The 70,530-nt window shown below is 51.3% G+C and overlaps 1 protein-coding gene across 1 annotated transcript; it reads right to left on the bottom strand.

The window, feature by feature from the left end:
- On the bottom strand, positions 13,596 to 36,383 carry TMEM72 (transmembrane protein 72). The gene is made up of 5 exons (XM_005699368.3): positions 36,042 to 36,383; positions 19,996 to 20,062; positions 18,220 to 18,291; positions 16,503 to 16,642; positions 13,596 to 15,160 (listed from the first exon to the last, which is right to left on the bottom strand). The coding sequence occupies exons 1-5, from the start codon at positions 36,319 to 36,321 to the stop codon at positions 14,682 to 14,684; spliced, it is 1,038 nt and encodes a 345-aa protein (XP_005699425.2). The 5' UTR covers positions 36,322 to 36,383; the 3' UTR covers positions 13,596 to 14,681.

Genomic DNA, 70,530 nt, shown 5'->3' with positions numbered 1-70,530 from the left:
GAAAATCGTTAGGAAAAAAAAATCTTTATTTTGTGAACAGTCCAGACTGACTTGTAAGATCCATAAAACCCCGAAGGGAAGCACTCATGACCCAACAGTTTTAGCCAAGAAGGAGCCACAGAGAATAAACTCATGTTTGGCTTGTAAGTGTGGAAACATACAGGAGCCCAAGTCTGATCAAACACGTGCGATTTCTTGCATCAGATAAGGCTGCTCCTGGGGCAGTGCGCTCTGCTAGGCTTTCCCTGAAGCTTCCTGGCACCATTCCAAGAAGGCGGAGAAATTAACTTCTTCCCTCTGGTGTTTTGAGAGGCAAGTCATGAAAATGCCTGGGTATAATCACATGCTGTTAAGATTCAATTTAGATTTCTCTGAGTCTTGAAAGAAAATAGACATATATTTTAACACAAATAATATTAACAATGAAGATGATTTTCAAGGCCATTCTTTTAAAACAGTAAAGTGGAGTTTGGATTAAAATTACTGGGTAATTTCCTAAGGCTTTTTGTGGGTGACTTTGTATAATTTCCTCTTTTACGTTCTCTGACAGAAGATTCTGAACAAGTGAGTTTTCAAAGCAAATTTTCAAAAATTCTGCAGATTTTGAATGTATATCTTTGGAAAACAACTGGATGCTTGTACTTGATTGAGAGCAGTAAGATCTAGTTTCAAGCAGATTTTCTTTGCTTTAATGGGTTCTGTTTTATTGAACCCATTAGCGGAAGATTCCACTTATAGAATACTTCTTGTCCTGTTCAGTTTGGTGGAATCCTTGAGTAGCAAGGTCACCCCATTGTGTGATCTTAATGTGCAGCAGGATTTGCCAGTTTTCAGACAATGTCTCAAATAATTTGCGTACCATCTACGTTTCTTTCCTATTAGTTTTCATTAACTCCATTTGTTAGCATATAAATAATAACTTCAGGTTAATATATGGAACTCTGCAACCCATTCCAGAGGCAGGCTGAGAATGACAATTTATTCTACAGATGGACATAAATTTCAACGATGTTTGCCATATAAGAGCCTTCTCCTTAAATGGGCACACACACTTAACATATTATTTGTCCTTTAAGTTATGCTTTGGAAAAACATCCCATGGTGCAGATCTAATAAGTGCTAGGCACTGGGTTTCTTAGGAGGATGAGAGTTTGCTTTAAAAGGTGATACATTAATTGCTAAAGATTGCTGCTGAAATTTCCTTTGGGGAAAGATAACTGCTTAGCTCTAGCCCTTTCTCCACTTGGCCCCAAGAAGAGGATATAAATGTACCCAGAACTGCTTGAAAAACATACGTGAGGACAAGGATGGCCTGAACATCTCCAGGCAGAGAGCAAACGTAGGTCTGCTTGGTTGATCAATTAAGATCCTTCTCTTCACACTCTCCTCCTTATCTTCCTGACACTGGACATACAGATTTTTTCGGGGGGTGGGGTGGGGTCCATCCAACAGCACAAATCAGAAAGTTAGGGGAGGGACATCTCTCCGCGTCCTTGGAGTCTCCCTGCCTTCCCATGCCTCCCCCAGACCTGCGTCACCTCCCCACTCACCCACATCTCGTATGTGCTTCCACTGTCTATGTGGCTGTGCCTCTGGAGGATGCTGACAATACGGGGTTGCTAGAAAGCTGATTGTTATGAATGGATATTGTGATGATCAGGGGTTAATAAGATCTTAACAACAGGATGAAAATAACCCGCAATGCAAAAGTCCTGGACAAACTGCATTTTCACTGTAACTATAATTTTAACAATAGAAAATGACTTGAAATTGTTTAATATTTTGATTCATTTAACAAAAAGCAAGACTGTTTATGGAACACAATGGCTGGACTTGAAAGAGTATAAGGGCAGGAGGATTTACGGGACAATGCTTTTCAAAGGAGAACATCCTAATTAAGGATTTCCCTCCACAGACAGTCTGTGTTGCTTGGGAGCCAGAATCTCTATGAATAACAAAATACTGACTGATACTCACGGCTGAGAACTAAGGAGTGTCAGGACCTTCCCTCAAGCCAGGATATTAAGCAGCCAAAGGAAGCTGGGATCTTCCAGATGAAAAATAAAGCATTTGACAAACAAGGGCGGTTTGTCCAGCTCCTGGGCTGTGAATTTCAAAATGATCCTCCTCAGGCGCTTTGGGGAGACTCCCCGGCATAGAGAATGAGGCCGCTACTGTGCCTGCAGGGAGGAGTGGCCTCCTCTACCTTGTCTTCTAAGCACTCAGCTTCCTGAGGAATGGAAAACATCCCCAGCGGGGAAGGGGCAAGTTGGCCAGACTTGACCTGTTAACCCTGGGTTTAAAAAGATGTTTCAGCTGAATTGACCTTACCTCTGAACCTGCTATCAAAGCCACCTCTGTTTCGCCCCTGGTGTGACAGAAGCTGCCCATTCCCAAGCTTCCTTCTCAAACTTTGTAAACTAAGGCCCTGACTGTTTAAGAAAGGGTGTGTGTGTGTGTGTGTGTGTGTGTGTGTGTGTGTGTGTGTGTGTTAGTTGCTCAGTCCTGTCGACTCTTTGCGACCCCATGGACAGTAGCCCCCAGGCGCCTCTGTCCATGGGATTTCCCAGGCAAGAATCCTGGAGTAGGTTGCCATTCCCTTCTCCAGAGGATCTTCCTGACCCAGAGATGGAACCCACGTCTCCTGCACTTTAGGCAGATTCTTTACCATCTGAGCCAGCAGGGAGTCCCTTAAGAAAGGACAGCACTGTATAATTACTAAACTTCTTAAATTGTGTGTCCATTGGAAATTGTTTCTCTTTTTCACTTTGAAAACTCTCCCTCATTGTAATAATTAAGATGTCAACCTTACCCCTGGGGCAAAATTAGAATGACTGGTATAATAGAGTTCTCAAGAGAAACACAAAAAGGAAATATATATATTATATTACATATATTATATTATATTTTATTACATATCCTATTGTGATAGGTGGATAGAGATTTATTTATTTATTGAAATGAGCTCATCTGACAATTCCAATAAATAATTCCTGGGGGCTGACAGGTCCAAAGTCTCTTGTGCAGACCAACTGGCTAGAGATTCAGGTAAGCGCTGACTCAGCACTCTTGAGTCTGAAATCTGCAGACCAGCAGTCTGGAAACTCAGCCAGGATTTTCATGCTGCAGTCTTGAAGCAGAATCATTTCTTTCTCAGGAAACTTCAGTCATTGCTCTTAAGGTATCCTCAAGGCCTTAGGATTGGCCGTGTGTGCGTGTGCGTGTGCGTGTGCGTGTGTGTGTGTGTGTGTGTGTGTGTGTGTGTGACTCAGTCGTGTCCGACTCTTTGCACCTCCATGGACTGTAGCCCTCCAGGCTCCTCTGTCCATGGAATTCTCTAGGCCAGAATACTGGAGTGGGTAGCCATTCCCTTCTCCAGGGGATCTTCCTGACCCAGGGACTGAACCCTGGTCTCCTGTATTGCAGGCAGATTCTTTATCGCCTGAGCTACCAGGGAAGCCTCAAGATTAAATGAGATCCAACCGCATTATAGAGGGAAATATGCTTTACTCAAAGTCTACTGATGTGAAATGTTAATCACATCCTAAAAAAATATACCTTCACAGCAGCATCTAGACTTGTGTTTGATCAGACAGCTGGGCGCCATGGCTTAGCCAAGTGGACACAGGAAATGAATCACGCCCCTCTCAGAACAGGCTCTGTGGCCAGGTGCGGCCTGATGCTCGGAATTTCAAGACACTCTGGAATATGGCTGTGCCTCCTTTCCCAGGGGTTCCCCGTTTTAATGTGCTTCTATAACCTGGGGCAATTTTTGAGGAACTTTCGCCTCTCTGTTGGCCACTGAGTCTACCTGAGGAGTTGGCTAGATAGTAAATATTTTCCCATTTGTGGCCTGTGCCATCTCTCTTGCCACTTCTCAAGCAGAGGCAGTCACAGATGACCTGTAAATGAATGGTATGGCTGTGTTCTGATAAAACTTTATTTACCGAAACAGGATGAGGGCCCAATTTGGTCCATGAGTAAAGAGAGAGGTGGGGTTGATATAGGACATTTTCTTTATGCAAAACCTAGCAAAGGGTGTGGGTAAGTTGCACTCTAGCATGGGATGCTTTCATCTGTAAGGAACAAAAACCTAAACAAAGGGGATTTTACTATCTTACAGCGTAGAAAGCCCCAGGAATGGGGGGTTCCATTGTTGTTTAAGTCAGGGTCTCAGAGACATTTTCAAGCACCCAGGTTCTTTCCATCTCTGCACTCATCCTCACACTTTTAGTTCCCCCTTACATTTGGAAACGGTTCTTATATTTCTCAGCAGTCATGACCACATTGAGTGGAAGAGAGGAAGGGTGTGATCGAGTGAGGCTTATGTTGGTAGCAGGGAAACTTTTTTTAGAAGGTATTGGGCAACCCCGGCCGCCTCTCACTTCTTGTTGTCCAGAAGTGGGATATGGATGCCCTGCAGAGGATGGACCCTGGTGACTGAACCCAAGTGACCCAGCATATGACTGGCAGAGGGGAGGAAGGTAGGTCAGCTATGGAAATTCAGGCTCCAGCAGCAAGTGGGGGATCACAGTGCTCCTGGAAACAAGCCCATCCATGCCTGCGGTAGCTGCAGAGTCACGGCAGACAAGCAGAGCCCACTGTGGGGGCAAAGTCACCGCACTGGGGTAAGTGAGCTGGGCCAACAGCTGGAGAGACGTTGAGGAGAGCAGTGTCCACTGTGGAGCACCAGGGAGCTGGGGAGGAAGCTCTCAGCAGTGGGGAGAGCACCCCGGCTAGAGAAAAGTGGCCTGGCTGTGAGCGCAGGGAGCTGCCCAAACCTGGGAAATGGCAAGAGTGGCCATGGGGTCCTGAGGCCTGAAAGACCACCACCAGCAACTGGGAGTCTTTGGCCATGGGCTCAGAGCTCAAGGGAGCAAGAGGTCTTTGGGAGGCGGTGCTGGCTGGCCTCTCTGCTAACCATTTTTATAAACCCTAGAGACTGGAACACAGCAAGTTCAGTTCAGTCACTTAGTCGTGTCTGACTCTTTTCGACCCCATGGACTGCAGCATGCCAGGCCTCCCTGTCCATCACCAACTCCTGGAGCTCACTCAAACTCATGTCCATTGAGTCGGTGATGCCATCCAACCATCCCATTATCTGTTGTCCCCTTCTCCTCCCGCCTTCAATCTTTCCCAGCATCAGGGTCTTAAATGAGTCAGTTCTTCACATCAGGTGGCCAACGTATTGGAGCTTCAGCTTCAGCATCAGTCCTTCCAATGAATATTTAGGACTGATTTCCTTTAGGATGGACTGGTTGGATCTCCTTGCAGTTCAAGGGACTCTCAAGAGTCTTCTCCAACACTATGGTTCAAAGCATCAATTCTTTGGTGCTCAGCTTTCTTTATAGTCCAACTCTCACATCTATACATGACTACTGGAAAAAATAGCTTTGACTAGATGGAACTTTGTTGGCAAAGTAATGTCTCTGCTTTTTAATATGCTGTCTAGGTTGGTCATAACTTTCCTTCCAATGAGCAAGTGTCTTTTAATTTCATGGCTGCAGTCACCATCTACAGTGATTTTGGAGCCCAAGAAAATAAAGTTTTTCACTGTTTCCATTGTTTCCCCATCTATTTGCCATGAAGTGATGGGACCAGATGCCATGATCTTCGTTTTCTGAATGTTGAGTTTTAAGCCAACTTTTTCACTCTCCTCTTTCACTTTCATCAAGAGGCTCTTTAGTTCTTCACTTTCTGCCATAAGGGTGGTGTCATCTGCATATCTGAGGTTATTGATATTTCTCCTGGAAATCTTGATTCCAGCTTGTGCTTCATCCAGCCCAGCATTTCTCATGATGTACTCTGCTGCTGCTAAGTCACGTCAGTCATGTCTGACTCTGTGCGACTCCATAGACGGCAGCTCACCAGGCTCCTGTCCCTGGGATTTTCCAGGCAAGAATACTGGAGTGGGTTGCCATTTCCTTCTCCAATGCATGAAAGTGAAAAGTGAAAGTGAAACGTGAAAGTGAAGTCCCTCAGTCGTGTCTGACTCTTTGTGACCCCATGGACTGTAGCCGACCAGGCTCCTCCGTCCATGGGATTTCCCAGGCAAGAGTACTAGAGTGGGTTGCCATTGCCTTCTCCGAAAGTACTCTGCATATAAGTTAAATAAACAGGGTGACAATGTACAGCCTTGACGTTCTCCTTTCCCAGTTTGGAACCAGTCTGTTGTTCCATGTCCAGTTCTAACTGTTGCTTCTTGACCAGCATACAGATTTCTCAGGAGGCAGGTCAGGTGGTCTGTTATTCCCATCTCTAAGAATTTTCCACAGTTTGTTGTGATCCACACAAAGGCTTTGGCATAGTCAATAAAGCAGAAGTAGATGTTTTTCTGGAACTCTCTTGCTTTTTGGATGATCCAGTGGATGTTGGCAATTTGATCTCTGGTTCCTCTCCCTTTTTTAAATCCAGCTTGAACATCTGGAAGTTCATGGTTCACGTACTGTTGAAGCCTGGCTTAGAGAATTTTGAGCATTACTTTGCTAGTGTGTGAGATGAGTGCAATTGTGCAGTAGTTTGAGCATTCTTAGGGAACACAGCAAGCAGGAGCAGAAAGAGACCTGGGCCTCTGGAAGGAAACCAGAGCGTAGCCTGGGGATCGATGCATCTCTGTAAGTGTCAGAGAGCTGTTTACTTAGCTACTGCTTACTTACCTACTGCATGGGGCAGGGAAGACCCTGCTGAGGCCGCAGTTCTGTTCTGAGCTTGGAGGCAGGCCATGTGGGAGGGCTTGGCACAGCTCCCAGGCTCTGCTAGGGCCAATCAGCCACCAGGGAAAATCTCAACGGTGCCAGGCCTCTGGCAGGGTGAGCAACTCAGCACTGGTTGCGCCTTGAGCAGGAGTCGTGCCTTGCTCAGGCTGTGCGTTGAGGTGGGAGGGTTTAGTGCTCAGAATAGAAACTGCTCCCGGCCATGCAAGCACAGGTGGAAAATGCTGTAAACACAGTCAAGGCCTCCGTGGGGCGTTGGTCTTCTGCCTCTTCCCACCCAAACTCCCTAAACTCTCCTTATCCCTCCCTGTTCCTTTCCTCCTCTCAATCCACCCCTCAGAAAAATGAGTCTCAGAGGACTTAGATGGAAAGGACCTTAGGGTTTTCTGGATAACACCCTTCTCATTCCAAACACAGGGGAGGCAGGTCCAGAGGACGGGGCAAGGTCTCGGTCATGGACTGACGAGGTCTGTGGCCAGCCTAAGACTTCGCTCTGATGGCTTAAGAGTCTCAGCTTTGGAGCCTGCGATGAATACCGGCTCTGCTGCTCTTTAGCTGTGAGCCGGTGCTTCTGTTCAGTCACGCAGTTGTGCCCGACTCTTTGCGAGCCTGTGGGCTGGAGCACACCAGGCTTCCCTGTCCTTCAGCACCTCCTGAGCCACTGTGCAAGTTGCTAAAGTCTCCATGCTTTGGTTTCCCATTTGTGATGTGTGACTGTAAAGACCCCGCCTCACAGGCTTCAAGACTTAGAGAAGACAGACTTGCAGAACACTGAACGCCCCGCACACACTCAGGTCTCGTTTCTACCCATTGTTGTTGCCTTGTTGTTGACAGGGCTCTTTGCCTTGAGCTCTTTCTACTGCACAAAAGCCTTCTTTGTTGTGTATGGAGAACATATCTCCTGGCTTCCGATTCTGATGGACTTTGCCATGCTTCTCTTGTCCCAGAAGAGACAATGATGTACCTGGTAATATGCTAGTGCTTTTGAAGCTCAACATGACTCTTCCTTCCTAGGTCTCCCTCTGAATTCATCTCTCATGGAATATTGTCTGCAGTTTCATTATAATGCTTATATCTGCCTCATGTCGGCCACACATCCTTCTATGGGATGAGACATAAGCCGGACTCATCCCTTTAGCCCAGCACTTCACATGATGCATAGCCCACTAGGAGGAGCTTAATGGATATTTGTTCCTTATATGGCCTCTTGTCCCTAGCAACCTGGTCTCTAAGTTTATACTGGTGTTGCTGGCCAAAAAGAAAGATGTAGTTCACATTGAGAAGGAGAAACCGAAACCTGGGACCTGTTACCATCTCACTGGGTCTCCTGGAAACTGAAGCGATTGTGGGCTTGTGGCAGCCTCAGCCCCACTCTGGACGGCATGCAGCCTCAGTCAGAGGCAGTTCTTCAGGGACAAATGAATCATCACAGGCATTGCCTATTTACTTTACTTGTCATCTTCTCTTTAAAGGGGACTTTGAATGGAGACTCACAAAGGCTCTCAGTGTCCGTTAGTTGGTGAACATTTCACTGGATGGGCTCTTGCACCTGCCTCAGTACACGTCAGAGCACGTCCGCAGTTCTGACACTCCCCCTGCCCCAGACCTCCATTCTCTATCTTCAGAGACTCTGCGAATTTCCCAGAAGATCTAGCTTTTAAAAATAGACAAACAACCACACAGCCTATCTTTAGACTCAGTATTGGATTTTCCTTGGACCTGCTTTGACGTCTGGGCACATACTCCCTTTTAACGTGCCCAGCTGGGCATTGCTGAGGCTTGGAGATGGGAGAAACTTCACAGATGACCTCATTTCTCAGCAGAGCCCAGTGGGACAATACTCTTGGCTTCCTGGAAGCTTCCTTTTATAAAGGCTGTTTTCACTTTTGTCACAATATGAAACTCACAGCATAATGTTTCCCTTAAATGAAACTTGGCTTCTCGGAAATCCACTTCCCTCTTGTGCAAAGGTCTTTGCTAATCAATTCTTTCTTCTTCTCCAGACAATGAGAAAATGACCAGCCAGACAAATCCCATGGGAGCAGCCCTCATCCAGCCAATGGGGACACTACTTCTTTGTCTTCCAAGAATGTTAGTTTTTCCTCCCCTCTCCACGTGGCCAAACAGCTGGGTCTCCATTGACAGGGCAGCAGCTCAAATCTCCAGCTGACCCCAGGGCTTTGAGGGGAAGATGCAGGCTGGATGACGACCAGTTTGCAGAGAGAGGCTGATATTCCGTGCAGGCGGTGGATGGCGCAAGATGTTCTCCCGTTTGGACACACAAAATAGTACATTTCCTTTGAGAGAACAGTAAGGTGTGGAGGGGTAGAACTCCAGAAAAAGAAGTTCAAGTCTGTTCCTGGAACATATATGTCATTGGCAAGGTTTGGACTCCACACTGAGCTGAAAGGGGTAGGTGGGGCTTTGAGACGCCTGCAGAAAGAGCTGCTGCTGCTGCTGCTAAGTTGCTTCAGTCGTGTCCGACTCTGTGCGACCCCATAGATGGCAGCCCACCAGGCTCCGCTGTCCCTGGGATTCTCCAGGCAAGAACACTGGAATGGGTTGCCATTTCCTTCTCTGGTGCATGAAAGTGAAAAGTGAAAGTGAAGTCGCTACATTTCAGCAAAGCTGACCAGGGAGCCAGCAAAAGATTCCAGAATGGTCATAGGCACTCATGTTCCGAAAGAGGAGCATTCAGAGGCTGGGGGCTGATGTTTGGTAAGTCCCTGCCAGCAGCCAGGCACCTTACCTCATTTAAATCCTTATATTTAACTCTCAAGCAGTTCTTAGAGGTAGGTACTCTTATCATTTCCTTTTTCCAAATGGGGAAATGGAGGTTCAGAGGGATTCCATGAGCTCTGCCCACAGGGCGGGCGACAAGCGGAGGTAGGGCTCCAGACTACACTCCGTGCACCCGATGGCCAGCGTCCTCACCCACACGCGCCGCGCCTCCACAGCCGCACCCACACACGCCGTGACTTCATGGTTGTGCCACATGCTCCGTGACTTCATGGTTGTGCCACATGCGCCATGACTTCATGGTTGTGCCACACGCGCCGCGCCTTCACGGCCGCACCCACACACGCCGTGACTTCATGGTTGTGCCACACGTGCCATGCCGCCATGGCTGCGCCATAAGCAATTAGGAACAAGACTCAGGGACTGGCAACATAAGGAACTCGGGGGACACTCTCCCTACAAACCAACTATTTAACTGGGGGAAATTAAAAGTATCAATTATTTAAGATCTCTGGAAATTGTCCTAAAGGCATATAGCAAATGGAGAAATGTTCATTCAAGAAAATCTATTAAATCCTGGTGAGAACAGAGTGGGTGTGTGGCATTTGAACCATGACCCATTGGCTTACTCCCTCTCAGCTCTCTCTCTTGGAAATTGCTCCAGGTACAAGGATGGCTGATAACACAGAGGAGCCCTCTCCCTCCAATTCTTCTTTACATTACAGTTTTCCCTCAAGCATTTGATAAATCCACTAAACTTTAATGAAAAAATCACTCAGCAACTTGGAAATAGAAAGAAACTTCTTCAACCTTGTAAAGACATCTACAAAAAACTGAGTTAACATCATACTCGATGGTGAAAGATTGCTTTCTCTACGACTCAGAAACAAGATAAAGATGTCTGCTCTTACTCTAGTCAATGCTGTTCTGGTGGTGGTAGCTAGGAAAATCAGGTGAGAAGGAGAAAAGGCTTCAAAAGACACTTCAAGAAAGAGAAAAGGCAATCCACAGAGTAGGAGAAAATATTTGACATTTCATACCTGATAAAAGTCTAGTATCCATAATATATTAAAAGCTCTTTTCATATAATTCAAAATGAAAAGACAAACAGTCCAATTAAAAAAAAGGGCAAACCATTTGGATGGGTGTTTCTCAAAGAAGGTATAGAAATGGCCAATAATTATGTGGAAAGTTGCCCCAACCCATTAGCCATTAAGTAAATGCATGTCAACGGAGAAGGCAATGGCACCCCACTCCAGTACTCTTGCCTGGAAAATCCCATGGACAGAGGAGCCTGGTGGGCTCCAGTCCATGGGGTCGCTAAGAGTCGGACACGACTGAGCTACTTCACTTTCAGTTTTCACTTTCATGCATTGAAGAAGGAAATGGCAACCCGCTCCAGTGTTCTTGCCTGGAGAATCCCAGGGACAGGAGAGCCTGGTGGGCTGTTGTCCATGGGGTCGCTAAGAGTCGGACACGACTGAAGCGACTTGAATGAATGACTATAATAAATTAGACAATAACAAATGTTGGTGAGAATATGGAGAAATCAGAACCCTCATACATTGTTGATGGTAGGGTAAAATGATGCAGCCCCTTTGCAAGACAGTTTGGCAGTTTCTCAAGATGTTAAACATTGATTTACCACTTAACCAAGCAATTCCACAGCCAGGTATATACCAGGGAAATGAAAATACATGCTCACCCTAACACTTGTACATGGGGATGTTCACAGCAGCATTATTCATGATAGGCACCAAATGGAGACATCGCAAAAGCCCATCAAGAGATGGATGCAAGCTGTGCCTCCGAATAAGAGCGTTCAGCCAAGCAAGGGATAGAGTGAGACGTGCGTTACGGCGCGGACGGAGCATGAGAACACTATGCTGAGTGAATGGAGTGAGTCTCACGAGACCACGTCGTAGGATCCAGTTTGCACGGAATGTCTGGAGCAGGAAAGCCTAGGAAGACAGGAAGTAGCCTGTGGTTGCTTAGGGGAGGAGTGGAGGAGGGTGGGGAATAACTGCTAACGAGTAGCAGACATTTTGTAGGGTGATGAAAATGTGTTATCTTAGGTTGTAGCAGACCCAATTATGACTATAACAAAGCACATTCAGTTATACACTTTGGTGAACTGTGCGGTACTTGAACTATATCTCAATAAAGATATTTTAAAAATTAAAAAATAATCCTTTAGTACTGATGGGAGAGAGACTAGAATACTAGGTCCACCCTCCCCCACTGACTGCAGAGCATGGCTCCTCATTACTGGGGGTCTGCTTCGACTCTCTGCTGAAGCTGGAGGGTGGTGTCTGCACCCTCTCCAGGCTCAAACCCTGGAATCTGGAGCTGCGACCTGCATCGGCCTTGCCCTGGAGACAAGCCTTGTTGATGTTCTCTCACTGTGAGGCCCCACAGCAACAAGCACTCACACCGACTTGGGTGATATGTAATCTGAAAAAGCACTTTCCCCATCTTTCTTGGGAGACTCTGCACCTATTCTGAGAGAAGTGCTGTTATTCCTACTTAATAGGGGAGCCTGGAACCAGAGAGGTGAAGAGCTTGGCGGAGGTCAGTCACCGTGTTAAGGGCAGATTTAAGAGCCGCCCCTCGCCCGCCCGCGCCTCAGCCCAGTGCCCCACTTCCAGCACCTCTCTTCTCCACCTACGCCACGTCTGCTCTGCCTGCTGCTGGGAAGGTGGGGCAGGCCACCCCAAGGCCAGCCCTGCTAGTCCTCGTCTCTCCGTGAGATGGACGTCAGGACATCTTCATAAGGACAGCAGTAGACAAGGGTGCGGTTTCATGTTTTGGACTGAGAATCAAATGGAGATGTGGCGGTTGCCTGCTTTTGAGGAAGGCGCTACTTCCTTGCCGTTGACGGAGGTGAGCGCTCTGGTCTATTGAATGACCTCATCCAAGCCTGTTTTGGAGGGTGAGGTGGGGTCAGCAAGAAGAGTGTTGAAGAACTTTACCTTGTTAACCTAGGTAAGTTCATAATCACCTAAGCCTCTAATGCTCCATACCCAGCAGATTCCCTGTACTGATAGCAGGCGCCAGGAAGCCTTAGCCTGCTAGTGTTTATTGCCCAGTCATGTCTGACTCTTGCAACCCCATGGACTGTAGCTTGCTAGGCTCCTCTGTTCGTGGAATTCTCCTGGCAAGAACACTGGAGTGGGTCGCCATTCCCCTCTCCAGGGGATCTTCCTGACCCAGAAATCAAATCTGCACACTGTCTGAGTCACCAGGGAAGCCCACCAGGAAACCTAGAGGTTCCAGAATATCACCCGGAACTCCCAGTGCCCACCTCATGGACGATGCCGTAGCAGATGTTTATTAAACTCTTAATAAACTGAGCTGTTTACTAGCGGGGTCTGAAGGCTCTGAGATTGTGCTTCCCAGCTGCTTACTGAGACCGGGTCACCGATCTAGCTCAGCTGACTTGGGCTGAGAAGGGGGCAGGAGCGTCGTGTTCCCTAGAGGCCTGTGCAGTGAGGGTGTCTCTGCCCATCACCCCCGCCCCCGCCCCCCATGACAGGTGGGGCCCTTAACTCCTTCCCACTTGGGCTCCCTGGGTGCTCAGCAGGCCAGCCTGAGTCCCCTGGCCCATTACGAATCCAGCACAATCCCTGCCTACACATACCCACGATCCATATTACTCACTCTCCCCGGACAGTGACTCCTGAAGTTCCTCCTTGGCGGTGGCTAAAGAAACAACTCTGGAGCCTCCACCTTTGAGGGCTCATGAGAGCATCCTTTCTCACTTGGTTTTACAGAAGAACTATTCCCCCCGCCTCCCCGCACCCCAGGAAGGAGTCTACTTGTTTGGGACACTTGCTGCGTTTAGGCCCCACACTGATGCCAGCTCCTGCTTGGCTATTTCCGTACATTTGTGAAATAACTTGTAGGGAATGTGGAAAAGTGTGCAAGAATAAGCCCATGTTTCTTACCTAAACCTCAAAGCATGTGCTCTAAGGTTTATTCTGCAGAACCCTAGTGTTTGCTCACACACACGAATGGGGAAGCTTTATAATATAATTGCTGGTTAATTAAGATTGCTGATGAAGAATAACATGTCTGTTCTGCCTTGCAACCACCTGAAGGACCACAGCACACTTTTCAGAAATATTTATTGCAGTTTCCTTCACTGAATGTTTGATTCAACTTTATTTGCGCATTCTGGGTTAACTGTCACTTCTGTGGCCCTGTGGTGCAGAGCTGGGCAGTCGCCTGCCCACTCTCCTATCTTCCCTCTTTCCCCTGCTCTTCCTTCCTTCTCTCCCATTTTGAACAAACGTACATTTCTCACCTCTCCTGCTGCCTAAGTCACCCAGCAGGCCAGAGCCAGTCTCCATGCTGTGTGAGTCTGCAAGGCACTGCCCGGGTGGCCCCTGCACACGGCGGGCGCCTCGTCCTGTCTGCTGGCATTCATGGCTGAAGATTGTCAGCTCACAGTCTCTCTTAGTTTACATCATCTGCCTGGAATCTTGAGAACCCATGGGGTGGGGATACGGGGAGCCCTCAGCGATGCTTCTGGAATGAGCATCAGTCTCCCAGCCCAGCTCCCCCTGCAGTGAGCACAGAGCTGCATTGTCTCCCGAGCGGCTCTGTGACTTCTGCTGCCGGGCGCCAGCACGGAGCATGCAGAGAATGCGGCCTGCCGCTCGGCGCTGCTCCCGCCCTGGGGGTGTGCCACCTTGCCTTCCTTCCCCCGCTTCCCGTCCTGAACGCTCTCAGTTGGAGTTCGGGACCATGGCGGTCGTCAGCACCTGCCTTTGAGATGCATAAGCTGCCAGAGCACCGCTGGGCCCGCAGAGCTGAGATGCGCCGTCAGAGGGGAGACGGGCCCTGCCGGTGCAGAGTGAGGATCCGGTGTCAGGGGCCGAAGCAGCCCCGGGGCCTCTGGGCTGATGCCTTGTGTGAGTGGGAGTGATGCTCTCCTTCAGGGAAGCACCAGGACTTCTCTGGTCTGGGTCCAGGAGGGAGGGACCTGTGAGGGCTCGAGGCAGCGTGAGCGTCATCTGTGCCCCCTCGTGGTCTCCACAGGACCTGTCTTGCTGCCCAGTGGCCCCAGAGGCCCAGCTGCCATGGGGATGTGTGGTAACCCCTGAAGGGCTGGCCCATGAAGACTCTGAGCTCCCCCGAGGGGCCCTGGACACCAGGATATTCCTGGCAGGACCATCTACCCATGCAGACTCCTTGCTGAGCATCCCCCAGCCCGGAAGGAGCAGCTCAGAAGAGGCCGGGGCTCGAGAGGGCAGAGAGGAAGAGTGGGGCCTCGGGGGGCGGGATGATGGGGGTGGTGTCAGAGGTGGTCTCCTCCGGCTCGCTGTCCCCATCGTCCGGGCCTTCTGCCAGGGCCGGGCTGACTCTCACCACGCTGTCCTCAAACTGCACCTGCTTCCTCTTGGCCAGCGAGCCAGCTGGCTCCAGAGGCAGCTCCGTCGGGGTGTCCGGGTGCCGGAGGGCACTGGGCTTCCTCGTCCCCTTCAGGATGCTCTTCACGTGGATGAAGAGGGAGCCAGGGCCCTCCCTGAGGGCTCCGTGGAAGGTGTAGGTCTGCTCGGTGTCCCCAGAGCCGGTGGTGCTCACCACGCTGCCGGAGGGGTCTGTGTACTGCTCCGGGGGAGCCAGCACCTCTGCTGCAGCCTTGCTCTTTTTCCGCTTGCTCAGCAGGAAGTAGGCCAGACCGGTGATGATGAGCATAGAGCCTGGGAGAGATCTGGGAGGTCAGGATGCTGGACACATCCTCGAGAAAAGCCAGATGCCCACCGTCCCTGCGCAGGCGGCCTGCACAGCCACCCTTAGGCCCCCAGTGCTCCAGCCCGCACACCTAACTTGTCCTCACACACCCACACCAGACCCTGTGGCAGGCTGCTGCCTGGCCAGCGGGAGATGTCAGTGGGCCCGTCTGTGCTGGGGTCTTCACGGCGACCATTCGCCAGGAGGCCCTGTGCCTGAGGCCCCCTTCGTGTAGGAAGCTGATCCTTGTGCTGGTCCTGCCCGTCCTCCCTGCACTGTGCTCAGCCTCCCTCTCAGGGGTGGCTTGCTGTGTCTGGACCTGCAGCGCCTTCAGCAACCCTGGACTCCAGCTTGGATCAGAGCTTCCTTCTATTCCCAGGAGTGGGGACAGCCTCCTTTACCACCACCTGCCTCCAGCAAACACGCAGGAAGGTGCAAAGCCCTTCGGGTGCAGCCGGCACAGTGTTCCCGCCCCTCCTGGCCCCTCACGCAGCCTCCAGGCCGGAGGCCCCTCTGTCTCCTGCTGGGAGCCCGTCCTTGTCCAGAGGAAGGCGTGAAGGTGGCTCTCCTGCCTGCCAGGGCCGGAGCCTCCTGTGTGTCTCACACTCTCTAAAGGTAGGAGGCTGTGGCTCAGTCTGACCTTGGCAGTGCTGAGTCTGACTCTACTGAAGGCTGCCTGGAGTGGCCCTGAGACGCGGCTCTGCCTTTGAACCTCGTTTCCAAAGGCAGTCAGCTTCCTGGCATTTTAGATGGGTATTGAGGAGGGGTGCAGTTTTCACAGCTAGGGAGGGGAGAGAAGCGTCCCAGCAGAAAAAGTCATCACTGAAACCCAGGAGGTAGAAGCATCCGTTTCTGGCTTCTGAGGTCAGAAAACTGGGCTGGCTAGCAGGGTGAGTGGAGGGGGATAAGCAGAGGGGTTTGAGGGCCTTTGCGGGTCCCATTTAGTGTGCCTTTCAAACCAGACTGAGGAGTTTGGACCTGAGTGCATAGGGGCTAAGGAGACATAACGGTTTGGATGGAGAAGCGATCATCTCACTCCCTCTGAAAGCTCAGATTGCACACAAGAATTGGAGGAAAGGTCAGTTCGCTTTTGTGGGTGTAACCTCTGGACATTTACAAGAAAAATGCGTTTCCTGGGACGTCCCTGTCTCTTGATCAGTTCCTCATCCTGAAGATCTACGCCAGGAAAGGGGCCAGGGGGGCCCTAGGGGCAGCATCACTGGAGGCTCCTGAGAGGGGTTCAGAGCCTCCTGCTCAGAGCCTTCCCTTGGCCAGAGTCTGCCTGCCTCCACTACCTCCTGGAGCTCCTACCTGGGATGGTCACGTGCCAGACCAGGACGGGGTGGAGGAAGCAGGCCACCGAGAGCAGCATGTAGGCCAGGAACCTCTGGAAGCAGCCCAGCCAGCGGGCCTTCTCTCTTGCTCTGTAGGCCAGGGACCCTGGCTGACACCTGCGGGGAGGAAGTCCAGGGTTGGCATGAAGTAGGGAGGCGCCCGGAAAAGTCCCCGAAATGTAAAAAGCCCTCAGAGTCTGGGATTGGGTTCCACTATAGCAGTGTTCTCTGCAGCGGCCCCTGGTTGAACTCCTCTGAGGAGGTGAACTCCTCACTGTGGGTTTCACAGTTAGGGGGCCTTGCCTGAGCCTCTCCAGAGGGTCTCCAACAGTTTTTCTGAAAGGCCGTGCAGCCATAGCTGTCTGGTCTAGCGGGAGGAAGATAAATGCTCTCAGGAGGCTGCACAGGTGGTGGGAAGGAGCAGGCGCCTCAGGGGCACCTTGGGAAGCCCCTGGTGCGGTGGGGAAGGTGTGCAGCACAGCGGACCCTCGGCTGCGACAGTTGGAAGGCTGTGCTTTGTACTGGACACATGGGCGGCCGGGCTGGAATCCAGCTGCACCCTGCTCAAAGGGGCCTTGCCTGGACATGAGACGGCATCGGCCTCGAGGGGCTTCTCTGTTAACTGGCATGCAAGGACCACACACGGGCCTGGTAGAGGTCTGACGCTGCGCAGGTTTCCTTGAGGATGCTTCCTCCAAGTTGCAAAGGAAGTTAGTGTTTGTGTTTGGTTCCTCCTCCTTCACCCTCTGAAGCGGCCAGAAGCCGGACTTTGCACACAGCCCAGGCTTGCTTTGCAGGAATGGTAAGGCTGGGTTATGTGGGACCAGAGCCTTCTGCCACGGTCCATTGGTGCCCCCTGGTGGTCATTATTTTGTTACAAACCCAGGGTGGGAATTGGAGGAAGTCCAGAGAGGGCAGAATGCCCCTTTAGGGTGAGGGCAGCACCCTCTCCTGCCCTGAGAAGCTGCAAGGGTCCCTTAGCAGTGGTGTTCCACAGAGATGGGAGAAGACTTCTGCCTCAGAGCTAATGCCCCTGGGAGGCAGCCAGTGGCCTTGTGAGATGCCAGGACAGCTGGATCTGAAGTCTGACTCTTCACGCTGACCGCCTAGGGACACAACTGCGTAGGTTCTGGGATTGTGGTCCAGCACGACTCCTCGGCCACACTGATGACAGCTTCTGTGAGCTGAGCCCGAGTGGGCAGAGGCACAGCCCTCTGTGGCCACGCGGCCTCCCAAGACCCTGCCGGGTCTGCAGCCCTGCCCCACAGACGGGCCTGGAGGCCAAGGCCCGGACCCGCCCCTGCGTCCTGGCAGGAGGCAGAGTCGGTGCTTAATCCCAGCTCCGCATGCTCCAAGCTGGCCTTCTGTGGGGTCTGCCTCCTGGTGGCTGACTCAGATGGTGGTACGGTGACTGGGTGTTTCCGGAGGATGAGGACCACTCTGCAAGCGGAGTCTGGGTGGGGTCAGGCCCTGATGGGTGTCAGTCCACTCCCTGGGTGGGGGAAGGGTGAAGGGGGCCACTGAGCCCCATGAGCCTGAGCCCAAGTCTGGGCCGGGGCTCACTGCAGGGAGGGAGGGAACCCAGGCCCCGCTGCTCCCGGAGCGGAACACTTCGCAGCCGTGTGCTCATGGGCGGAGGCGTCTGGGGTGTTTGGGACTGGGGGGGTGTTGGGGGAGCTCCAGAGGCTACTTACTGGAAGCAGACGGACAGCAGCTGAGCCACAAAGTAGGCCCCTTCGCTCACGGAGACGGCGGCTCCTGTAAACCTGTGTGGAGACAGGTGAGGGAGGCCAGACACACTCTTCACGTTCCCTGGGAGTTTTCTCACAGCACCCTGGCCTCCTGGGCTTCTCTGCATAGCTGAACAACAGACTGGGACTTTCTTGACCGAATCCTGCCATCCGGCCAACAGCCACTAGGAGCTGCCTGGATGCCAGGCCCTGTGCTGGGCTGGGCTGGGCTGGGCCTTAGCAGTGGGCGTGGGGTGGAGGCTGGGGCCCAGAGGGTGGTGAGGCCCAAGGCAGGCGCGACCACCTTGGCCCCACACTGCTGCTGGGACACTGGCAGGCATATCCATCCCCCCAGGGTCACCAGGACTGCGGGTGAGCGAGGCAGCCATGTGGACAGGAGGAAGGCCTGCCCTGCTTCTGGGCTCCAGGACAGCGTGCAGTGGCCAGGGACAGGCTCAATGAGACAGGGAGGGCCTTCGGAGCCAGGGAAAGCCACTCTGTCTGGCAGGGGCTCCTGGGCTCAGGAGGCATAAGGGGAAAAATGCCAGGCTCTGGGAGTGCTGGAGTGACTGGGAAGGCTCTCTTGTGCTCTACAGAATGGAGTAACAGCTTGGAGGGGCGGTGACATGCGTGCGTTTGAGAAAGAGTCAGAAGTTCCTGGGGTATAAACTGAGGGATAAGAAAGAAGGCAGAGGCCAGAGGATGACAATGGAGTGTAGGCTGGAGGCTGTGGGATCCACTGAAGATTGTCAGAAGGACCTAGTTTTAAGTGGCTGAAGCGGTGGAGTGGAGATGCGCCGGAAGGGTAGAATGGGATTGGGAGCTGATGGGTGTGATCCATGTATTAACAGCAAACCGAGGAGGCTGCCCTGCGGAACAGCGCCGGGGAGGCTCCTTAGGACACAGACCAGGGCACAGTGATGCGGGCGGGTGTGGGTGGGAGCAGGTGGGGGCGGAGACGCAGCCTGATGTGCTGCAGGCAGATTGGTGGTCCCTCAAGACGGCCTGCTGAGAAGCTGGGTTGTCAGAACCGGCAGGGAAGGGACCCCAGGCTCTCCTCACCCCTGCACAGGTTTTTTTTTTTTCCCTCTAGGGGGCGTTTGCAGAGGCAACTGGCAGAAGAGAAAGACAGAGGTTGAGAGACTCAAGGGACCCAGGTGGATGACTCTGGGCCCTGCTGGTCTTGGGCTTGGTGATGTGGGCTGAGCTGCTTACCCCTCTGAGTTCTTTTAATTTGCAAAACAGGCTATATAATGTGCCCTTCTCCTGAAACTCTGATGAAGGTAAAGGACATCATGTAAATAAAACATTTAACATTTAACTCTATGCTTGGCATGTAGAGGAGCTCAAATAGAGAATCCTTTGAACTGATTCCCATCTCTCTAAAAAAAGAGCTTGCTTAATGTTTGCTGAATAAAGAAATGATTGATGAGATGGATAGATGGATGTATGGATGGGTAGGTGGAGGAGTGGGTGGGTGGATGGATGGATGGGTAGGTGGAAGGGCGGGTGGATGGATGGATGGTTGGAATGCTGATTGGTTGGTTTATTGGATGATCTGTCTAAAGTCTTTTCCAAACAGGAGGATATTCCAGAAGCCCCCGCTACTCCTTTCGCCTTTGGTACAGAATGGAGCTCGTGTGGGGTGTGGGACGTGCTGCAGGTGAGTCTCTGCAGAAGGACTGGGGTGAGCTGGACGAGAACATACTGGCAGGGAGGGGCCTGTGCACACATACTCACAGCAGGTAGAAAGCCAGGCTTTTGAACTGTCCCCGGAGGAAGGTCTCAGTGCCCACGCCGATCAGCACTAAGGGAGGAGGGAGAGGAAGAAAGTGTGGGCTGGGGGCTCCAGCCATGGCGCTGCCTTGTGGAGGCTCCTTGGCCATGAAGTCAGCCATCCCCCGGGCACTGGGAGCCAGGGGGTCTCTTCTCCGTGTGGCACAGGGAGCTGTGGCTGGGAAGGAGGGCAAGGAAACTTCTGGATTGGTCTCTGGGAACAGGAGGGGATTTATGCATAAGCCCAGAGGCCTTTTAATCCAGCCTCCCCAGAGAAGATGCCTGTCCTCTTCCACACTGGTCATGCCGCCACCCCGAGTACCCCCTGCAACAACCCACAGACAGGCCGTGAGCCCCGGGCTCCTCAGCTGCCCTCCATGTGGAGTGGCGTCAGGGGCCTTCCACCACCCTATAGGCCCACGGGTGCTGAGTGTCTGGGCCCCGGTGCTTGGCCGCGGGCCTGCCCCCACCCCGTTCCCTTGCCCGGATTGCAGTTTTCACGGCCTCGTTTTCACTTGCTGGCTTGGCGGCTGCATCGAACACTCTTGGCTCATCGTGTTGGACCCAGTGCTGATGAAGTCCCTGGAGTTTTGCTCAGACACAAGATGCGGCTCAGCCTTGTCTCACCTCCTATCTTTTCTTGGCAGTTGGTGTTTGTGCTCAAATACTTGAGCTTCCATGTGTCCAGGATGAATCCATCTCAGAGCCAGCTCTGTGGACTTGCTGGGTCCTGGCTGTCTCCTCAGTCTCATGGCTTCACTCAGCCAGCCGTGGCTCCAGCCCATCTGCCCGAAGAAGGAAGCACGCCGCAGACAGCGTGCAGGTTGTGTGGAGACGTTCTTCCCGCCGCAGCGACCCCCGGATCAGACCTCTTTCTGGCCCTGCCTGGTTACGGCTGTGCGTCCTGTGTTACAGCCCAGGCACCCCGCGTTTCTCTCTGCAGGCTCTGAGGGTCCACACTGGCATTTGCCAGACTGTGGCTTCACCTCGCCTGCCCCGCAGAGAGCGAGGGCTGGGCTGCCGCTCCCGGCTGCTGGCGGGTGACCTCCGTCTCTGCTGCAGTGGGCCTGCTTCCCCGGGCAGTGATGCCTCTTCCTCTCCCTGGGGGATCCCCTGGGTAAGCTCCCACGCTAGGGCGGCCTGAGCTCTTGATCCGCGGCAGAAATTCTGACTGACTTTTCACATGCAGGCTTCTGTCTCTCAGCCGCTAGCCCTTCCACCCCTCACTTCGCGGTGGGATGCAGAAGGCCTTTAGGGAGAAGGGGACAGAGCTTTCCCGTCTAGGAAGGGGATACCAATGTATCCCTAGGGACCGGGTTCTAGCGCGCCCTGTGCTTGGGGGTCACGGTGGTGGAGGACACCACACCTCTGTCCTCGTCAAGCGGTAACTGACTTTTGGCTTGTCCCAGGTTAAGAGCTGGGGATACCCTGACGCTTCCTGCCCCTCTGCAGCGTTAACACAACCTGCAGAGCACTCAGCGGATCGCATACAGTGCTTGCGCATGTTCTGGCTCCTCCCAGCAGCCCCATGACTCAGGGAGTTCTATACGCCCCCTTCTACAGGGGTGGAGGTGAGGCTCAGTGACCGTTTAGTTCTCCCAAGGACACATCTAGAAAGTAAAGGACCTACGAAACAAAACTGAGAATTCCAGCTCCAGGCATCGGGCCATTTCCTGGTTTCCACTGTGGACCTGTGTGTGTGTGTGATGCAGTGTGTGTGATGCAGTGTGTGTGTGATGCAGTGTGTGTGTGTGATGCAGTGTGTGTGTGTGTGACGCAGTGTGTGTGTGACGCAGTGTGTGTGTGTGTGACGCAGTGTGTGTGTGTGTGATGCAGTGTGTGTGTGTGTGACGCAGTGTGTGTGTGATGCAGTGTGTGTGTGATGCAGTGTGTGTGTGACGCAGTGTGTGTGTGTGTGTGATGCAGTGTGTGTGTGATGCAGTGTGTGTGTGACGCAGTGTGTGTGTGTGACGCAGTGTGTGTGTGTGTGTGATGCAGTGTGTGTGTGATGCAGTGTGTGTGTGACGCAGTGTGTGTGTGATGCAGTGTGTGTGTGATGCAGTGTGTGTGTGTGACGCAGTGTGTGTGTGTGTGTGATGCAGTGTGTGTGTGATGCAGTGTGTGTGTGTGACGCAGTGTGTGTGTGACGCAGTGTGTGTGATGCAGTGTGTGTGTGTGACGCAGTGTGTGTGTGACGCAGTGTGTGTGTGACGCAGTGTGTGTGTGACGCAGTGTGTGTGTGTGACGCAGTGTGTGTGATGCAGTGTGTGTGTGTGTGATGCAGTGTGTGTGTGTGTGACGCAGTGTGTGTATGTGTGTGACGCAGTGTGTGTGTGTGATGCAGTGTGTGTGTGATGCAGTGTGTGTGTGACGCAGTGTGTGTATGTGTGTGACGCAGTGTGTGTGTGTGATGCAGTGTGTGTGTGATGCAGTGTGTGTGTGACGCAGTGTGTGTGTGTGTGACGCAGTGTGTGTGTGACGCAGTGTGTGTGTGTGATGCAGTGTGTGTGTGTGACGCAGTGTGTGTGTGACGCAGTGTGTGTGTGACGCAGTGTGTGTGTGTGTGACGCAGTGTGTATGTGTGATGCAGTGTGTGTGTATGTGATGCAGTGTGTGTGTATGTGACGCAGTGTGTGTGTGTGTGATGCAGTGTGTGTGTGTGACGCAGTGTGTATGTGTGATGCAGTGTGTGTGTGTGTGATGCAGTGTGTGTGTGTGACGCAGTGTGTGTGTGATGCAGTGTGTGTGTGACGCAGTGTGTGTGTATGTGACGCAGTGTGTGTGTGATGCAGTGTGTGTGTGATGCAGTGTGTGTGTATGTGATGCAGTGTGTGTGTGATGCAGTGTGTGTGTATGTGTGATGCAGTGTGTGTATGTGTGATGCAGTGTGTCTGTGTGATGCAGTGTGTGTGTATGTGTGATGCAGTGTGTGTGTGACGCAGTGTGTGTGTATGTGACGCAGTGTGTATGTGACGCAGTGTGTGTGTGTGATGCAGTGTGTGTGTGTGATGCAGTGTGTGTGTGATGCAGTGTGTGTGTATGTGATGCAGTGTGTGTGTGATGCAGTGTGTGTGTATGTGTGATGCAGTGTGTGTATGTGTGATGCAGTGTGTCTGTGTGATGCAGTGTGTGTGTATGTGTGATGCAGTGTGTGTGTGACGCAGTGTGTGTGTATGTGACGCAGTGTGTATGTGACGCAGTGTGTGTGTGTGATGCAGTGTGTGTGTGTGACGCAGTGTGTGTGATGCAGTGTGTGTGTATGTGTGATGCAGTGTGTGTGTGTGTGATGCAGCGAATATTCATGTATTTAGTTTTCACTATGTTTTTTGTCCTGTTTTTGGCATTTGCATTTATTAATTTATTTAAGGGGCTTCTCAAGTGCCTCTAGGTCAGGAAGATCCCCTGGAGAAGAGAATGGCAACCCACTTGAGGATTCTTGCCTGGAGAATCCCATGGACGGAGGAGCCTGGAGGGCTACGGTCCATCGGGTCACAAAGAGTCGGACACGACTGAAGCAACTTAGCGTACCACACAACTTATTTAGTCCTCACGAGTTTTATGTGAGAGTACTATGTTACCCTCATTTTATGTCAGAGGTGCTGGAGGTGTAGAGAGTGTAAGTAAAACCAGCCCATCAGCCAGCCAGTCATGGACGTCTAAGTCAGATCCTGTACTTTAGTTTCCATTTGCCAGTTAATAGTTCTGCTGGTCTCTCTGAGGACTCAGTGAGTTAATTAATGCCAAGCACCTCACAGGTGCTCAGTGAAATCGCTAATTTCTGGCAGAAGAACACAGCCCAGCCCAGGTGAGGACCTCCCCACAGGGCCTGTGGGAAGGGACCCTCTGCCCACAGCGATTCTCACGGTTGCTCGCCTCTGGGGTGAGGCGGGGCCTTCCTCCTCCTCTGCGCTCTTTGCACACTTGCTCCACTCCTGGCGGATGACCAGCAGATGGCAGGAGAGGTTCTCGGGAACTCGGCCCCTTTCCCTAACTTGCACCCCTTTGGCGCATGGAGAGCTGTTCTGATGCCTTTAAACAGAGCCCGGTAGTCAAAGGGGCATTTCAGGAACACTCTAGAGGCAGTGCTTCTTTGCAGCTTAAAAAACGAGAATCACAGGGACTCCCTGACGCCCTGGAGGGTAAGGCTCTGCACGGCGAGTGCAGGGCTGTGGGTCTGAGGAGGCTGGAGAGCTAAGGTCTGCCATACTGCATGGTGAGGCCAAAAGAGAACGAGAAAATTAAAGATGAGAATGACAGTAGGAAAAAGAGTTGGGTTGGAATCCTGGTTCTGAGTGGGTAATTGTGGATTAGTAGTTAAACCATGGAGAAGGAAATGGCAACCCACTCCAGTGTTCTTGCCTGGAGAATCCCAGGGACAGGGGAGCCTGGTGGGCCGCGGTCTATGGGGTCACACAGAGTCAGACACGACTGAAGTGACTTAGCAGCAGCGGCAGTTGAACCATGGGGCTTCCCAGGTGGCGCTAGCGATAAAGAACCCGCCTGGCAACGCAGGAGACATAAGAGGTGCAGGTTTGATCCCTGGGTCGGGAAGGTCCCCTGGAGGAGGGCGTGGCAACCCTCGCCAGTATTCTTGCCTGGAGAATCCCGTGGACAGAGGAGCCTGGTGGGCCAGATCCATAGGGTCACAAAGAGTCAGACATGACTGAAGAGATTTAGTACACACGTCCTCACTCCTCACTTAGCTCATCTGATCTGGGTTTGCCATGTGTGGAATGTGTAGAATTACTTATATCTCCCAGCGTTGTTGCTTAGATTGGGGAAAATAGTGCGTTTTGTGCTGAGAGATGTCAGGTGGTCCAGACACACGAGTTCCTTCCTCCCTCTGACTCTGGCCTGTTCAGCCCTCCCAGCCTCCAGGTAGCCCATTTTGGAGCAAGGGAAGTGAGGTCACCCTTCCAAGGGCTCTCAACCAAAAATAAGCATGCTGGTTTCGCAAGCCCAGGGACAGAGGGAATGGCCCTTGGTTGGAGGAGGAGAGCAGGGGGCTGGAGTTGGGAGCATGACCCCTCAGGCCAAGAGATCCATAGAGAACTCTCATGGGAGGCCTGAAAGGCCCTTTGACACTGGAGCCAAGGGTTCCCCTGCTTGATTCCCCTAGTTTTGGGGCTCATGTTCTCAAAGGCAGACCACTGACATTGTGGCAATGCTGATGGATGTGAAGTCTTTCCTTTCCTCTGTGCCCATCTGTCTGCTTGTGGCCTCGCCCCTGCTTCTGCCTGGCCGCTGCCTGCCCAGGCTGCACAGCATCTCCCGGAAGCTGTTCCTGGACTGTGCTTCCGTCTCATCTTCCGTGGTTCTGCAGGGCTCTGCGTAAATGGGCCAACCTACATCAGCCACTCACCCCAAAAAGTGACGCTGGGGGTCTCGCCATGAGCTGGGGCTGGGGACAGAGGAGCTGACGGTGTGAGGATGAAGGTGGGGGACAAAGGCCATCACGTCTCCCGGATCAAAGCTTCATTATAACAACGTCTCTGTAGAGAAATTGCCCCAGACCAGCCTTGATTCTGAGCTGCATCGTTCTTTGTGCTGCAGGTGGTAGGGGTGCTGGGCCCACTGAACAGCCTTAGACTCCTTCCATCCCTCCTGGTCACCCATCCTGTAGGGTCCTCTTGCCCTGGTCCCAGCCCAACAGAACCACCTTACAAGCCCGCCCCGACACAGCCCGTCCCACCCCTCCGTCTCCCTTCCCCTCACAGTCTCTGGGGAAGCATTGTTCCTGGAGTCTTGTTATAATCAGCATCTGTGGGCAAGCCTGGCCTCTTCGTCTCATCCCCTGGCCTCTGATTTCTTTCCCTCTTGTCTGGGCTGTGTCCAGCCACAGTACAGCATTTTCTTCTCCCAGAGGCCAGGGCTTTCTTCTGAGTTGCCGTCCTGAGCTGTTTGTTCTAATCAGCCTTAGCAGGGATCAGAGATTCTAGACTTGTGGTGCAGGCCTGGGCCAGGCACACAGCAGAGCATATTTCCAGGCATCTCAAATCTCTGGTCCCAGAGTGTGTTTGGACAGAAGTGTGGGTGGATGTGCTGGGCTGCGGCAAAGAGAATGGGAGGCTTGATCAGAAAAGCAGGATCCGGTTCCTCGCGCAAATGGCAACTCCTTTGTCTGCGTCTCTATTCCAGAAAATGGGGATCATAAAACATGCATAACTGGCTATGAGCCTCAGTCTTAGTAAATTATAGAGTGTTGTGCAAATGTAGTTGATGGTTAATAGCATTATTAGGAGAGGCAGGGCATTCCCATCTGTAGCCATGGGGGAAGGGGAGGGTTTATTCTTATCCTTTCCTTCCACTAATACATGTTTTTATTGTGGCTCAAGAGCTCTTCTCTGTATACAAATGTTGTCCATTGATTTTCCAGTCTCGCAGATCCCTTCTGCAGTCTCATCTGATGTGAATGGTCCAAAGCCCCATCTACCTTTACACCTCACATGTAAGCCTCTCTGTGCATCCTGCTAGTATCCATGTGCTCCTGAGGATGGGGCCTGTCTGGGTCAGGGTTACGGCTGGCGGCTGAGAGGCTGTCTCCACAGATTCTGAGCCCTGCTTCCTCTGCTTCAGGGCCAGCGCCGTGGCTGGTTGGAGCTCATCAGCCGCTGGGTTGAGCTGCATTCAGCGCAAGCCTCCTTGGTGGCTCAGGCAGTAAAGGACCTGTCTGCCAGTGCAGGAGACCTGGGCTTGGTCCCTGGGTCGGGAAGACCCTCTGGAGAAGGGAAAGGCAACCCACTGCAGTGTTCTCGCCCAGAGAATCCCGTGGACAGAGGAGCCTGGTGAGCTGCAGTCCGCGGGGTCACAAAGATTTGGACACGACTGCGTGCGTAACACTTGCACTTTCACTCGCATGCAGTGCAGTGTCCTGGTGAGAACGTAGGACACTCCTCAGAGCTCACTAGGGGCCGTGCGAACTGACTTTCCACGCCAGGCAGTGGTCTTGGCCCTGGATGCCTGGGGAGCTGGGGGAGAAGGTCGTCCTCACTGCTGCTGAAGGTAGCTCTTAACACCCCACGTTGTATTTATTGATTTTCTTCATCCACAGCTATGGCGTATCTCCTACTGGTCATAATGTCTGCAGGGACGTCTCTGGTAGGGAAACGCTGGTCTGATAACAATGGCTGGGGATGGTTCAGAAGGGGCCACAGCTGACTATAGACCTGAAAGCTATATCTGCACCATTTCTAAGAACCCAGAGATGCAGGCACTAGCGGCTAAGAATCCAATGAGACAATAAGGTAGTAGTTGCAAGCTTCTTAACTCAGAAGGAGCTGTGGCAGATTCGAAGTATGGCACGGAAGTTTGCTCGGGTGTTGAGAGCCATTCAGTGGACACCTAGGAACCAGGGTTCAGACACACTATGAGACGAGGCCAAGATTTTATAGAAGAAAATTTTAGATGTTCAGTTAGAAGAGATTAGAGTATAGGGTGGTTCTTCGTGCCCTCCATCAGCACTCTGCTTAGGCAGAATGTTCTGAAAGCAAGAGAGTCCTCTTTCTCTACCTGATTCTCTGTCTTAGACTGTAGGGGACCATCCAAGGGGTCTATTTTGTCTGGCCTTGTAGACTGGCCAAAGTGCCTTGGCAGGTTGCGGCGATGCCCCCTCAGTCTGCATGCCCTTGGTATCCACACCCTTTGTTATGTGCCAGTGCAGTCCCTTGCACTGAAGAGAAGTCTGTCTCCTCACCGCTTGAATCTGGGCTCAGCACCGTGACTTGCTTTGGACAGCAGGACTGTCAGGTAACAGGCAAGCACAGATGTGAACCGGACTTGGGAACCGGACCTACCCTCTCGTGTCCCTGCCGTTATCGTAGGCATGTGTCTATGCCAGCCTGCTGGAGCACCAGGGGCCTTATCACCCCAGCCAAGGCGAGTCTAGATGGACCAACAGCTGTCTGATCCTCAGAGAGGTGAGTGCACGCGTCTGCGTGAGCAGAGCCTCCTGGCCTACTCGCCCAGATGTGCGAACAATGAAAGCTCATTTCTGGGGACGCCTCTTGCCGTCCAGTGGTTCAGACTGTGCTGCCACTGCAGGGGATGTGGGTTTGATCTTGGGTCCAAGGACTAAGATTCTGCATGCCTTGCAGACACACGCACAAAGCTTATGGCTGTATGTCTAAGGTTTTGAAGTAACAGCATAGATAGCTGACGTATCTACTACTGAAATCAGCTTTATTGTGGTATAGTTGCTATGCGATGAGCCGCACGCGTTTAAGTGTGCAACTCGCTAAGTATTAAATATGTATACACCAGGGAAACCACTACTCCACTCACGATAATGAACACATGTACCACCCCAGAGTTTCCTTGTGTCTTGTAACCCCACCCTCCCACCTTTGTATCCACTCCCCTGCGTACGTTCTTGCCAAGCCGCTTCAGCTCTGTCTGACCCTTTGGGACCCTGCGGAACGTAGCCTGCCTCCGTCTCCTCTGTCCATGGGATTTCCCAGGCAAGAACGCTGGAGTGGCTTGCTGGGCCCTCCTTCGGGGATCTTCCTCACCCAGGGTCAGGCCTGCGCCTCCTCCGTCCCCGACACTGGCAGGCGGGCTCTCCATCGTGGTGCCACCTGGGCGCCCTCGTGTCCCCTCCCAGGAGCCGCCAACCCGTCTTCTGGCACTCGAGATTAGTTTGCAGTTTATGGACGTTTATGCAGACGGGATCATACAAGATGTACTCCTTTGCTATCTACTTTCACTCATCATAATTATTCTGAGATTTATTCATATTATAGTATCAATCGTCCATGCCTTTCTATTGCCGAGTAGTATGGACATATACTTTGGTTTATAGCTTACCTGTTGATGGGCACTTGGGTTGTTCCTAGTTTGGGCTATTACAAATAAAGATATTATGAGTCTTTAAGTACAATCTTTGTATGAACACAGACTTTCTTTTCTCTTGGATGAATACCCAGAAGCAAAACGCCTGGATCATGTGGTAGGTGTATGTTTCATTTTTAAAGAAACTGCCGAACCATTTCCGTAGTGAGTATACCATCTTAAATTCCCATCAGTAGTGTATGAGAGTTCCACATCCTTGCTGACACTTCAGCATTTGGTATAGTGAGTCTTTTTAATTTTAGCCTTTCCAACAGGTATGTGGTAGTATCTCATTGTGGTTTTGATTTGCATTTTCTAAATGACTACTGATGTGGACTATTTCTTCATGTGCTTATTTATCATCGTGTCTCTGCTGATTTATTTTTCATTCTTTTAACATTATACTTTCAAGAGTGATGTTTTTAAGTTTGAAGTTATGCAGTTTATCAATTTATTCTTCTATGAATTGGACTTTTGATATTGTACCTAAAAACATCTCTGCCTAACACATCACTAAGGTTTTATCCTATTGTCTAGAAGTTTTATAGTCTTGGGTTTTACATTTATGTCTAACCATTTTGAATCATTTCTTTGTGGGTACCCTTAAAAAAATTTTTTTTTTGGCTACACCATGTGGCATGTGCCCAGTCAGGGACTGAACACATGCCCCCTGCACTGGACACACAGAGTCTTAACCACTGGCTCACCAGTGGTCTTGTGATTTCTTTGTCTAGTTTTGATAACCCAATAATGCTAGTTCATAGAGTGACTTGTGAACCATCTCCTCCTTTTCAAATTTCTGGAACGGCTACGTAGCAGAGTATTAACTCTTCCTTTAGGGCTATAAGAGTCAAGATTAAGAAACCACCCGGGACAATACTGCCTTTTGCTGGTGACGTCGTTTACATGGAGGGGCCCTACAGACTTTCGCTGATGCTGCTGCTGATATTGACCTGGATGCAGAATGGCATCCTTCTTGCAGAAACCCACAGAAGAAATTTCTTCTAGATCTTGGCTTCAAGTCAAAGTATTTGGCTCAAGTATTTGATTCTTATGCTTTCTTGTATTCAAAGAGAATGTATGTGTTCACTCACCTTCCATATGGCAGCTTTCCTGGCCTTAGGAAACAATGACTATGCCTCCAGTTGCTCTCTGTTTTTGCTGCACATACCATGTTTCTTTATCAGATCTTTACCCAAGCCTGTGGCAAGCTAGGAAGGCTCGGGGGACAGCCCCGCATTAGCCGTTTGTTTCTGCCTTCCTTCTTGATAACAATTCTCTTCAGTTGGCTGCACAGACTAAAGACAATTCTTAAAAGAACTGTTAGCCCACGGAAAATATAATGCGGCTACCATCTTTCCTCTGGTTTCATCACTACACGTGGTGTAGGAATAATCAGCGTCCTGTGGGGTGATCTCAACGGCCCAAGCTCAAAATGTGAAGAAAAATATGACTCAGGGTAAGAGCTTTCACGGTATCGCCCCCCTTTCCTTTCTAGCCTCAAGGATCATGTGTTAGCGTGTTCCTTTCCTCTGATCTTCCTTTTCCATCCTGCAAGGAGATCCCACAGCTCACACATGCCGTCTGTCTGTCCTGCACATTCCTCTAGAATCAGACAGTGCTGAGCGGGAATCTACGTGCCACGACGTTTGCTGATTCAGTCATTGGATGCTCATGACCCCAGAAGGCAGATGAATTGTTATCCTTACTTCATAGATGAGAAAACTGACATTTAAAATGAGTAGGTGACATGCCTAAGGTCATATGTCTAGTGAGTGGTAGAGAGGGACACAGATTCGCCCTCCCAAATACTGTGCTTCAGAGCCGGGCACTGGGGCATGCATTTACTGGTTTGTCTCCCCGGTCAGATCATACCCGTCTCTAGGTTAGAGGTCATACCATTCTAATCTGTGTCCACATTGTGCAAAGTGGGAACTCCGCCAATATTTTCCAGATAAATGAGTCTTAGGTGGACGTCTAGACGTTTGTTCTAACTCTAAGAAGGAGGAGAGCGAAGTGAAAGTGTCTGTTGCTCAGCTGTGTCTGATTCTTTGTGACCCCATGGACTGTAGCCCACCAGGCTCCTCTCTGTCCATGGAATTCTTCAGGCAAGAATACTGCAGTGGGTAACCATTCCCCTCTCCAGGGAATCTTCCCCACTCGGGGATCGAGCCTGGGCCTCCTGCTTTGCAGGAGGATTCTTTACTGTCTGAGCTACCAGGGAAGCCCCTAACAAGGAAGTCACAGGCATAAAGAAATAGAGAGAGAAATGCTTGGACCAGATTTATCATCTCCCAATGGTAGGAGCATCTTCCCTGCTGGCTCAGACGATAAAGAGTCTGCCTGCAGTGAGGGAGACCCAGGTTCAATCCCTGGGTCAGGAAGATCTCCTGCAGAAGGAAATGGCAACCCACTCCAGTATTCTTGCCTGGAAAATCCCATGGATGGAGGAGCCTGGTAGGCTACAGTCCATGGGGTCACAAAGAGTCGGACACGACTGAGCAACTTCACTTTCACTTAATGGTAGGAGGGTGGAACAAAGGTGGGACTATTTCATTTGCTCCCTGGGACAGAGTGGAAAACAGTCTATATCCACTTGTAAAATCTGAGAACAATAAGGTCTTGCTTGGGTAATAAAGCCACCTGCAGACTGTTGGAGTGCATGAAGCTTCCCTAGGTGGCAGGAGAAGGTCACGGGGACATACATTTAACAAGGGTGGACATTGGTGTGAAGGGCCCAAGATGACTGTCCCAGAAGCACCAGTTGTTTTTCTTCCAAAGGCTTTAAATAGGACTAAAGTCAGACTATGCATTTGCTGTACTCTTTAAAAAATAATGAGAACATCTAGGTTTAAATGCTTCCTTTATCCTGGTCTAGATTAATAAGCCAAGTCTCCATTTGAGTGGGCTGTGAAGGCATGGGGCTGTCAGGAATGCAGCTCTGTCGTTTATGCAGAGAAGAGGTTAATGGGTCAAGAACCTGGAACAAAACAAAATTCCTAAGTGACCCCAGGTTGATCCCACACTGATTTGTGATAGGCAGGATTTGCTTAAAATGGCTTTGTCTCAAGCCAGCTCATTTTCCTGTTGGCCGTGTGGTGTCCTCTTGGGAGATGTGTGCCGACAGCCCCCAGACACACTTCTGTAGGCTAGAGGTCATACCATCCTAATCCACGTGCCTACGCTGCAAGAAGTGGGGACTCCGTCAGTGTCTGCCAGTTGAATGGACCCTAGGTGGGCTCCAGACATTCTGTTCCACTGCATCAGCACGCGGTGACGGGCAGACTGGCCCTCCAGCACCAGACCTGCTCCTTGCAGTGTGCTCAGCTGCTAAGTCGTGTCTGACTCTTTGCAACCCTGTGGACGGCAGCCTGCCAGGCTCCTCTGTCCATAGGATTTTCCTGGCAAGAATACTGAAGCGGGTTGTTGTGCCCCCCTCCAGGGGATCTTCCTGAGCCAGGGATCAAACCCATGTTCCCTGAATTACAGGCGGATTCTTGACCGCTGCGCCACCTGGGAAGACCAAACCTGCTGTTCACTGGCTGTTTAACCTCTCCCAAACTACCTGAACATTCTAATCCTTGACTTCCTCATTTGTCAAATGAGGTTTAGCTCAGCGCTTGGTCCTCTTGGACACTGGTACTTCTGCGGCAGTGACTTTAATTAATAATTGACTTTCGAGTGTATTGTCAGCCCGGTATCTCTGGACACATACGTGGAAGGTCCTACTGTGACCATTCCCTCTGGAAATGTGCGCAGATGTGTCTGTCCAGATGAGGTGCAGGAGTGAGTGTGGCTGGAGAGAGTCATGGTGGTGCTGGTCAAAGCGCGCTCGGGAATCATTCAAAAAGCACGAGCAGCTGGAATGAACACCGCGACTTTACAGACCTAGAGAACAAACGGACGGCTACCAGTGGGGACGCAGAGGGTGCAGGGCAATAGAGGAGCAGGCACAAGAAGCCCAAAGGGTCACTGCGGAATTATACGAAGTCACGTGTGTGAGACTTTCGAAAGTAAAGTGCCATAGGATTAAACGGATCTTTCGTTCCGTAAGATCGATCACATAATATTGCAGATAACAGAGGCCAGTCTTTAGATTTAGGAAGTGTTTGGCCAACCTTCCTTTGTTTCCGTGGAACTCTGTCCACTCTCAGCATGACCCTGCCTGCCTGAGGCTGTGTCTGGTCCGGATGGACCGATGGTGGGGGCTCTAGACTGCCAGGGTGGCCTCACCCAGTCACATGTGTGTCTGTGTGTCTGGTGCCACATCTCAGCAAAGGAGGGACTCCCGGTGCCTTCCATGGCCGGGGAAGGGGTACCAATGAAAGATGCTAGCCAAGTGTATGGTAAATGGGGTCTGTGATGATCTGGGAGACTTACGACGGATCCAAAGGCAAGAACAGTCTCATTTTCTGATTTTAAAACACTTCTGTCTGGGGTGACATCTGCGAAGCCTGGGTGCCCTTGTTTGGCGGTGGCACTTGTGTGCGCTTGTGCCGCGGGGCTGGCTCTGGGGTGGGACAGCAGTGGCCTGTGGGACCCCTGGACACCCTAGCGGAGCTTCATTCGGAGGGGCTGAACGGGGCGTAAGAGAAGAGCTGAGCCAAGAAGCCCCTGCACAAGGCATGCGTTGGCCACAGCCGTTGGGCTCGCCACCCTTGTGTCTGTCCCCAGGGCCGGGGACCTTCCGAGCTGCCGACAGCCCCAGGTCCTTCTGAGGGGGGAGAGGGAAACAGGGGAGGGGCTGCTGGATCAGGAGCTGCCTGGTCCCTGCAGGTGGCACTCCGGGTGACCTGGCTCACGTGCGTTTCCTAGTTTCTAGGAAACTCAGGCTCCTCCGCACAGGGGGACCAGGGCTACTTTAGGTTTCCCAGGGTTTCTGCAAAGGGACAGCCTCTGTCTCAAGTCTGATTTTCCCTCTAGCAGCAATGCCCCTATTCACAAGGCCTGGACTTCTCAACAGAGGATTTCAAGAAAAAAAAGGCTTAAGGGAATAAGGAATTTTCGGACCTTACACACTGGAAGTAGGCCAGCAGTTCAGGGATGCTGAAAGAAACTTGGGATTTTCCTAAGATGACTAACACCCCTCTTTCTAGCTTCCCACCTGCTCCTAGCAGGCTAGAAAGCCCCAAAGCACCATTCCTGGAAAACCTGGACATTAGAAAGCAATACGGTGTCCTGTATTTAACCTGGTCCCTATATCAAAACCAAGCGGGAGGCCCATCCTCTGCATCAACGGTGGCTTTCTGCAAGAGATGAGGGTTGTGGTTCAGAGGTGCAGTTTGTGTATGTGTGTGATGTGTGCGTGTGTGTGGGGTGTGTTTGTGTGTGTGGTATGTGTATGTGTGTGTGGAGTGTGTGTGTGTGTATGTGGTGTGTGTGGTGTGTGTGGTGTGTGTGTGGGGGGGCACTATATGTGTGTTGCTGCAGACCCTTCCACTGGCTGAGATAAATCAGACTTTTAAACTGTCTGCAGCTAATCCATTAGAAGTTTATAAACCTCTTAAAACAGCTTCCCAACAGAGCCAGGCCTCCCCTCCAGGCAGAGTATGACAGGGAGAAGTGTCACTGTGATTTCTGACAAATGAAAGGGGTGCGTTTTACATATTAGGAAACCAAGACTTAGAGGATGGCAGGGTGGAGTCCAGACCAGGAGTGGTAGAGGGTAGGACCCCAGACACAGAAACCCTTCGGGTTAACCTCCCTCCCCCAGGCTGGATGGGAAGGTGGCTTGGGGCTCTTTCCTCCAGGTGCAAGCCACATGGCGGTTCCAGCAGAGGTTGGAGCTGAGGCCTCCATTTGTTATTTACCCAGAACCCTCAGCAGAGCGATTCTGGACCCTCTAGTGCCCCTGGGGCATGAGGCTTCTTGCCCTGGGAAGAAGGAGCTCTTTGGCCAGAGTCCTGGCCTTTTAAAAAGTCGAGGGATCAGGGTTCCAGGTCTGCTGTCCTCCTGATTTGTAGCATGACCTTGAGCAAGGTCACTACCCCTATTTGAACTTCAGTGCTCTGTTTTGTAACAGGATGGGTGAGATTAGACCATTGATGACAGCCCTCCTTGTGCTAACTCAGGGTTACATGCGAGGAAAGTCTGTTTGCTCGCATATTACCTTGGGAATGACACAGATCCCCGTGGAGCTCTGAAGTATGTCCTAGGGCTTCTCTCAAGAGGCTTACACACTCAGTTCCACTTAGCTACACTCAGTTCCTACATCCTTGATCTTCCAAAACACCTGGCCAGCAGGTCCAGTTATCTTTATCATAAAGACCAGAAAGCACGACCCCAAGTACCCAGGTGGCTTTCCCCAGGTCGTGCATTGGTGAGTGACAGGGCTGGGGACTAGCGCTGTTTGAGATCAGCTGGGGGCCATTTCCCATTTGCCAAGATGCACGCATGAGAATGTGAGCAGTGTGGGAAGGCAAGACTTGATCAGCAGTGGGTGTCTCTTCCTGGTCTTTAAAGTTCAGAGGGGCCCAGAGCTAAGGGTTCAGAGTGCTGGTTGCTCACTTTCCCAGCAAAGGTCCTGACCACCCCGGGGGCACCGGGCTCAGGACCGGGTTTGAGCTGGGGAAGTGAGCAGGCAGAGCGCGGAGTCACAGCTGCTCAGGTTCTTCTGTAACCACCCATCTTCCCAGCGAGCTGGGCTGGGTGGGGAAGAGCAGCCCAGCAGGGGGAACTGTTTCTTCCCCAAACCCATGGTGCTTTAAGGGAAGCCTGGGACCTCCGAGTGTAGCTGCCCTCCGTGAGGTGGGCTGCGTTTGGGATAAAACAAGGTGCCCTCCATTGGCCATTTCCATGTCCCTCCAGTGAGGAATCCGGTTTTCACCTTTGCCCTTTACACTTTCACCTCAGGTCTCCCCCATCCACCTCGCAACAGTCCCCAGGAAGGGGGGTGGCCCCCTCAACTCATTTCACAGATGTCAATGCTGAGGGGTCCCAAAGTCACATGGATGGTGGGTGGCCAAGCAGAGATTCGGTACCATACCCCCGGGACCCAGCCCCAGGCTCACCCCACTGCATCTGCCACTGCCCCGCAGAGCCGTGTTTCCGGGGCTTGGGGGCAGGAGGTGAAGATGCGGCCAGGTGTTTCTGCCCATCCCCCGCTGGCTGGCACCCGCCCCTTCGGCAGCCCCGTGTGCTGTGCCCAGTGCGCAGGGGGCCGGAGCTGGGAGGCAGGGTCTTACCTGCAGCGGTGGTGATGCCCAGGAGCCGACAGGTGTATTCCAGCCCCATCCAGAACACCTGCTGCTTCATGGCGCCAGGGGCGAGGCAGGGTCCCAGCAGGGCAGGCAGCAGGAGCTCTGGCCCGAGAGGTTCCAGGTTGCCTGTGTGCAGCGGGAGGCTGTGGCTGCCAGCTCTGGGCTTGTGCACCCTGCCTTCCCAAACCAGTCCAGGCCACCTCAGCCTGGCCGAGGTGTGAATAGCGCTCACCGTCCCAGCTTGCCAGGTGCTCGGCTTAATCATTACCTTGGAAGAATGCCCTCACTGCTCAGCACAGCCAGGGCCTGGTCTGGAGCTGCCGCGGCCCCAGCGTGGCCGCCGGAGATCAGGCCGATTAGGGCTGGGCTGGAGGCAGCCTGGAGCTGGCAATTAACTGTTTCTGGCTGGGAGGAGGGAGTCGGCCAGGGAGCCAGCCCAGGCTGTTCCTTACTGGGCAGCAGAAAGGCCCAGAGAGAGTCACACCTGGGCCTCAAGCCTGAGGGTCTGAGAGTCGGTGTCTGGCAGGTTTGTGTCTGTGTGTGTGTATGGGAGAGAGGCATGTGTCTTTAAACCCCAGAAACAACTTTTGAAAGGAGTCCCAAGCTTCTATTCTTCTGCACATAGGTAGATTAGAAAGCTTTCAAGTCTGCGGCACGTTTGGACTCTGACTAGACATGCTTAGCTCAGGCCCATGCCACACACAGAATTTTCTCCATCCCTGATATGTATCCCTGACAGGTGATGTGGGAAACTACCATGACTCTCTGGGAGGTGAGTTTCTCTGCCAATAGCTAACTGAGTGGCCTTGGGGACCCAAAGATATGCGTGCGCCTTGTTGGCTTTTGCAGGAAACAAATGAGAGGGTTTGCCTGGATTGATGTCCTCAAAACATGTTCTGAGGGAGGCTTGGAGGAAACTGCCTTCTAAAATTGGACAATGGTGGGCTTTTATTAATTTTTAATTTACTAACTGACATAGATCAAATTCTATCAAGCCTTCGTTTTCCTTCCAGACATTTTCCTGAAATTTTTTATGCCTCTGCCCCTGTGGGATAGACAACAAAAACAACCACTAAATTAGGGGGAAAAAAAAATCCTCAAACCAATGGTCTGTGGTGACCTAAATGGGAAGGAAATCCAAAAAAAAAAAAAAAAAGGAGATATATGTGTTTGTAGAACTGACTCTGCCGCACAGCAGAAACGAACATGACATTATAAAAGAACCATACTCCAAAAAAAACAAAACTCAAAAAACCCAAACCCAGGCCAGATTCTAGTGACTATACAAAACTCAGGCATAGTCTGCTTTGCTTCCCTTTGTTGAAAATGTATATACCGTCATATAAGAAATACTCTTCCTATTAAATTTATTTTAATTTAATCAACTTGACCAAGATTTCATAAAGAATTCTAGAACTCGTATTTTTCACACTCCTTTCCCACTTTGAATGAGTTTAAGAACCTCTGTGTTCATGTGAACTTTAAGACTGAGGTTAAAAAAAGTATGATTCAGCACATTTATTAAATTTTTGTTGCTTGACTGTGTTTTAGCAGCAGTCAACTCCAAACTTCCCAATCTAAACAGGGCTTGGCCCTTGCATGCTCTCCTGATGTGGTACCTGGCTGTCTATGGCACACGCTGAATTGCACACGTGGAGATGCTGGGGGCTGGGGTCAGCGCCCTGTGGCTCATGTCCTTGAGGAACCTGTCCTCCCTGAGCTCCTTGGGAAGCTCTGGCTGGCCCCGCAGCACATCTTGCTTCTTCCTTGATAACAGCAGTGATGTTGTAAATCTGGTGCCGCCATACTCAGAAGACATGGAGTCCTTCCAGGCCTTGGTTGGCGGGGTCTGTTCAGCCCACTGGTCCCAGTTACAGCTTCCCCTTCGTAGAGACTGAGGAACAAATATGGAAGCCAAGTCTGGTCGAATAGCCTGGAAGGGGCATGTACTGATGAGCTGCTGGGAAAGTGCCCCTCACTGTAACCCGGGGCTGGGCGGGCCTCCCTCTCTCCCTCTGGATAAGCCTGTGTTGGCTAGGCAGCTAGCTGGTGATGAGGGGGTGAGGCAAAGGGCAGACCCAGCAGAACAGGGCATCGAACGTCCTTATGGACCTGCTGAACTTACCTGTTCCTTGTTGGTAGCCAGTTGACTTAGGTTTCATGGCTCTCCAAGCCTTTTTTGGGGAAGCTCTTTGTTTGTGAGCTGGGCTTAGATTGGGAGAGACTGAAAATTAATGGCGCTGAGCATTAGGAATGTTCTTCCATCCCCGAAGGTTCCCTTCTTCACTGGGTCTTCCCCCCCTAGAGGGATGGAGGAGGGGGTTATGGTTTAGGGAGAAATCTGGTTGGGCCAGATTAGAACTCTGAATTTAGAGAAAAGATTGCCAGGAGCCAGGGGTCAGAGAACTAAAACAGAAGTTGACTGAGAAGGCAGAGACATCCGAGTCTGACCTGGTAGTCACAGGTTAGAGGTCACAGACCCGGAGGACAAGGAGAAGGGGCAATTCCTGGCGAAATAGCGGGACCGCCCAGGGAGCCTGTGAAAAGCCAAGAAGGGGGCGGGACAGAAGGAAGGACTGCGGAGGGCCGAGGAACATGCATAAAGAGTGTGGGAAAGTACTGGGAGCAGGAAAAAGGGGGTCTCAGCTCACAGAGGTCTAAGAAGCATCGTGCTGGGGCCCCGCTGCCCCGACAGTGGTGTGGCCCGGATCTCACACAGAGAAGGCATTGTTTTGCCTGCGATTGCATCTTGGAGAGTCCCAACTCGCACCAGCAGGTGGAAATCCTGCGGGGAAGCTTTCAGCTCCAAGGAGGGGAAGGCGTCCTAACCATCCTCCCCAAATCGGTGGGATGAATTGCTGCAGGAGATAATGGGCTCCTTGGAGCCACGTGACTACTCGGTGGGGGGAGGTGGCACATGGGACGTTCTCAAGCACTGACTGGGGGATTCAGACCCAGGGGCCTGTGATTCTAGATGGCTGTGATGCCTGAATGATTCAAGACAGGGACTGTGAGAAGTGACTGGGAAGTCACCCAGGATTCAAAGGGAGAGAGCTGGGGTTTCCTACCTCGCCGAGCTCCTCTTCTGCCCACCTGCCTGTGGGCTCTGAGCATCTGGCCAGGGGAGAGAGTCAGTGTGGGGACTAGCCAGGACAGTTTCCAAACTCATTGCCGCCGCCCTTAACAGCTGTGTGGCCTGGAACATTCCTTGCTCTCTTGACTTCCTTATCTGTAAAATGGGTCTTACTAGGGGATCAGAAGTGCCGTATCAGAAGGGCCTGTCCAGAGCAGATGCCAGGAAATGGAGGCTAATGCATAAGAGAACAAAGTGACTGCACCAGGGCCCACCCCCTATGTAGGCTCATTAACAGGGGGGCCTACCCACTGAGTCAACGATACCCCAGACGGGGGCACAGTCTGGCCCTGACATCATGGAGAACCAGGGTAAAAGGAGAAGCTGTCCTTTGAGATGACAGGGCTCACCCAGGGCTTTGCTTACTATATTGTTTCGTTTCATGCTACACCAACCAGAGCCCCTGTGTGTTGCAGCCATAGGAAGACTAGCTGCCTCAAGAAAGTTACCGTGGGATTTCCCTGGTGGTCCAGGGGTTAGGACTCTGTGCAGGTTTGATCCCTGTTTGGGGAACTAAGATCCCACGTGCCATATGGCACGGCCAAAAGAAAAAAAAAAAAAAAAAAAGAAAGGAATTTACCATAATCCAAGTCCTGACTCCAGGGCTGTGAAAACCAGTGATGACGTCAGTGATGATTATTATAACTAGCCTTTGCTTAGTATTAACAGTATTCCAGGTCTGTGCTAAATGCTATATACACAATCTCATTATTATTCACATTTGCAGGCAAGGAAGCAGAGTCATGCTGGGTTAAGTGCATTTGCTCAAGCCTACAGGGAGCAGAAATGAGGGGAATTTAGTCCACTTGTCTCGGCTTGGACCCCTTCTGTTGCCCTCTCTGGTTTTACAGTCGCCTCTGTCATGAAGCCGCCGATGAGAGGAGACCATCCCAGTACCCTTGGGCAGATCATTCAGGAGGGCTGTGGGTGGAAGCTGGATGTTAATTTCCTCACTGCTCCTGGATCCCAGGAAGCAGTGGAGGGCGTGGTGAAGCTGTCCACGCTGCCCTCCCAATGGCGGTGCCTGGGAATGAATGCCTCCAGTGTGGGACTGCAGCTCTCCCTGGGTCTCATCGAGAGCTTCTGTGTGTTGCTATACATGGACGCTTCTCAGGACTCCCCATCATGCAGGGCAGCCATAAATTGTGCGCCATTAATAGCAGCACACAAATTCCAGATGCTCGGGATGGCTCTGGGGAGCATGAGAAGTCAGGGAAAGATGAAATGTGGGAGTATACGGATCTTCATCTGCCAAGATGCAGAAACCTCAGCAAGGCCCCAGGAGGCTCACGGGCATAGCTCAAGTGAGCGCCTGGCCCTGGAGGCAACTCTCCGGAGCTGATCTAAGCCTCTGACCTCGTCAGTTGCCCTGTCACTTCACCCCTCATTTCAGCGTCTGCAGAAGAAAACAGGCCCTCAGACTTGCACCCCTGACCCCTCGCGTTCCTCTTAACAGCATCCTCCCCCTCACCTGTTCTTTCCTTCCAGCGGAGGCACAAGGGCTAATCCTCACACTTGTGCGTCCATCACGAGTCCCCTGGGACCTGGGACCTGTGTCTTCCTCTTTCACCTCCACCTTTCCCATCTACTCGTCTACAGCCAAGAACAAAGCTGTCCTATAAGGCACTATTTTCCCCCTGCAGACCACATGCAGTCTTTCCTCCCTGCACCTCCTAGACGCTTGAGAGTGGCCTGAAATTACCACTCCCTCCCGTTGCTTCTTTGTGTTTTGTTTCCTTGTCCACCTACTAAAACGTGGCTTCCACTTGGGTGCAAGTCACTGCCACTGTGCTGGCCTGGCAGCTGACCACCAGATCCAGTGGCCTAGTGGCTGTTTCTGTCAGCTCCACCTCTTGGATTTTTTCAGCTTTTGAAGCTATTAACATCCTTCCTACCGGAAATGCTCCCTGTGACCCCAGCCTTTGGCAATCATCCTTCATGCACTGGGGCTTGTGTACTTTCTTTTTCTTATGCGTCCTCTGCTGAGTCCTCTTTTCTGTTTACCTGGGGCGATCTGTGGCTGGTAGCCTCCAAACGGTTCCTATGACCTCCCCTCCTGGTAGTCTCGCCTTGGAGTGTGTCCTCCTGCATCGGGAGGGTTGGTCTGTGTGACTGGATGTGGCGGAAGTGGTAGCTCGCCAGCCTGGCCACTTCCTCTGTCTCAGGGAAGACAGTTGCTGTGTCTTGAGGACATCTACTGAGAGGCCACATGTTGGGGAACCGACACCTCCTCAACAGCAGCCACACGAGTGAGCCTAGGAGCAAATCCCCTGCCTTCAGATGACTGTGGCCCCAGCTGGCAGCTTGACTATAATCTTAAGAGGTTCCTAGCTAGGCTCACCCAGCTGGGTGTGTTGTTTCAAGTTGCTAAGTTTTAGGGTAATCTTTTACTCACCAAGAATTAACTAATACATTCTTTGGAATCCCCTTCTCTCTCATCCACTCTCCATTCTCTCTAATTTCATAGCTCAAGTGTTTCCAGTATGAGATTAATCCCAGGGAAGGCCTCTGGCCCAAGCCTCCTTTCCTTAGCTAAACTTCCGCCTGTATACTGGTCACCTATGTGTCAAGCTTGCTACGTCCCAAGCTGAACTTAGTATCTCCGCTCCATTATTTTCCTGTGTCCTGATTTTTACATCCTGGCTACTAGCCTCATTATTACTCTAGTCACCAAAGCTAGCACGTCCGCTTTGGGAACCCCCTCCCTCCCTCTGTCTGCAGTTCCTCCAGTTTTACAGCCTGGGGGCTTCTCATCTGCACCCTCGTGTCTGCTGCTCCTGGCCTTGTTTGAGCTCAGCTCTCACTCTTTCTTGCTCAGATAATTGTCATTGTCTGGTCTTCCAGCCTCCATCCTGCACCTGAGTTGTTGGTGGAAACTGCAGATCTTACAAGCTATAACTTTGCTTAATCCCCTCAAAGATTTTCTATTGCCTAACGAACAAGCGCGGGCGGCTGCGACCGGCGCACTAAGCGCGGCCGAGAGGAGCTTCCCCACATCCGAGGCCAGGGGCAGAAGCCGGGAAGACCCCATGCCCGAAGGGCAGCGGCCAAGAGGATTTACCCCACGTCCGAAGTCAGGGTCAGCGGCCGAGAGTGCCAAGCTGCGACGGTGCAGGAACGCCGAGAGGAGCTACCTAAGTCCAAGGTCAGGGGCGGCGGCCGGGAGGAGCAGCCCCACGTCCAATGAGTGGTGGCTGTGCTGGTGCAGGAGGGCCTAGAGGAGCCATCCCACGTTGAAGATCAGGAAGGGCGGCGGTGAGGAGATACCCTTCGTCCAAGGTAAGGAGCAGCGGCTGCGCTTTGCTGGAGCAGCTGTGAAGAGATACCCCACGCCCGAGGTAAGAGAAACCCAAGTAAGATGGTAGGTGTTGCAAGAGGGCATCAGAGGGCAGACACACTGAAACCATACTCACAGAAAATTAGTCAGTCTAATCACACTGAGATCACAGCCTTGTCGAACTCAATGAAATTAAGCCATGCCTGTGGGGCAACCCAAGACGGGTCATGGTGGAGAGGTCTGACCGAATGCGGTCCACTGGAGAAGGGAATGGCAAGCTACTTCAGTATTCTTGCCTTGAGAACCCCATGAACAGTATGAAAAGGCAAAATGATAGGATACTGAAAGAAGAACTCTCCAGGTCAGTAGGTGCCCAATATGCTACTGGAGATCAGTGGAGAAATAACTCCAGAAAGAATGAAGGGATGGAGCCAAAGCAAAAACAATACCCAGCTGTGGATGTGACTGGTGATAGAAGCAAGGTCCGATGCTATAAAGAGCAATATTGCATAGGAACCTGGAATGTCAGGTCCATGAATCAAGGCAAATTGGAAGTGGTCAAACAGGAGATGGCAAGAGTGAACATCGACATTCTAGGAATCAGCGAACTAAAATGGACTGGAATGGGTGAATTTAACTCAGATGACCATTATATCTACTACTGTGGGCAGGAATCGCTCAGAAGAAATGGAGTAGCCATCATGGTCAACAAAAGAGTCCGAAATGCAGTACTTGGATGCAATCTCAAAAACAACAGAATGATCTCTGTTTGTCTCCAAGGCAAACCATTTGATATCACAGTAATCCAAGTCTATGCCCCAACCAGTACCACTGAAGAAGCTGAAGTTGAACAGTTCTATGAAGACCTACAAGACCTTTAGAACTAACACCCAAAAAAGATGTCCTTTTCATTATAGGGGACTGGAATGCAAAAGTAGGAAGTCAAGAAACACCTGGAGTAACAGGCAAATTTGGCCTTGGAATGCAGAATGAAGCAGGGCAAAGACTAATAGAGTTTTGCCAAGAAAATGCACTGGTCATAGCAAACACCCTCTTCCAACACCACAAGAGAAGACTCTACACATGGACATCACCAGATGGTCAACACCAAAATCAGATTGATTATATTTGTTACAGCCAAAGATGGAGAAGCTCTATACAGTCAACAAAAACAAGGCCAGGAGCTGACTGTGGCTCGGATCATGAACTCCTTATTGCCAAATTCAGACTTAAATTGAAGAAAGTAGGGAAAACCGCTAGACCATTCAGGTATGACCTAAATCAAATCCCTTATGATTATACAGTGGAAGTGAGAAATACATTTAAGGGCCTAGATCTGATAGATAGAGTGCCTGATGAACTATGGAATGAGGTTCGTGACATTGTACAGGAGACAGGGATCAAGACCATCCCCATGGAAAAGAAATGCAAAAAAGCAAAATGGCTGTCTGGGGAGGGCTTACAAAGAGCTGTGAAAAGGAGAGAAGTGAAAAGCAAAGGAGAAAAGGAAAGATATAAGCATCTGAATGCAGAGTTCCAGAGAATAGCAAGAAGAGATAAGAAAGCCTTCTTCAGCGATCAATGCAAAGAAATAGAGGAAAAGAACAGAATGGGAAAGACTAGAGATCTCTTCAAGAAAATTAAAGATACCAAGGGAAAATTTCATGCAAAGATGGGCTTGATAAAGGACAGAAATGGTATGGACCTAATAGAACCTGGAATGTGAAGTCAAGTGGGCCTTAGAAAGCATCGATATGAACAAAGCTAGTGGAGGTGATGGAATTCCAGTTCAGCTGTTTCAAATCCTGAAAGATGATCCTGTGAAAGTGCTGCACTCAATATGCCAGCAAATTTGGAAAACTCAGCAGTGGCCACAGGACTGGAAAAGGTCAGTTTTCATTCCAATCCCAAAGAAAGGCAATGCCAAAGAATGCTCAAACTACCACACAATTGCACTCATCTCACATGCTAGTAAAGTAATGCTCAAAATTCTCCAAGCCAGGATTCAGCAATACATGAACCGTGAACTTCCCGATGTTCAAGCTGGTTTTAGAAAAGGCAGAGGAACCAGAGATCATATTGCCAACATCCGCTGGATCATGGAAAAAGCAAGAGATTTCCAGAAAAACATCTATTTCTGCTTTATTGACTATGCCAAAGCCTTTGACTGTGTGGATCACAATAAATTGGAAAATTCTGAAAGAGATGGGAATACCAGACCACCTGACCTGCCTCTTGAGAAACCTATATGCAGGTCAGGAAGCAACAGTTAGAACTGGACATGGAACAACAGACTGGTTCCAAATAGGAAAAGGAGTACATCAAGGCTGTATATTGTCACCCTGCTTATTTAACTTCTATGCAGAGTACATCATGAGAAACGCTGGCCTGGAAGAAGCACAAGCTGGAATCAAGATTGCCGGGAGAAATATCAATAACCTCAGATATACAGATGACACCACCCTTATGGTAAAAAGTGAAGAGGAACTCAAAAGCCTCTTGATGAAAGTGAAAGTGAAGAGTGAAAGGTTGGCTTAAAGCTCAACATTCAGAAAACTAAGATCATGGCATCTGGTCCCATCACTTCATGGGAAATAGATGGGGAAATAGTGGAAGCAGTGTCAGACTTTATTTTTCTGGGCTCCAAAATCACTGCAGATGGTGACTGCACCCATGAAATTAAAAGATGTTTACTCCTTGGAAGAAAAGTTATGACCAACCTAGATAGCATATTCAAAAGCAGAGACGTTACTTTGCCGACTAAGGTCCGTCTAGTCAAGGCTATGGTTTTTCCTGTGGTCATGTATGGATGTGAGACTTGGACTGTGAAGAAGGCTGAGTGCTGAAGAATTGATGCTTTTGAACTGTGGTGTTGGAGAAGACTCTTGAGAGTCCCTTGGACTGCAAGGAGATCCAACCAGTTCATTCTGAAGGAGATCAGCCCTGGGATTTCTTTGGAAGGAATGATGCTGAAGCTGAAGCTCCAGTACTTTGGCCACCTCATGCGAAGAGTTGACTCACTGAAAAGACGCTGATGCTGGGAGGGATTGGGGGCAGGAGGAGAAGGGGACGACCGAGGATGAGATGGCTGGATGGCACCGACTCGATGGGTGTGAATCTGAGTGAACTCCGGGAGTTGGTGATGGACAGGGAGGCCTGGCGTGCTGCGGTTCATGGGGTCGCAAAGGATCGGACATGACTGAGCACCTGAACTGAACTGAACGAATAAAGCCTAGACTCCTTAGGCCAGCATCTCGGGCCTCCTGTAAGCTGCCTCGTGCCATCTCTTGAGTCTTTGGCCCCTCCCCTCTTCTCTTTCCCCGGACAGTCTGGGCGCTGAGCCTCAGCCCCACCAGACACACACTTTCACGCTGCCCTTCCCTGTGCTGTTCTCTCTGTGACATCATGTCTGCTTTGCAACAGTCTCTCCCCCTCATCATTACACTCATCCTTGAAAGTTCATGTGACTGGAGCCTGCCTGATGAATGAATTGTTTTGATCTCTGCAGCCCCTGCTCCCATCAAAGCACAGTGTGAGAATTTCAGAAGTGTCCATTCTAGGATTTCCCTGGTGGTCAAGTGGCTAAGACTCTGCTCCTGATGCAGTGGACCCAGATTCCATCCCTGGTCAGGGAACCAGATCCCATTAGCCACAACTAAGAGACCCTTCAAGGCTCAGCCAAATAAAAGTTTTTTAAAAAAGTGTTCACTGCAAGAACACAAGGTAAGAGCATGGGGGGGGACTCAAGTGAAGGGCGAGGCGTGGTGGCTGACTTTCAGAACGTGGGAAGGTTCGGGCTACTTGCCCGCAGGGGGTCCTTCCTGTCAACCGTGTGTCTCTCATCCTGCAAATCCCTGGGGGGCTCAGCACCCAGAGACGCCAAGAACCAAGAGCAGGGCTCAGGGGAGGGCCCAGAGACGGGTGGATGGTTGAAACTCTGTGAACTGAGCAGCTGACTCTTGGGTCCTTCCCTATCATCCGGGCACCCCCACCCTCCATTCCGCCCCGCCCTTCTCCTGTCTCTCCATCCAACAGAAACCCGAGGCCTCTTCTCCAGATGAACTGGATGGTGGCGATGGGAGGCCCTGGAGGGCTAGGCAAAGCGGCAAAGCGGAGGACAGAAGACAGGGATTAGCCAGACTTGTGCTGAGCTGTGAGCTCTTCAGCCCTTTTCTCCTCCCTGACTCTAGAACAGCAACCGGCACACCTATACCCCCAGGCAGGCAGCTGGAGGGCTCTTTCTGGAGCGTACAAACAGCCTCAGAGGAGGCCTGGACCCTAACTTTCAGGGGACCAAAAATCTAATGATCTGATGGTGGAACCCACAAGCCCCTGAAATCTCCACAGAAAACTCCCAGTCAGTGTTGCAGGACCTTGTCCCAGATATAAGGTCAACACAGGGCCGTGGGTTGTTAGGGGAAGGCTCCAGTGTGACAGAGAGGACCCAAGACAAACAGAAAGAGGATACACAGAGGGAAGCTGCGGACAGTGCAGGAGGCTGGAACTAGTAAGCCTGATGGTTACCATCCTAAAAGATACGTGGGAAGATGACACATCCACGAAACACGGCAGAGCACAGTGAAAAAACAGCCCGAGCACAGAATTTTGAAATGAAAGGAAAACAGAATCAAATGAAATAAAGCAAACGGAACGGAATGACAGAACAGTCGGAATCTAAAATCAATAGAACAAAAGAGAGAGAGACAGAGAAATAAAGGAGAAAGGCTACGGTTTATCTCCTCTATAGAAGTTCCAGAAATACGGACCAAAGAGGGACGAGTGCTGAGGAAACAGCGCAGGAGGCTTTCTCAGAAATGGAGAAAACAAGTGTCCGGAACGACCATATTTTAGGAAGCTGGGGGGAGAGGCAGTGATGAGGACGTCAGAAGTTCATGTCTACAGCTGACCAGTGAGAAGCTGCAACAAGAATATTCCCCCAAAATTCGAAAGCGGCTCTCAGAAGAATTTGCTAGAAGAGTTGACAGCATTTGCCTCTGGGCAGTGGAACTGGGGAGAGGAATCAGAGACACAAATCGCTGTTTGTTACTGTCGCTTTTATCTGCAGCTCTAAGGCTCTGGTTGTTTTGTGCCCTTACTGAGCTGGGGGCTTTACGGCATTGGACTTTGCTTCCGTCACCAGTCACATCCACAGCTGGGCGCGATTTTCACTTTGGCGCCATCTCTTCATTCTTTATGGAGTTATTTCTACACTCTTCTCCGACAGCATACTGGGCACCTACCAACTCGGGGAGTTCATCTTTCAGTGTCAACCCTTTTTGCCTTTTCATCCTGTTCATGCGGTTCTCAAGGCAAGAACACTGAAGGGGTTTGCCATTCCCCTCTCCAGTGGACCGTGTTTTGTCAGAACTCTCCACCATGACCCGTCCGTCTTGAGTGGCCCTACTCGGCATGGCTCATAGTTTCATTGAGTTAGACGAGGCTCTGGTCCATGTGATCAGTTTGATTAGTTTTCTGTGATTGTGGGTTTTCATTCTGTCCGCCCTCTGATGGGTAAGGATAAGAGGCTTATGGAAGCTTCCTGATGGGGAGAGATTGACTTGAGGGGTAACTGGGTCTTGCTCTGATAGGCAGGGCCGTGCTCAGTAAATCTTTTTTAAAACTGATGCTTTCAAACTGTGTGTTGGAGAAGACTCTTGAGAGTTCCTTGGACTGCAAGGAGATCCGACCAGTCCATCCTAAAGGAAATCACTCCTGAATATTCACTGGAAGGACTGATGCTGAAGCTGAAACTCCAGTTCTTTGGCCACCTGATGCGAAGAACTGACTCATTGGAAAAGACTCTGATACTGGGAAAGATAGAAGGCAGGAGGAGAAAGGGACAACAGAGGATGAGATGGTTGGATGGCATCACCAACTCGATGGATGTGAGTTTGAGCAAGCTCCAGGAGTTGGTGATGGACAGGGAGGCCTGGTGTGCTGCAGTCCATGGGGTCGCAAAGAGTTAAACACGACTGAGCGACTGAACTGAAATGAATTGAATTAAGCCTGGTTACTTTTTTTTAGTTGGACAAAAGTAAAAATGCATTTTGAAAAAAGAAATAGGGATAAAAATTAAGAAAGTATCTCTTTCCAGATTGTTTCGTCTAACATGCTAGAGAAAATCCTTCAAGTTATATAGTTATGCATATACAGAAAAACATTTTTTCACCACAGTATGCCTGTTGCTAAGTAATTGATTCTGTAACCTAAAAGTATACTGGAATTATGTACCAGTCAATAAAATATATAGATAAATAAATATAAATATATAGATATATAAATATATAGCCTGTATATGGAAGGCCCACTGCTAGGTGGTACAGAAGAGAATGAAGTTGTGTACAGTCAACATTTAGAAGAGTGCCCTGGGAGAGAAATGAGAGGGCTGGTCTTATCCAGGGAGACTCCTTAGGAGAAGCGGTTTCCAGGAAGCACTCAAAGTCGCAGCTGCGGGGGCCTTGGTGAGAGAGGATGCCGTGCCCTGAATGGGCCCAGCCCGCATCAGCACAGCCACTGATGAGCGTGTCGGAGACTGGCTGGGCCCACATCAGCTGTGGTTGGCCAAGGGATGGGAAGCTCCTTGCTGGCTTCTGGGGGCTCTGTCCCTGGCTGGGAAGGAGGCCGGGTGGGGCCAGACCCCTTCCTCCTCGATGATGGTATTCACTGCGTGCCTCTCCACACTGGATCCACAAGCCTCTTTCCAGGCTGGCTCAATAGGCCCTGAGGGCGGCTCTGCTGAGACCTGGCTCCAGCGCAGCCATCCTTCCCGCCTTGCTGTGCACCTGGGCTGGGCTCTCTCTGCCTTGTGCACGGTGGCCAGTGAGGCTTTCTTAGGGTGCCAGTGCTCCCCGTCACTCTGGGGACTCCTTGGAGGGCTGAGCGCTTCATCTCCTCAGCAGTCAGACTGCTGATGCCTTGAATAACTAACACAACCCAGAAAACTGGCTAAAAGGGACTGAGAAGCCTCTGGCAGGGTCTCTGGCATGCCAGCTGGGCTCACGACACGGGGATGTGGGGACTGAGACGCAGGGCAAGAGCCTCGGACGGGGCTCCGGGCGAGGACACAGGCTGGCTGAAGCTCTGCAGGGCTGGCTGCAGCGTTCTCTGTGTGAAAGGGTGTCTGAGGAACAGGTGAAACCAGAGACTTCGATCCTGGAGAATAGGCTGGACAGAACCCTATGGTGTTAAGCACCCAGGTGATGGGATCCTTGGACTTTTTGAGAAACCCGGACTCTTTTCCACTAAGTATCACCTAAGACAGTGGATCTTATACTTGACTGCACTGAGGAATCATCCTGAGGAGCTTTTACACATCCTGATGCCCAGGTCACCTCATGTCAGTTCAAGCAGAACATAGGGAGATTGGGGGTGGGAGGGACTCAGGCTCAGCACCTTTTTTTTAAGCTTCTTTGGTAACGTTAATGTGCAGGTAACATTGAGAACTGCTGGTCTAACAGTGGCTGTCTATCCTAACGCTAAAGTGTTAGCTGCTTAGGCGTGTCTGACTCTTTGCAACCCCGTAGACTGTAGAATGGAGAAGGAAATGGCAACCCACTCCAGTGCTCTTGCCTGGAGAATCCCAGGGACGGGGGAGCCTGGTGGGCTGTCGTCTATGGGGTCACACAGAGTCAGACACGACTGAAGCGACTTAGCAGCAGCAGCAGCAGCAGACTCTAGAATTCTCCAGGCAAGAATACTGGAGTGGGTAGCCATTCCCTTCTCTAAGGGATCTTCCTGACTCAAGGATCAAACCTGGGTCTCCCGCATTGCAGGCAGGTTCTTTACCATCTGAGCCACCAGGAAAGCCCAATCCTGACTGCACGTTAGAATCAACTGGGAAAGAAAAGAACAACAATAGCAACAATCAAATGAGCGGGCTGCCTCAGTGCCCTAAACCCAAGGAGATCAGCCCGGGCTTTTTCGCGTTAGAAATCAGCCAGGGGTGGAGGCCGGGTCTAATGGGCACAGAGCTGTTTCTGCCAGCTGTGTGTGGTCTCGAGATTCAACTCCAGCCTCCATCTATGGGGAGGGAGGTCCTCACCTTTTAATGTGGAGACATGAAGCCCCCAGCCCAGCCCTGGCGTGGGGCAGTACTCGGAATATTTCTTTGTCCTCTGTTAAACTGGCTCTTATTCTTGTCCAAACCAAGGAAACCTGTAGCAGAAGAAAGGCTCTGGGACACTCCAAAATGAGAGCTGGGAGGGATCCCTGAGCAGGGTCACTCAGGGAGCAGAGGAGCAGCTGCCCCTCAGGACAGCTGCGGGTCTCCCCATGGGCTGGCTCCGTCTCTCTGGTCCCGGAGCTTTGGGGTGTGTGTTTGCCTTTAGGGAGCTGGCTTTGCCTTATTCCGAGAAAGTTTCTCCTGTCTCGCAGTGGGAGTTTCAGCTTCCAGTTGCTTTATGATCAGCACTTGGCTTTTCTCCTTTGGGGCCCGCCGTGGCGTAATGATGTATTCCGTGCTTCCAGTGAAGTGGTCTCATGTTTGAGCCCACCCCTTGGCACGTCAGTGTTTTGCTCTTGATAAAAGAATCAGCTGGGTCTCAAATGTTAGTTTGAAAACAACAAAACAGATTTATCAACACTGATTTCAAAGTTGCCCATTTGAGGAAGGGCGGGTGTTGCCCTTAAGAGATATTGGAGGACGTATTGAAGCCGAGAGGCTGGCCTGCGAGTGACAGGCTTGGGGCTGCTTACCTAGTAGAAAGCTGGGCCTCAGTGATCTCATCTGTGTGATGAGGTGAGAGGGTCTCAGGATCCCCCAGCTTTGTTACCCTGAGACTGTGAGACGAGATGAAAATCTGCTGAATGTGAAGCCGATCCATAGCCAAGGACATGGACATTTTCACCCCAGTCACTGCCTAGCTCTTGACAAAGCCCCTGGAAGCGCTCCTCCCTGGGAGTTCAAGACCTGGCCGTGTGTACTCGTACCCAGGAAAGCGCCTTCTTGCTCGCTGAGTTTTTTCAGACCGTGGAATGTCAGCTTATGAATGAGCTGGGATTTGTATCTGTAGGCTTGGCTGCTGTTTGGAACTTGCTTGGATTTTGGGATATAAATTACACTTGTGTGTTCTGCTCCAGGACGTGTGTTATTTATTGTTTGAGCTTGAGGATCACAGAGGATCAGATCGGGGGGACCTGGAGAGTCTGTTTCAAGGCTCTGTATTTTGCCTGTTCCTTACCCTCTCACATTGGATCCAGTTGTTTTTAAACAGAGCACCATAAATATGAGTGCGAAGCCTGGGTGAGCCGCCCTTTTCCTTGCCTTCCTCCCGGGCACCGGGTTTACTGTGCGCAGGAGTGGTGGGGCGAGGGGGCGGAGAGAGCTGGAACTGGCTCTTACACACCCTCGGCCTGACAGCGGCACACAGGCTGCCAGCCCTCTGCTACCTCTTTTTCAGTGGAAGGAGACGTAGAGACAGTCACGCATTTGGGATTACCTTTGGCAAAGCCGTAAATTAGCCGTGAGGTGCAGAGCGTAGAGACTGGTGCGCGCAGCCCTGGAGACGATGGACGGACGATGCTCGGAGCAGGCACGCTGCGAGCATGCGTGCAGGGAGCAGTCTGACTGTGCATTGTGAAAATGTAAAAGAGAGCAGAAGGCCCTTCACACCCACTTCCACGGCTATTACTGAAAAAGGACAAAGGAAAATAATGGGCAGAGGCTGGACGTAGAGAAACTGGAGCTCTCGTGCACTGAGGACAGGAATGGAAAGCGGCGCTGTTACTTTGGAAAAGAGAGCTTCCGCAAAAGGCAAACACGGAATTACTGTATGAGCCAGCGAGTCCTCTTCTAGGTGAAGCTAAGGGAAATGTTAGACGTGAAAGGGCAAACTCTATGATTGATTCCACTCTCATGAGGCCCTAAAACAAACAAATTCATAGGGAGAGTAAAAGCGAGATTGCCAGGGGCTGGGCGCAGGAGGAATGTGGAGTTATTTAATGGTTTCCGTTTCTGTGGGACGATGAAAAAATTCTGGGGATGGATGGTGCTGATGGTTGGCTGATGGTTGTACAGATACCGTGAATGTCCTTGATGCTGCGTAAAGGCGTTTACAGGGGCGAGTTTTGTATATATTGGTCACAACAAAACGAGCCAGAGCAACAGGGGTTGAATTCGCCTCGCTGGACCCGCCTCCGCTCGGGGGGCGTGGACCCCAGCACACCCCACCTGTGCTGCAGCACGGCCCTGTCGGGGAGACGTCAGTACCATTATACAGGTGAGTGGCCAGAGCGTGGAGACCCCGCCCGGCCTGTCATTCTCCTCCTGTTTCTTCCCAGCACAGACATGCGTCTTCTCATTTGTGCGCCTGCTCCCTGTCTCGCCTCCAGTGGGATATGCACTCTCAGGGCGGGGACTTTGTGGGGTCATGCACCCCGGCATCCCCTGTGCCTGCAGTGGTGCCTGGCACCCACGGACGCTGACACCGAGTGAAGATACAGGTAACAGTCGTCTGAGATGGCAGGGAACAGGGCAAGTGCCTCTCATTCTTCTGATTCTGCTCCCTGTGTTCTCTCTGGGTGGGCGAGTAGGGACCCCCTGAATGTGAAATCTTTCATGCTCCAAACCAGGATAAGCATCCTCTGGAGAGCTGCCCTCTGAGCAACAGCGCCCTCCTGATGGCTGCAGGGCCTCCCTCTGGGGTAGCCCACTCCCAGAGCTGGAATTCTTCCCAGCCTCCGGCTTCCCCGCTCCAGACCCTGCCCCTGTTCCCCGCGCTACCTGGACAGGGGAGCCCTCTTCTTTCGCTTTGCTCCTGCTGGACTCAGGCTCCTCTGCCTCCCAGGTCTGGGCCGGAGTGGAAGCGCTCCCTGTCCTCCTCAGGGCAGCTGAGAGCCCGGGCCTGGGCTTCCCTGGGCAGGAGGCGAGAGCTGGCTCCACCTGCAGCCCCTGCCCTGGCTCTCTTCTCCCTTCCCGCTTCTTCTCACCCTTGTAGCTCCCCGGGGCTGAGGTTTCATCTTCACTTTCACTCCTGGCCTGTCCTGTCAAAGTTGATGGCAAATCCCATTGTCCCTGCTAAACAGGAAAAGGCTGCGCCTCACAGACCCCATCCAACCCCCGCTTTTGGGGTGTTGTTTTGGGGTGGTAGGGCTGGCCTGGGAGGGACAGGTTTGGGATCTGCTTACCTCCTAATGATCTCATCTGTTCAATGAGGTGAGAGGGTCTGAGGGTCACAAGCATTCTTCCAGCTCTGACACTCAGGTCGTAAAACAAGGTGAAAACACGCTGAGCAAGGGGAAATGATCTGTTAGCAAAGGACTCGAACGCCTTTCCTCCAGTCTCTGCTTGGCTGACGCCTGGGTTCAGGGTCACGGATGCCGCCCATTTCTGTTGCTGCTGCTCTTTAGGTTGTCAGCCGTGTCCGGCTCTGCGACGCCATAGACTGGGCTGCCAGGCTCCCCTGTCCATGGGCTTCTCAGGCAAGAACACCAGAGTGAGTTGCCGTTAGTTCTGTGTTAAGACAGCTCAGAGGTGGTTTGGATGCACGCAGTAGTAAGCAGGCAGTTTACAGCAAGAAGCAGCAAGCGGCAGCTGGAAGCAAGACCTCAGTCTCCTGAACGGGAGTTCTAACTCCTGGACCACAGGGGCCAAGGCCAGCCAACAGTCAGTGTCTGAGTCCCTAGTCCTTGCCTGCTGAGTCAAGAATGAGTTCAGGTGAGCAGGCAGAAGCTGAAGGGTAAAGCAGAAAGTTTATTGAGAAGAGAAGTGCGTGTGGAAAGGGCCTCGGGTGGACTCAGAGAGAGTCGCGCCTTTGTGGCTTCTAGCCTTTATAAGGGGTCAGTTCTCCGGGTCTTCATCTTCCCTCAGGCTAATCATCTTGCTCGGTAACCCCCTGGCTATTTGTCGCAGTACCCTCCCCTGAGGTGGCACACACCCCTCAGCCAAAATGGATCTCAAAGTGAAGGCTTCCGGGATGAGCAAGACCCATTAGGGCCTGGCTTTATCCCCTGACTTTTGACCCCGAGGAGTCTTTCTGCACTTGTGTCTTCCTTGCCCCAAGCGTGTGTGTGGGCGGGGGAGACTTAATTCTTCACTCAGACAGGGCTCTGCCCCTCTTTGTCCTTGCCACGGCTGTTATCTTAGGATGTTTGCAAGAGACAAAGCCTAGCTATTTACCCTGTTTCTGTGGTTGCTTCCATTTTGGAGGCAAACAGAAGGCTGACTGTAAATGCCTGGACTGGAGCCCACCTATCTCTTCTCTCAGGACGTGCAAACAGGAGGCCAGTTGTAAATGTCTCACCTGGAGCCCATCTATCTGCTACCTCAAAGGGACTCCTCCTTTCTCAGTCCTGGTCCCCAGTGTAATCTCCCTCTGTGACAACAGCATCTGTCCACGGCTCAGTTCAAAACCTTGGGGCGGACGGGGCTCTAGTTTCCCTTCAGTCCTTCCTGGGTCAGCATGAGCCCTGCCGTGCCCACTTCCCAGCATTGCCCTCATCTGCCCACTTCCCACCACCCCGTGGCTGCGGCCGACCCCAGGGCTGCCTGATTCCCTCTGATGTGTGCCGCTGACTGCCAGCTGAACAGCCTGCCTCATGTACCTCCTCCTGACACTCCAGATGCCACACCACAGCTACAGGGTCATTCAGAGACACAGAAGGGACCACACCAGTCTGCAATGTAAAGCTCAGCAGTTCCTGCAGGGACACAGGGCTCTGGGTACATGATTAAAATCAGCTCTTCAGTAGGACAGCACTTATTCGTAGCATTTGCCAATTTCTGTAGTGTAAGTACGCCCACAGCGGATGATTTCAGTCTACCGACCAGACGTTACTGACCGCAGTGCTAGGAAGGGACACACGACAGCCCCTACTGTCTGTGCACAAAATGATTCCAAGAGCAGAGGCAAGAGTGAGATGTAGCATATTAATCAGGCCATGATATGTTTTGAATGCTTATTACATTTTACTATATAATTTATTTACCTGATGGTTTTGTTTAATGACGAGCTCTTAAGCTACCTGAAAATTGAATAACCAGCTCTCACAAGGCTATAGGCATTGATTCCAGCACATAACTGGAAACTGTATTAAAAGTGAAAATGAAAACTAGCCAAACAAAAGAAGCCTTGAGCACAGCAAGGTGGTTGATGTACATGCTGGGTACTGTTTCCTGGGGGTGCAGGGCATTAGAAGAGGCCCGGGCGACTGGTGAGCAGAAGGAAGGGGAGAGAGAGGGAGTGGCCTGTCCCTCCACCACCCGTCTTCTTTGAAGTCTGTATCAGGATTGCTGTGCTGTTCACAGAGTCAGAATGGGCCGGTGACCTTCACACCCACTCAGAGAGCTCAGGCAGGACGGTCGTCCAGTTGCCACGGCATGTCCTACTCTGGACACGGACACGGAGTTTGTGCAAGCTCGTGTCCACTGACTCGGTGGTGCTTTCCAACCGTCTCGTCCTCTGTCGCCCCTTCTCCTCCTGCCTTCAGTCTTTCCCAGCATCAGGGTCTTTTCCAGGGAGTAAGCTCTTCTCATCAGGTAACCAAGCACTGGAGCTCCAGCTTTAGCATCAGTCCTCACAATGAATATTCAGAGTTGGTCTCCTTCAGGATTGACTGGTTTGATCTCCTTGCTGTCCAAGGGACAAGAGCCTTCTAAATTCTCCAGTGCTCAGCCTCCTTTATGTTCCAGCTCACATCCATACATGGCTACTAGGAAAACCATAGCTTTGACTAGACCAACCTTTGTTGGCAAAGTGATGTTTCTGCTTTTTAATATGTTGTCTAGGTTTACCATAGCTTTCCTTCCAAGGAGTAAGCGTCTTTTAATTTTATGGCTGCAGTCACCATCTGCAGTGATTTTTGGAGCCCAAGAAAACAAAATCTCTGAGTGGAAATCACCTCCTTGTCTCACAAGGAGGGGCTTGTGCGCACTTGGTAAAGCTGTACTGGATTTGGATCCAGAGGGAAGGAAGCGCTGGAGGCGCCAGAGGCACCCTATCCAGAGTCTGCATGGGAACACACCCTTAGCAAGTCTCTGGCAAAGAATCCAACTCTGGGACTGCGGGTTGGGGGTATAGGGCTAGCCATGGGCCCCACTTTGTACTTTATGGCCCAGTCCCCCTCTGCCTAGGCTTCCCAGGTGGTGCTAGTGGTAAAGAATCCGCCTGCTGGTGCAGGAGACCAAGAGATGTGGGTTTGATCCCTGGGTTGGGAAGATCCCCTGGAGAAGGAAATGGTACCCCAGTCTAGCATTCTTGTTGGAAAATCCCCATGGGCAGAGGAGCCTGCTGGGCTCTAGTCCTGAGACCACGAAGATGTCAGCCACGACTTACTGACTGAGCACACCCTCTTCCCGCCCAGAGAAAGAACTCCATTCAGTTCCTAGGTCCACGATGCTCGTAGACAGAGCTGTAAAAGACTTCTTTAAATTGAGGCACCGCCGACATACAGTAGAACGGAAGATTGTAAGCTTTCAGTTTGGAGAATTTTGATCGTCAAATGTACTTACGGAACCATCACCTATAACAAAGGACGGAGCGTTTTCAGTTTTCAAAAGAGCTTCCTTTGCCTCCTCCCTTCGACCACCCAACCACTGTGTTTATAGAGATTGTCCACAGAGGCTAGTTTTGATTATTCTGGACTCATAAGGTATGTATCTTTTTGTGTCTGGCTTCTTAAAAATTTAAGATTCATCTGTTTGGATTTTTATATCCATTTTTATTATACCAGAACTCATTTATTCAACTACCTGTTACTTCCAGATTTTTTTTTTTCTATTAGAAACAAAGCTACAATGAACATTTAAGTACAGTTCTCTTTTGTAGATAACAGGGTATTTATTTCTTGTGGTAAATACCTGTGAATGGAATTGCTGAGTCATGGGGTAGATATATCTTTAACTTTACAGGAACTAACAAACAATTCTTTTTAGTGGGTGTGGCAATCTACACTTACAGCTTTGGAGGAGAAATCTGGATGGGTCCGATTTTAGTCACACTACGGGGAGTGGGCTTCCCTGGTGGCTCAGACAGTAAAGAGTCCACCTGCAATGTGGGAGACCTGGGTTTGACCCCTGGGTTGGGAAGATCTCCTGGAGAAGGGCATGGCAACCCCCTCCAGCATTCTTGCCTGGAGAGTGCCCATGGATACAGGAGTCTGGCTGGCTGCAAACAGTCGGTCACGACTAAGTGCAGCGCTGCACATCACAGCACGGGGTGTGAAGCAGAGTGTCATCATGGAGTTTTAACTTGTACTTGTTTGGCATTTTCACATTTTCTTCCTGAAGCTCACAACCTACCCTGCCTTTAAGTTTGAGGATGTCTTGGGGGCGTTTGGGCTTCTTTGGGGTTAAGATGGTAGAGTATTTGCCTGCAAAGCAGTAGACACAGGTTTGGTCCTTGGATCATGGAGACACTGCAGAGAAGGGGATGGCTGCCCACTCAAGTATTCTTGCCTGGGGAATTCCATGGACAGAGGAGCCTTGGCAGGCTACACAGCCCATGGGGTCGGAGCTATTCACATCTGAGTGACTAACACTTTTCTTCTTCTTGGGAGTGTTTACAGACCAGGAACCCGATGGTCATAGAGAGTACTTTGCTCAGGTGGTACCTGACAGTGCAGGTATTCCAGCCTGACTCTGACTGTGTTTATAATCAAAAACAGACTTGATCTTTGTCCCTGGTTCCTGGCACAGAGCTCCTAAAACCTTAGAGATTTCCTTAGCGGTAGGGGTGCTTAGTCAGTCTTTTGTGTCCAACTCTTTGCAACCTCATGGACTGTAGCCCACCAGGCTCCTCTGTCCATGGGGATTCTCCAGGCAAGAATACTGAAGTAGGTTGCCATGCCCTCCTCCAGGGGATCTTCCCAACCCAAGGATTGAACCCAGGTCTCCCACATTGCAGGTAGATTCTTTACCACCTAAGCTACCAGGGAAGCCCCTTAGTGGTAGAAGTATCTTATTATTCATAACAAGCCCCCTTTGGCCACCCCTGAGTTTATGCTAATTAATTGATTCTTGGCTCCAGAGAGCTTCTGGATGGTGACTGGTTGCCAGAGGAATCAACCACGTGATTATAGGAGTAAATTCCTAACCTCACCTTCTGACCTTTGAGTAGGGGAGAGGGTCTGGGGGTTAACTTCAATCAGCGATGACCACAATTTAATCAATCATACCCACATTAAAAAAATAAGTTGGATTAAAAACTCTGAAGAAATGAGGTTAAAAGAGCTTCTGGGTTGGTGAACACATCCGGATACAGGGAAGGCGGCACGCCCAGAGAAGGTGTGGGAGCTCAGCACAGCCTCCACCCCACACCTTGCCTATGCCTCCCTTCTGAGCAGTTATCCATCTGTATCTTTTTAAATGAAATTGTATTTGAGGGTGTCAGGGGGACCCTGATCTGTAGCTGGCCAGGTAGAAGGGGGGGTCTGGGGCCTTCATTTGCAGCTGGCATCTAACGTGGGGACAGTCTTGTGGGATGTCCCTTGACATCCCCTGACATGTGGGATCAGCATTGATTTTGGATTGTTAGCGTCAGTGTTGAATTGGATTGTTGGACCCCCAGTTGGTATCAACCAATCAGAGACCTGGTGTTGGTGGGACGCACATGTCGTCAGTGAAAGCCGGTTCAGGCTGACTCTCGGCGGCACCCGCCGCTGCCGCTCCAGTTCCGGCGGCATGTTGTGCTAGACCGCCCTTCAAACAGTGGGACCTGCCCGCATTAGAACCGAAGCGTCACAAGACTGCCCTCCTCTGAGCCGTTCCAGTGTGCCGATGCTTGTGTTAAAACGGCAGAACCATGACATCTCTGGGGATTTCCCAGACACTATTTATCAGGCTTCTCAGGACAGACTCTAACCGAGACGGAATTCCAGAATGTGTCTCGGAGCTCAGAAGGGGAAGCAGACAGCATAAATTGTCAGCTGTGAGTTCAGGGAGATGACATGGAGAAGTCTTGCAAGAGTACTTTAATGGAGATAGAAACGTTATCGGTGAACAAGGCTAATGGCAATGGAGTCATAATTAGGGGCAGTTTATGAATTTTATGATGTTTTGTACATTTAAAAATACTGAGAACAGGAAAAGAGGGATGCAATTTTTGTCTCTCATTATTAGTCGTACATAATAAAAATATCCATTAATGTTGTTGGGACTATTTGCTAGCTTTATCTTTATCAGAAGTGATGTTCTCCCAGAGTGTCTAAGACTTTTTCTTTCATACTGTGTGGTCGAACCTGGAGTATACTGCAGTTTAGACTCTGAAGCTGACTGTATCACGAGGATATCTGGGTAATAACACTAACCTGTGAAGACAGTCCTTGCCATTGTCTGTTCGTGAACCTCTGGGGAACTCCTGAGGCCTTGAGACCACCCAGCTGCGTGAGCACGGACTGTGGAGAGCCAAGCGGTAGAGAACTTTCAGTTCCATGTGGCTTTATAAGAAGTGGCCCCACACATCCTCTCTTTTCAGCACAAGTTAGGAGGTGAGGGGCTCGGTCCTGGAGAGGCGCAACAGCTGCATAAGCCCAGCTGGCCGCCGGCAGGAGGAGAACGCCACCTCCTTGGACTTTTGCTTGTGTGTGTGGGGATGCAGGTTGCGGGGCACTGCCTCACTTCTGGAGAAGAAGGAGAGAGAGAGAGAGACGGGAAACCGAAGCTCCAATCCACTGGGCCTCTACCACTCGTCAGCGCTCCGCCAACACTCTGTGCGTCCACAGCCCGCAGGAGAGAAGGCTGAGCCTGGGAAAGCTGAAGCGAGCGCCCCGGTGTCACAGGCCAGGCGAGTGGGCGTCTGCCGCGTGACCCGACTGCGGAAGCCCGGCGTTGCAAATGCTGCCCTCCCCCTGGTTCACAGTCTCACTTAGCCCCATTGTTCAGGTGATGATGTGATTTGGGGGTCTTCTTGGTCTCAGTATTACAGAATCCATTGGCAGCTCATTTTTAGGCTGGCCCCTGGTCACCCAGGCGGTACTAGTGGTAAAGAACCCATCTGCCAACGCAGGAGGTGTAAGCAGCGCGGGTTCAGTTGATCCCTGGGTCAGGAAGATCCCCTGGAGGAGGAAATGGCAACCCACGCCAGTATTCTTGCCTGGAGAATCCCATGGACAGGGGAGCCTGGCGGTTGCGGTTCATAGGGTCGGACATGACTGCAGCGACTTAGCACTGGTCACCCAAAGACCACCTCCCAGCTGTCGCTGTGGGGGCTGCCCGGGCTCACCCTGAGTCACATGCCTCCATCTCCTGTGGTCTTCACCGTAGCTCTGAAGAGGGGGTGCCCACGGTCATTACGAGGTGACCTCGTCCAGTCCCACCTGTTAAGCACCTCCAGCGTCAGCAGCTTCCCCGTGGTCTGGTCAGTGGCTGTTTTCCAGTGGCTGAAGCAATAGGTGCTGTCTGCTCATCACATGTTCTGTGTCTTCCCAGATTCCCTGTGCCGCTCGTGGGCCTGGGAACTGTGTAGTCCCCCAGACCCAGAGACGTCTTCCAGCTTCAGGCAGACAGCAAGGGAGAAAACATCCCTGGACATCAGTGAGCCTTTCTGTCCTGGACCCTGGCATCGGAGCAAACCTGCGTTTAACAAGACTTTCCTCGCTTGGGCCTTAAACCTGCAAATCTAGGGAGAGAAACTGGATTCACATGGACTTGGAGGCCAGAGCAAGAAGCAGATGAGGTTTTCACATTTCACACTTGCTTCCTTTGCTCAACGTCCGTCTAAAACCCTGACCGGGAGCCTGGCGGTGGGCTCATCTTCCACACCACTTCCTTCCTGGTTGCCTTCTTTATGTTTTCATTTTTAATTGGATTTGTAAAAGACTGTTTGGTTATCTTTTTTTTCCTTTTGGTTGAGCCACACAGCGCATAGGATGTTATTTTCCCAACCAGGGATCGAACCCAAATTCCCTTTATTGGAAGTGGCCCTAACCACTGTACCGTCAGGGAAGCCCCTTTCCTGGCCTTCTTAACAGCCTTTGGTCCAACCCCTTCTCAGCACAGTCAGCTGCTGCTGCTTCAGCTCAGGCGGTCGTCATTTCTCACCGTGACGCCTGGAGCAGCCTCAGCCAGGGTGCCCTGGGACCCATGGCCCTGTGCTCCGTGCTGTCCTGGGGGTCTTGCCCTCTCTCACTCACGTGATGAGAGTTCTGTGGTTGGGAGCAACAGAGACCCGTTCTGGTGACTTAAGCAGAAGAAGATGCATAGCAGGGGTGTGGGCGTGCCCATGGGGTGGAAGGGAGGGCTCTGGGAGCAGGCCTGGGGCAGGCAGATGTCCAGGGTCTCACTGGAGAGAATAAACCACCTCTCCCTACTTCACATTTGCAAATCAAAGGTCCAGCACAGTTGCCACCTTTCAGATCCTGTCTCAGGGAGGGAGTGGAGCATGGCTGAAGGCACACAGGGCCCTGAGTGAAGGATTTGGAGGTAAAGAATGAGGTGATGAGTGTGTCTTTGGGAGTAAAATAAAATCAAAGCTCAGGGGGCCATGCAAATCAGTCATCACTGAACAAGAAGGGAGGCGGGGAGGAAGACGGAGGGAGGGAGGGATGACAGGGAAGAGAGAGGAGACAAAGAAGGCAAAAAGATAAATGCAAAAGAAAGAGAAAAGGGGAGGGGAGTGGAGGAGAGAGGATCTCCGAGACTTCAGACTGTGGTCAGAACCCAGGAAACCAGCCCGGTGTCAGAGGTTTGAGGCTGGGAGGTGGCTCCTGGGGAGACTCCTTGAGCTGCAGAAAGGGGCCTCTGGAGCTCTGGGTGGGGGATTTGGGGTCTCAGGGGTGGTTAGGACGCCTGCCGGGGGCCACACTGGGCATCAGTAGGGCAGGAGGACAGAGTCACAGCCCTGTCCTCAGTGCCCACAGGGAAGCAGGGCCCCGAGATCAGCTGAGAGAGCAGCCAGGGACCGGAGAGGGTGCAGACAGCTGAGTCTCGGAGCGCGAGGCTGTTGTCAGTCCTCTGCAAGGAGGGTGTCCCCTGACCGCCTCACAGAGGAGGTCAGTTAGACTCAGAGCTAAGAGCCACCCTCAGCACCACACAGCTAGACGTGGCGCTGCTGGGATCTGGACGCAGGGTGCCGGCCCCCACAGCCCGTGTGCCCTCCTCTGCTTCTCACCTGCAGCCTCTCTGAACGTGATCCCCTATCTCAGGCCCAGGGAGGTGGACGGCGCGGCTGCTTGGGTAAGGGTGTGTGTGCTGGGCAGGAGCGCACTGTCAAGGCAGCTGTCCCTCCCCGACTCAGATGCTCCTTCTCTTCAGTTAAGTGCGCAACATGGGAAATGGTGGGCGCATCCCTAACTCCTCCAAGCTGGCCTTTCAATGTCACCAGGCTGCTCCCGCCCACGTTTCAGCACATTTTCCAGCGGTTGATTGCTCCAGGGCTTGCAGGAGTGGGTCCTGTGACCTGGCTGTTTTCTCAACCCAGCGGGATCACAAGGGCTTGCTTTGTTTTTCTGCGGCTGCTAGGAACTCAGACCTTGCTGTGGGGCATCTCATTCTGGCTTCCAAGCACACTTGTTTTCTCCCATCCCCAGGCCTGCTCCTACTGTCATACCTTTCAGCATGCCATCTGGAAATCCTTGAACCATTCTGAAAGACAAGCGACCTCGTTCCCTGGAATTCGCTGCTTGCTTCCTAATTAGGAGTCAGTGGATTGAATATAAACGAGCCATTAGATCCATTAGAAACGCCAAGCTCAGACGGTTGTGTGTTTTCATTTAGGTATTTTCTGCTTCTCGGCCCAGCCCAAACAAGCACCCCAGCGTCCCCAGTTTCCTTGCTTCTCATGGTCAGATAGATGACTCTTGCCTGTAACTCGTAAATCAGGCCTCGGGGTTTCAGTGAATTCTTTGACTATTGCTCTGATTAATCAGGGAGCTGTGTGCTTTTCTTTCTTCCGGAGTGATCCTCTCTAAGGACCTGCTTTTCGTATGTCCTTGAGCATAAACATGAAGGTAGACTTGAAAACGCAGGGCATCAGCCTTCCCACAGCTGGGGAGGGTCTCCTTTCCATGCGGGGGGGCTGCAGCTCTGGGGACCGGAGCCCGGAGCAGCGACCCTGGGACCATGCGCTCACTGGGGGTGGCAATCTGAGCAAAGCCTTTCCACCTGGAAGATGACCAGGAAGTGCAGTGGGCAGGGCAGAGCAGGGCAGCAGCAGCAGCAAACAGCAGGAGCACGTCACAGGCCCTTGCAGTTACCGGATCAAGCACTCCCTGAACGTAAGCAGACGTGAAAACACAAGAGCAAGACGACCGACGGGCAGAACTTGCCCCACACGCCGGGTGGACGGGATGTGGGTGAGAACAGACGCAAGCGACGCTCTCGGAGCCCTGGAGGCGCTGCAGAGTGCAGACTGTGGGGCGCACAGCTCCCCCGGGCCAGGGGTGCCTCCCCCAGCCTGCAGCGCCTCTCTGTGTCTCCCGCCCGGCACAGCAGTTCAGGACCCCTTCTTTCCCCATTCACTCGGCCACTGAAAGTGAGAGAGAGAAATGGTCGTGAACACTTTACGCCGCATTTTTACTTTGTGACATACTCATCACCCATGCCAGCTGGGTCTGAGGATTCCTTTGGATCACATGCGCTATGCGTACTGAACAGAGTGAGAAGTTCCATCTTGATAACGCCTTGCAAAGCCCCCTGTGGGGCACACAGAGACAGGAATGTCAGTCCTATTTCCTGACGAAGAAATAAAGGTTCAAATGGGTGATTTGGCCTCTCCAAATCACAGATTCCTCCAAGAGCAGAGCCTGTTCTTAACCTTGGATCTTCTGCCTCCAAGTTTAAGGAAATGTCCATTCATTAATAATAAGAAAGAGACTGTGAATCTTAGAGTTGATTTCTGAGCCTTTGATCACTGGATACAAGGGGAAGCAGAGCTTCGTGGGGAGACACGTGGTGCTGCTTTGCCGCCTGAGCTGCCGAGTTTCCACCAGTAACACTGGCTGAGGGACAGGTGGGGGCCAGGGCGAGAGTGGGGGTGCGGAGCTGCCTTTGAGACCATGCCAGTGACCCTTATTTCACTCCTGCTGCATGAGCCCACCCTAGAGCACGCTACCTTCTAGCCACCCTAGTCAGACCCCACTAAGACTGGGGGCTTCTTGGCTCAGTAAAGAATCTGCCTGCAATGCAGGAGGCCCAGGTTTGATCCCTGGGTGAGGAGGATCCCCGGGCGAAGGCAATGGCTACCTACTCTAGTACGCTTGCTCGGGAAATCCCACGGACAGAGGACCCTGGCGGGCTACAGTCCACGGGCTCAAAAGAGTTTCACACAACGCAGCAACTGAACGACCAGCCAGCAAGACTCCAGGTTTCCTAGCACCCAGAGCAGCTTTTCCTGATGGAATGCAAGCAGTTCCCTGCCAGGGGCCCTGCCAAGGCTTGGCAGAACTAAACGTGACATTCAGTTCCAGATTACACAAGTTGGAATCGTTTTGCTGAAGCTGTACATTTTTATTTGTTTGTTTGTTTATTCACTGACTTACTGAGACCTTACTTTAAGACCTGGTTTTGGATTTCTGCAAGAAAGGTGCCTGAACACGATGAGTATTATTTTTATAATGAATATTCATAATGATTATACTAACAATGGCACCTTCTATTTCTTTAAAGTTTGTTTCTTCCTTTTAAGCTTCATCTCAGGAATTTGGGATGGAATTCAGGGTTTCCTAGAACTTCACAGGGTGAAGGGCGTGTCTAGCTGCTCCCTGAATCCTCTCTATGAAATTCATACCAAAAGTCACTCATGGAGAATTTCCTACTTTACGGAGCAGCCCATTTTCCCCTCCAGCAGCGCTGTCTGAATGTCTGGCTTGAATAGATTCAAGAGATGTAAAAATGTGGGAGAGTTATTAGGTTTGTGTTTTCACGAGCCCGCCAAGTGATTCCCAAGCAGGCTAAAGTGTGAGGCCCACTGCTTTACAGCATACTGTCTTTCTGATAATGACTGCGATAGTTACTTTTATGTGGCAACTTGGCTGAGCCATGGTGCTTAGTTGTTCGGTTGAAAATGAACCTAGGTTTTGCTGTGAAAGTTATTTCGATCCGTAGACTTCGGGTAGATGAGACTGTTGTTCAGTTGTTAAGTCGAGTCTGACTCTTTGTGGCCCTGTGGACTGTAGAACACCAGGCTTCTTGTCCTCCACTATCTCCCAGAGTTTGCGCAAATTAATATCCACTGAGTCAGTGATGCCATCTAACCTTCTCATCCTCTGCCACCCCCTTCTCCTCCTGCCTTCAATCTTTCCCAGCGTCGGTCTTTTCTAGTGAGTTGGCTCTTCGCATCAAGTGGCCAGAGTATTGGAGTTTTGGCTTCAGGATCAGTCCTCCCAGTGAATATTCAGAGTTGATCTCCTTTAGGATGGACTGGCTGGCTCTCCTTTCAGTCCAGGGACTCTCAGGAGTCTTCCCCAGCACCGCAGTCCGAAAGCATCACTTCTCTGGCGCTTTGCCTTCTTTATGGTCCAACTGTCGCATCTGTACTTGACTACTGGAAAACCCATAGCTTTGACTATACGGACCTTTGCTGGCAAAGTGACGTCTCTGCTTTTAATATGCTGTTTAGGTTTGTCATAACTTTTCTTCCAAGAAGCAAATGTCTTTGAATTTCATGGGTACGGTCACCATCTGCAGTGATTTTGGAGCCCAAGAAAACCTCACTGCTTTCACTTTATTCCTGTCTATTTGCTGTGAAGTGATGGGACCGGATGCCATGACCTTAGTTTTCTGAATGTTGAATTTCAAGCCAGCCTTTTCACTCTCCTCTTTCACCCTCACCCAGAGGCTCTTCAGTTCCTCTTCACTTTCTGCACTCTTCATAATGTGCGTGGGTCTCATCCAGTCACTTGAAGGGCTTACGTCCCCCAGGCTTCCCAGGTGGTGCCAGCGGTAAAGAACCCTCCTGCCAATGCAGGAGACTCAAGCGATGTGGGCTCAGTCCCTGGGTTGGGAAGATCCCCTGGAAAAGGGCATGGCAACCCACTCCAGTATTCATGCCTGGAAAATCCCATGGACAGAGGATCCTGGTGGGCTACAGTCCATGGGGTCGCAAAGAGTCGGACACGACTGAAGCGGCTTGGCACACAACTTGTCCCCTGGGTAGGAAGGAATTCTGCCTCTGGAGCTCAACTGCAGCGTGAGCTCCTGCCAGAATGTCTCCTCTGCCAGCCTGCCTTGTAAATTTCGAACTCGACAGCACCCGTAATCAGGTGAACTAATTTCTTAAAACTCTCTTCCCTCCTCCCCTCCTCTGCCCCTTGCCCTCCCCTTCTCTACCTCTCTCTCGTTTTCTCTATCTGTCCAGCCTATCGGTTCTATTCCTCTGGAGAATCCCAACCAACACAGACGGCCTCAGAATCCAGTGCGCAGTCTTTCTCTCTTAGCCCAAACTTGGTGGCGGTCTTCCTCACTGTAAGACTCCAAACAGCCATTTTATTAGGCAGGAGTTACTACAGGCATGAAATTTAATAGTGATCCAGGATTTAAAATATTAACTAGGAGCTTAAACTTTTGTGGGTAGATTTGGCAGAAACCATTTGATTTTGGGTCATTCCTTGGAAGCTTCTTTATTGAAAAAAATTCCAGCTTTCAGTGAGGACTTTAAAACCAGATGGATCTAAATTGGAATCCCCACCATTACTATTCAGCAAACACCTCAGGCAAGTCACTTAACATATGTGAGTCACATTTTCCTCATCAGTGAAATAAGGTTACTAAGGTTATTTTTTCCCTTTTGTGGCTTTAATGAAGCTTCTAGGTAGCATATCCAAGGCGTCAATTTATGTCAAGCTTGTGGTTGGCTTTCAGGGGAATGGGAGCTGTTACTATTTTAGCTTGTTGCTTCTAACATTGGAGGTAAACTAGAAAGACGTTACAGTCAACTGGGAGTTTAGGTAAATGTTCTCTGGTTAATCCTGGGTTTCTTGTAATGTAATTTATTTCTCTTACCTTGTTGCATTTACTAGAACCTCCAAAGAAATGAGACGTTATAAGAACAGACATCCCTGTCTTGATCTTGACCTTAGGGGGAAAACATTGAGCCTCCACCACTAACTGTGATACGAAGAGGATGAGCCCTCCACCACTAATTGTAATACGAACAGTAGGTTTATCAGAGAGATCCTCTACGGATTGAGGAAGTTCCTTCTATTTCTGGTTTTCTTAGAGTTATTATGAGGAATGGAAGTTGGACTTTTGAAAATGATTTCACTACATCTATTGAGATGCTTATAGTTTTTTGAAATTAAATGTAAAAGTATGGTGAATTATACTGATTGGCTTTTTAAATCATAAACCTTGCATTCCTGAAATATACCTCACTTGGTCAGGACAGATTATATTTTTATGTTGTAAGATTTGATTCGTTAAAGTTTTATTTGACTTAAAATTATGTTTTTTCATTATATTATTTTTTTCTTTTGTGTTCATAGGGCTATCATTGGTTTGTAGTTTCCTTTTCTTATAATGCCCTGTCTGCATAATACTGGATTCTTGGAATGGGTGGAGACGTGTTTTCTCCTTAGCAGACCCCGGTTTTCAGGCAGCTCTAGGCTTCTGCGCTCCCAGCAGAGGGTGCGATGAGACCAGCGTCCACTAGAGGGCAGCAGAGGTGCGGTGTTTGAAGGAACATGGCGGCCTTCCCCGCCGCGGCCGCTTTCGCTTGCGTGGTCTGTCCTTGGCTGCTATTTCGTCGCTGTGAGTCCACTCCGGTGACTGCCTAGCTTTAAGCTCTGTGGCCTCACCACCTTGCTTTTCGGATGGTGGGCTGAGAGGAGGCCCCAGATCCACTGCCCTGAGCGCAGCAGTGCCAGGGCCCCCGGGCCGCGGGCTGAGCTGCGAGGCCACCCGCAGAGCGCGGCGCGGAGCGGCTGGATTCCCGGCGCCGCCGCCGAACCCACGCGCGATGCCCGGGCTTTAACAGCGCGCTCACGCCTGCGCGGCTGAGGTCGGGTTGCAGCCTCGCGTGGGCTCGGCCGAGCAGGCTCCGTTTCTTCGCGCTCGCGGTGATGACAAGGTGGAACAGTTACCGTGCTTAGTGGCAAAAAGTTTGCTTTACTAGACCTTGATGAAATACAGAAAAACGGTGAAGTGCTGTAAACTCATTCTTTATGCAGTCTGCTCAAGGAACTGAGATCAATCGGCGCTTCTTGCTGGAAGTTCTGGAACTTACACGAGTCGTCTGCTGAGGGCGGAGGCATCGCCTTCCTGGGCTCCTTCCTGTCGCTGGCTTTGCTCCAGGCCTAAGGACAGAGCCTAGAGGACAAGGGGAGGCAGATGCCGCTGGTCACCTTAGCGGAGTGCAGCCTCACAGAGACCAGCGGGCGTCCACGCTCCTGGATCTGAACTCCTGCTGGACTCGCCGTTCACCTCCTGGAGCCCGCCCAGATCAGAGCCAGTGCCCGCGTGTGTGAGAGACATGTTCTCCTCCTCTTTCCCCGTATCCACGGCGTCATAACCTCAGAGCCTTTTCCACATTTATTGATTCATTAATGCAAATATACTTATAAACCCTGTGGCGGTGTAATGGTGTGTAAAACAGGCATCGCCGCTGTGTTTATGGAGCTTGACATCAAGCAGGCGGATGGATGCATGAGAAGTCGGGGGCGTGAAACCCGGAGGCCTGCCTGGATGCTGAGGTCAGGAAAGAGTCACTGGAGAGATGAGCAGCCTGCAGGTGGGGAGCGCCGGGTGGGCAGCAGGGAGGAGCCTGGGGTGAGCAGACAGCTCCTGCGGAAGGTGTGTGGGAGGAGCACGGGTGGCCGGCGGGTCAGAAGGGACTGTGAACTGCTGCTGAGGGAGTGTGCTGAGGGAGGCAGAAGCGAGCCGCGGCCAGCATTTGGAGCAGAGAGAGAGTACTATGGGGAGCTGCGGGCTTTTCAAATCATGGGGGAGACTTGGGGAGTGGAGGTCAATAAGACGGCCTTAGGGCATCATGAAATTAAAAGACGCTTACTCCTTGGAAGAAAAGTGATGACCAACCTAGATAGTATATTCAGAAGCAGAGACATTACTTTGCCGACTAAGGTCCGTCTAGTCAAGGCTATGGTTTTTCCTGTGGTCATGTATGGATGTGAGAGTTGGACTGTGAAGGAGGCTGAGCGCCGAAGAATTGATGCTTTTAAACTGTGGTGTTGGAGAAGACTCTTGAGAGTCCCTTGGACTGCAAGGAGATCCAACCAGTCCATTCTGAAGGAGATCAACCCTGGGATTTCTTTGGAAGGAATGATGCTGAAGCTGAAGCTCCAGTACTTTGGCCACCTCATGCGAAGAGTTGACTCATTGGAAAAGACTCTGATGCTGGGAGGGATTGGGGGCAGGAGGAGAAGGGGACGACTGAGGATGAGATGGCTGGATGGCATCACGGACTGGATGGACGTGAGTCTGAGTGAACTCCGGGAGATGGTGATGGACAGGGAGGCCTGGTGTGCTGCGATTCATGGGGTTGCAAAGAGTCGGACACGATTGAGCAACTGAACTGCACTGAGGGCATCCAGGACAGGTAACCAGCCCATCATCACCAGTGACCCTGGAGCCTGCATCCCAAAGCAGGTGAGGTCAGGACACCGGGAGACCTGAGAGCTGCCTGTCTGTGGGGGTCACCAGCTTGGGGCCCCCAGAGGGAGAGTTTCAGGAGCAGCTGGAGGAGGCAGACAGCGCGGCGCCCGCGAAGGCAGCTATAGGACAAGACACAGGCCATGTCTCCACCTCCGCCCCAGAACCCAGCTCCTGTGCTCACGAACCGAGTCCAGCCTCTGCCCAGTGGGCCAGTGATCTGTGGTTCCAGGTGTATCCCTGAAAAGCAGAGGACGGTGTAGCAGAGACAAGGAGACACTGCTGACAACTGACCATCCAGAAAAAGCAGTTTGGGAGAAGGAGGTGGCCTTGTGTCCTTTGCCACTAGCCAGCTGTGTGCGTATCTCCAGGTCTCAGCTTCCTCCTCTGTACAGTGGGTTGGCAATACTACCTGCTTAATATGCTCATAAAACAGCAAACAAGGTGAGATAAATTCTTAGCACAGTGCTGGGCATGTAGGTTTCAATGATTTCTAGTTATTATTTTTGTTATTAAGAGTGCTGAAGAATTGATGCTTGCAAACTGGTGTTGGAGAAGACTCTTGAGAGTCCCTTGGACTGCAAGGAGA

This window comes from Capra hircus, chromosome 28, assembly GCF_001704415.2.
Source record: "Capra hircus breed San Clemente chromosome 28, ASM170441v1, whole genome shotgun sequence".
In the NCBI taxonomy this organism is placed as follows: domain Eukaryota; kingdom Metazoa; phylum Chordata; class Mammalia; order Artiodactyla; family Bovidae; genus Capra; species Capra hircus.
Note: the sequence above shows the minus strand (reverse complement) of the source record. Positions and strands in the feature narration are given on the sequence as shown.

What these genes read in the sequence shown, in the direction of transcription:
- TMEM72 (XM_005699368.3), bottom strand. Translation starts at nt 36,321, where the DNA reads ATGATTAAGCCGAGCACCTGGCAAGCTGGGACGGTGAGCGCTATTCAC. An exon ending in GGGCATCACCACCGCTGCAG is followed by an intron (nt 20,063 to 36,041) that starts GTAAGACCCTGC and finishes CTCCTCCCTTAG; the next exon opens with TGCTGATCGGCGTGGGCACT. An exon ending in CTGCTGTCCGTCTGCTTCCA is followed by an intron (nt 16,643 to 18,219) that starts GTAAGTAGCCTC and finishes TCCTCCCCGCAG; the next exon opens with GTGTCAGCCAGGGTCCCTGG.